Genomic DNA, 70,496 nt, shown 5'->3' with positions numbered 1-70,496 from the left:
GGGGGGAGGGGGGAGGGGGGGAGGGGGAGGGGAGGGGGGGGGGGAGGGGGGGGGGAGGGGGGAGGGGGGGAGGGGGGGAGGGGGGGGAGGGGGGGAGGGGGGGGAGGGGGGAGGGGGGGGGAGGGGGGAAGGGGGGGAGGAGGGGGGCGTGGCGTAGGGGGGGGGCGTAGGGGGGGGGCGTCGGGGGGAGGCAGAGGGGGTTTAGGGGGAGGGAGGTGTCCCGGTGTGTATACTCCCCCCCCGGGTCAGCCTGTATCTGGGGAAGGCCGCTCTCCATCCCGGTGTCAGGATGACTCAGGGGCGGGGGTGAAGTGTCCAGAGGCTCAGGCCTACAGCCCATGCCCTGGTCACAGGGTGACCTGCTGGCGGGCCCGGTACCTCCTGTTGTAGAAGCTCTCATCCCGCTGCCAGCGCTCAGCCCCCTCCCCATTATCCGCCTCTTGCTGCCGCCGGAGGAAGCCCACCGGGTCCTTCATCTTCCCACTCACTGCCACAGCCTGCTCCGCCCCCCTCCGTCACACCGCCCCGCCCACTGTTGCTCCGGCAACCACATCAATCCCCGCCCCCTAAGCCGTCAGCCGCGCGCGAACCCCTCCCCCAAGTCACTCTCACTGCGCCCCCTGGTGTTTGGCGACCGCCACAAGCCCCTCCCATGCCCTACCGCCCCGCCCCCAATGGTGATACACTTCTACTTGAGGATGGTGAGTGGCTTGGAGGGGAACTTGCAGGAGCTGGTGATCCCTTGTACTGTATCTGCTGCCCTTGTCCTTCTAGAGGGAAGTGGCCATAGAAGGTGGTAGCTGAGGATCGTTAATGAATTTCTGCAGAGCCGCAGTGAGCATTAATGACCAGGGAGGGGATGTTTGTGGATGTGGGGCCAATCAAGAGGGCTGCTTTGTCCTGGATGGTGTCAAGCTTCTTGAATTGTTGGAGCTGCACAAGTGACTTTGGTTAGTCAGAATGTGAATTACTTGCAGTAGGATTCTAGCATCTCACCTTTAAATAGAGACAGGAGCAGGCTATTCAGTCCTTCAAATCTATCACACCATTCAATCCTGCATCAAATCAATTTTACCATCCTGTCTCCATATCCTCTGATACCCCAATAGATATTGTCCTCTCCCCATAACCTCTGATCCCCTTAACAATCAAGAACCTATCTATCTCTGTCTTACACATCCTCACTGACCTGGCCTCCACAGCCTTCAGTGGCAATGAAATCCATAGATTCACCAATCTAGCTGAAGAAATTTCTTCTCACCTCCAGTGTTTCAGTGTGTCATAAGTTTCACTTAGATCCCCCCCATCCCTCTAAACGTCATTGAATATATACCCAGAGTCTTCAAATGACCTCTTCATTTCCAACTGCCGCCAGGACATTAACCGCCTCAACCTGTCTACCACCCTCCCCCACTCCAACCTCTCACCCTTACAACGCGCAGCCCTCCAATCCCTCTGCTCCAATCCCAACCTCACCATCAAGCCAGCGGATAAAGGGGGCGCAGTGGTAGTCTGTCGCACTGACCTCTACACCGCTGAAGCCAAAATATCAACTCGAGGACACCTCTTCCTACAGCCCCCTTGACCATGACCCCACCCTCCATCACCAAACCATCATCTCCCAGACCATACAGAACCTCATTACCTCAGGAGATCTCCCACCCATAGCTTCCAACCTCATAGTCCGGGAACCCCGCACTGCCTGGTTCTACCTCCTTCCCAAGATCCACAAGCCTGACCACCCTGGCTGACCCATTGTCTCAGCATGCTCCTGCCCCACTGAACTCATCTCTACCTACCTCGACACTGTCCTATCCCCCCTGGTCAGGAACTCCCCACATACGTCGAGACACCACCCACGCCCTCCACCTCCTCCAAGACTTCTGTTTCCCCGGGCCCTAACGCCTCATCTTCACCATGGATATCCAATCCCTCTACACTTCCATCCGCCATGACCTGGGCCTCCAAACCCTTTGTTTTTTTCCTCTCCAGATGTCCCCAACAGTACCCTTCCACCGACACTCTCATTCGTTTGGCCGAACTGGTCCTCACCCTTAACAATTTCTCCTTTGAATCCTCCCACTTCCTCCAGAGGGACCAAAGGGGTAGCCATGGGCACACGTATGGGCCCCAGCTATGCCTGTCTCTTTGTTGGCTACGTAAAATAGTCGATCTTCCATAATTACACCGGCACCACTCCCCACCTCTTCCTCCGCTACATTGATGACTGCATTGGCGCCACCTCGTGCTCCCGCGAGGAGGTTGAGCAATTCATCAACTTCACCAATACATTCCACCCTGACCTTAAATTTACCTGGACCATCTCTGACACCTCCCTCCCCTTCCTGAACCTCTCCATCTCCATTAATGACGACCGACTTGACACTGACATTTTTTACAAACCCACCGACTCCCACAGCTACCTGGATTACACCTCTTCCCACCCTACCTCTTGCAAAAATGCCATCCCGTATTCCCAATTCCTCCGCCTCCGCCGGATCTGTTCCCAGGAGGACCAGTTCCACCACAGAACACACCAGATGGCCTCCTTCTTTAGAGACCGCAATTTCCCTTCCCACGTGGTTAAAGATGCCCTCCAACGCATCTCGTCCACATCCCGCACCTCCGCCCTCAGACCCCACCCCTCCAACCGTAACAAGGACAGAACGCCCCTGGTGCTCACCTTCCACCCTACCACCTTCGCATAAACCAAATCATCCGCCGACATTTCCGCCACCTCCAAACAGACCCCACCACCAGGAATATATTTCCCTCCCCACCCCTTTCCGCCTTCCGCAAAGACCATTCACTCCGTGACTACCTGGTCAGGTTCACGCCCCCACCTACAACCCACCCTCCCATCCTGGCACTTTCCCCTGGCACTGCAGGAACTGTAAAACCTGCACCCATACCTCCTCCCTCACCTCTATCCAAGGCCCTAAAGGAGACTTCCACATCCATCAAAGTTTTACTTGCACATCTACTAATATCATTTATTGTATCCGTTGCTCCTGATGCGGTCTCCTCTACATTGGGGAGACTGGGCGCCTCCTAGCAGAGCGCTTTAGGGAACATCTCTGGGACACCCTCACCAATCAACCACACCGCCCTGTGGCCCAACATTTCAACTCCCCCTCCCACTCTGCCGAGGACATGGAGGTCCTGGGCCTCCTTCACCGCTGCACCCTCACCACCAGACGCCTGGAGGAAGAACGCCTCATCTTCCGCCTCGGAACACTTCAACCCCAGGGCATCAATGTGGACTTCAACAATTTCCTCATTTCCCCTTCCCCCACCTCACCCTAGTTCTAAACTTCCAGCTTAGCACTGTCCCCATGACTTGTCCGGACTTGTCCTACCTGCCTATCTCCTTTTCCACCTATCCACTCCACCCTCTCCTCCCTGACCTATCACCTTCAGCCCCTCCCCCACTCACCCATTGTACTCTATGCTACTTTCTCCCCACCCCCACCCTCCTCTAGCTTTTCTCTCCACGCTTCAGGCTCACTGCCTTTATTCCTGATGAAGGACTTTTGCCCGAAACATCGATTTCGAAGCTCCTTGGATGCTGCCTGAACTGCTGTGCTCTTCCAGCACCACTAATCTAGAAAATGTTCCACATGTGTTAAGCCTTTCATTCCTGGGATAATTCTTGTGAATCTGGACTTGCTTCAGGGCCAGTATTTCCTTCCTGAGATATGGGGCCCAAAATTGTTCACAATATTCTAAATATGGTCTGACCAGAGCCTCATAAAGCCTCAGGAACACATCCCTGCTTCGATATTCTAATCCTCTTAAGGGAATTTCTATTTGCCAGGATTTGGTGTTGGAGAGACTGTTAGGTCTGAAGGTTGATAAGTCTCCGGGACCTGATGGCCTGCATCCCAGGGTACTGAAGGAGGTGGCTCGGGAAATCATGGATGCGCTGGTGATTATTTTCCAGAGTTCAATAGAATCGGGGTCGGTTCCTGAGGATTGGAGGGTGGCTAATCTTGTGCCACTTTTTAAGAAGGGTGGGCGGGAGAAAGCAGGAAATTATAGACCAGTTAGTCTGACCTCAGTGGTAGGAAAGATGCTGGAGTCTATTATAAAGGATGAAATTACGGCACATCTGGATAATAGTAACAGGATAGGACAGAGTCAGCATGGATTTATGAAGGGGAAATCATGCTTGACTAATCTTCTTGAATTTTTTGAGGATGTAACTCGGAAGATGGACGAGGGAGATCCAGTGGATGTAGTGTACCTGGACTTTCAGAAAGCTTTTGATAAAGTCCCACACAAGAGGTTAGTGAGTAAAATTAGGGCGCACGGGATTGGGGGCAAAGTACTAGATTGGATAGAGAATTGGTTGGCTAATAGGAAACAAAGGGTAGTGATTAACGGCTCCATTTCGAAATGGCAGGCAGTGACCAGTGGAGTACCGCAGGGATCCGTGCTGGGACCGCAGCTTTTTACAATATATGTAAATAATATAGAAGATGGTATCAGCAATAACATTAGCAAATTTGCTGATGACACAAAGCTAGGTGGTAGGGTGAAATGTGATGAGGATGTTAGGGGATTACAGGGTGACCTGGGCAAGTTAGGTGAGTGGGCAGATGCATGGCAGATGCAGTTTAATGTGGATAAATGTCTGGTTATCCACTTTGGTGGCAAGAACAGGAAGGCAGATTACTACCTCAATGGTATCAAATTAGGTAAAGGGGCTGTTCAGAGAGATCTGGGTGTTCTTGTCCACCAGTCAATGAAGGCAAGCATGCAGGTACAGCAGGTCGTGAAGAAGGCTAATAGCATGCTGGCCTTCATAACAAGAGGGATTGAGTATAGAAGCAAAGAGGTGCTTCTGCAGCTGTACAGGGCCCTGGTGAGACCACACCTGGAGTACTGTGTACAGTTCTGGTCTCCAAATTTGAGGAAAGACATTCTGGCTATTGAGGGAGTGCAGCATAGGTTCACAAGGTCAATTCCTGGAATGGCAGGATTGCCTTACACGGAAAGACTGAAGCGACTGGGCTTGTATACCCTTGAGTTTCGAAGACTGAGAGGGGATCTGATTGAAACGTATAGGATTATGAAAGGACTGGACACTCTGGCAGGAGGGAACATATTTCCGTTGATGGGGGAGTGCCGAACCAGAGGACACAACTTAAAAATACGGGGTAGACCATTTAGGACAGAGATGAGGAGAAACTACTTCACCCAGAGAGTGGTGGCTGTGTGGAATGCTCTGCCCCAGAGGGCAGTGGAGGCCCAGTCTCTGGATTCATTTAAGAAAGAATTGGATAGAGCTCTTAAAGATAGTGGAGTCAAGGGGTATGGAGATAAGGCTGGAACAGGATACTGATTAGGAATGATCAGCCATGATCATATTGAATGGCGGTGCAGGCTCGAAGGGCAGAATGGCCTACTCCTGCATCTATTGTCTATTGTCTATTGTCTATTGTCCTCTCGAAATAAATGCCAACATCACATTCACCTTCCTAACTACTGACTCAACCTACAAATTTACCTCAAGGGAATCCTGGACTAGGATTCCCAATTCCCTTTGCACTGTAGATTGCTGAATTTTCTCCCCATTTAGAAAATAGTCTATGCCTGTAATCTTCCGAACAAAGTGCATGACCTCACACTCTCCCACATTGTATTCCATCTGCCACTCCTTTGTTCACTCTTCTAATCTGTCTCAATCCTTCTGCAGCCTCCCTGCCTTCTCAATACTGCCTGTCCCTCCACCTATCTCTACCACCTGCAAACCTAGCCAGATTTCCCTCAGTTCCTTTATCTAGATCATGAATGTAAAAAGTGAAAAGTTGTGGTCCCAACACTGACCCTTGCGGAACTCCACATCACTGGCTGCCATCTTGAGAAGGATCCTTTTATCCCCACTCTCTGCTTTCTGCCAGACAGCCAATCTTCTATCTATGCTAATACCTTACCTATAACACCATGGGCCCTGATCTTATTCAGCAACCTCCTGTGCGACACCTTCTCAAAGGCCTTGTGGAAGTCCAAGTAGATAATTGGCTCTCCTTTATCAAACCTGCTCATTATCTCCTCAAAGAATTCTAAAAGATCTGTCAGATATGACCTCCCCTTGATGAAACCATGCTCACTTTACCCTATTTTACCATGCATTTCCATATATTCAGAAATCTCATCTGTCACAATGGACTCCAAAATCTTAGCAACAACCTAGGTCATGCTAATCAGCCTGTAATTTCCCGGATTTTGCCTCATTCTCTTCTTAAACATAGGGTTACATTAGCGATTTTCCAGTCCTCTGTGACCCGCCCTCACTCCATTGATTCCCCAAAAATCATCGTTAATGCCGCCACTATCTCTTCAGCTATCTGCTTCAGGACTCTGGGGTGTAGTCCATCTGGTCCAGGTGATTTATCCACCTTCAGATCTTTCAGTTTTTCCAGCACCTTCTTCTTGGTGATGGCCACCATAATCACCTTTGCACTCCCCCCACCACACCCACCCCCGACAACTCTGTTGAATTTTTGGGATGTTACTCGTGTCTTCCACCATGAAGACTGATGCAAAGTACTTGTTCATCTCCTCTGCCATTTCTTTGTTCCAGTGTCATTTTCCACCGGCCCAAAGTCCACTTCTGGCTCTCTTTTACCCTTTATATAGCTAAAAAGCTTTTGCAATGTTCTTTTATGGTTCTGGTTAGCTTACCCTCATATTTAATCTTCTCCCTTGTTTTTAGTTGTCTTCTGTTGGTCTTTGTGGGTTTTCCAATCTCCTGGTTTCCCACTGCCCTGTGATGCATTATGTACTTTCTCTTTTGCTTTTGTACTGTCCCTGACTTCCCTTGTCAGCCATGGTTGCCTTGCCCTCCCTCAGCATGTTTCTTTTGTCTTAGGGTGAATTTTTGCTGTGTTTTCCAAATTACTTCCAGAACTCCTGTCATTGCTGTTCCACTGTCTTTCCTGCTAGGCTCCTCTCCCAGTCAATCCTGGCCAGCTCCTCTCTTGGGCCTCTGTATTCAACTTTATTCAACTGTAATACTGTTACATCTGATTCCAACTTCTCCTTCTTAAATTGCAGAGTAAGTTCTATCATATTATGGTCACTCCCTTTTCAAACATCCTCCACTTTAAGCTCCCTTACCAAGGTCTCATTCCACATCACCGAATTGCCTGTTCCCAAGTGGGGTCCACCACAAACCGCTCCAAAAGGTCATCTCATAGACATTGCATAAATTCCATCTCTTGGGATCCACTGCCAATTTTGTTTTCCCAGTCCACTTGCATATTGAAATCCCCCATGATCACTGTAACCTTGCCTTTCTTAAACGCCTTTTCTATCACCTGGTGTACCTTGTGCCCCACATCCTGACTACTCCCATTATGGTTATTTAACCTTTGCAGTTCCTCAACTCTACCAGCACAGATTCTACATCATCTGGCCCTGTGGTTTCTTGCTATCGAGTTAATTCCATTTCTTGCTAATAAGGTGACCTGACTCCTCTGCCCAAGTGCCTATCTTTTTGGCTGGATGTATATCCTTGGACATTTAGCTCCCAGTCCTGATCCCCTTTCAGCTACGTCTCCGTGCTGCCTACCACATCATACCTTCCAGTTTTAATCTGTGCCACAAGCTCATTTACTTTATCTTGTGTGCTGTATGTATTCAGATACAATTCCTTCAGTCTTGTATTTACCATCCCTGCTCTCATTGTCATCCCTTTATCTGACGTGCTTGAAGTTAGATTCCTAACCCTTTCCAAATACTCTGTCCTATGGTGTGTTCTGGAGACTTTAATAACCTCTCCTGAGTTCTCCTTTCTTTTCATATTTTTTCATGCAGTTGAATCCATCCCCCACAAGCTAACCTGCTACTTTGTTTCCCTTACCCCCCACTTTCTAGTTTAAAGTCCTGTTGTCCAACTTATTTACTCTTTGCCCTAGAACATTGGTCCCAGCTCGGTTCAAGTGGAGATCATTCCAGTGATACAGATCCCTTCTGTTCTAATACTGATGCCAGTGCCCCATGAATTGGAACCCCTCTTTCCTGCACCACTCCTTTAGCCAGAATTTTACTCCTCCCATTTTCGGGTCCCTGTGCCAATCTGCAAGTGGCTTCGGTAGTAATCTGGAGATTATAACTTCTGTGGATCTGTTCTTTAATTTAGTTTGTAGTTCCTGCCAATCCTCAAACAGGTCCTCTTTCCTCATCTTGCCTTTGTCGTTTGTCCTGACGTGGACCACAACAACTGGTGGGCGGCACGGTGGCACAGTGGTTAGCACTGCTGCCTCACAGCGCCAGAGACCCGGGTTCAATTCCCGTCTCAGGCGACTGTCTGTGTGGAGTTTGCACATTCCCCCCGTGTCTGTGTGGGTTTCCTCCGGGTGCTCCGGTTTCCTCCCACAGTCTAAAAATGTGCAGGTTAGGTGAATCGGCTGTGGTAAATTGCCCATAATGTTAGGTGAAGGGGTAAATGTAAGTGAATGGGTCTGGGTGGGTTGCTCTTCAGAGGGTCGGTGTGGACTTGTTAGGCTGAAGGGCCTGTTTCCACACTATAAGTAATCTAATCTAAACTGGATCCAACCTCTTCTGATTTCTAATGAAGGGCACTTGCCCAAAACGTTGATTCTCCTGCTCCTTGGATGCTGCCTGACCTGCTGTGCCTTTCCAGCACCACACTCTCGACTTTGATCTGCAGTCCTCACTTTCTCCTCCTTCTTCCACTCCAGTATCCTTTCAGGCCGATCAGAGATGTCCCACACCCAGGCATCTGGCAGGCAGCATACCATGTGGGACTCTCGATCCTGCTTATAAAGGGTGCTAGCTATTTCCCTAATTATAGAACCCGCTTCAACTACCACTTGTCTTTTTGCTTACCCCTCTTGAAAGGCCTCCTGTACTCATCCACACAGGGAGCAATTACCTCATATCTGTTGGACAAGGTCGAGACCTGAGGTTCTGCTGTTCCTGAATTCAGGATCCCTCGATCTGCCTCATTTACAGTCACATCTGCTGTCCCTGACCACTGACCAAATTTGCAGTACTATGAGTCAGAGAGTCATAGAGATGTACAGCATGGAAACAGACCCTACGGTCAAGCTCGTCCATGCTGACCAGATATCCCAACCTAATCTAGTCCCATTTGCCAGCACTTGGCCCATATCCCTCTAAACCTTTCCAATTCATATACACACCTAGATGCCTTTTAAATGCTGTAATTGTACCAGCCTCCACCACTTTCTCTGGCAGCTCATTCCATACACGTACCACCCTCTGCGTGAAAAGGTTGCCCCTTAGGTCTCTTTTATATCTTTCCCCTCTTCCCCTAAACCTATGCCCTCTAGTTCTGGACTCCCCGACCCCAGGGAAAAGACCTTGTCTATTTATCCTACCCATGCCCCTCATGATTTTATAAACCTCTGTAAAGTCACTCCTCAGCCTCTGACCCTGCAAGGAAAACAGACCCAGCCTACTCAGTTTCTTCCTATAGCTTAAATCTACCAGGTGTGACCACCTCCTGAAACAAAGCGTCCAGGGAACTCTCCACCTCCTGGAAATGCCTCAGTGTCCGAAGCTCGGACTCCAGCTCATCCGTTCTGAGCCGAAGTCCCTCCAGCAACCAACACTTGCTGGAGATGTGGTCACGACAGTTTGCAGTGGGATCTGCCATTTCCTATATCATACAGCTACAGCACATCACCTGCCCAGTCATCTCTACTAGTTAATTAATTTGTTAGTTAGTTAATCCATAATTAATTAATTAATTGGTTTTGCAGTGATTTTTTTCCAATTTAGGACAGGTTTCATACCAGCCAATCAGGTCAAAGCTCTCCCAATGTTTCAGTTTGTGCACTCACCACTCATGCACTTCCATCGGACTCCGCTGTCTGGAAACAAGGCCGAAAATCCCTGAGGTAAGTTAGTTTTATACTCTCCGCCCGTGCTCCTCCCTCGGACTCCTCTCCCTGGAAACAAATCTGCGACTCTCTGAGGAGAACGTGAATAGTGCAGATGCTGGAGATCTGAATTGAAGAGTGTGGTGCTGGAAAAGCACAGCCGATCAGGCAGCATCCGAGATTCAGGAGAGTCAACGTTTCGAGCATTAGCTCTTCATCATGTATGAGGGGGTGGCGCAAGAGAGCTGAGAGATACCATCAAAATTCACCTTCCTCCAATTTAGAACTTCAACTGTTAGATCTGGTCAATCCTTTTCCATTATTATTTTAAAACTAATTGAATTATAGTCGCTGGCCTCAAAGTGCTCCCACACTGACACCTCAGTCACCTGTCCTGCCTTATCTCTCAAGAGTAGGTCAAGTCTTGCACCTTCTCTGGTAGGTTTATCCACACACAGATACAGGTAATCTTCTTGCACACTCTTAACAAATTCCTCTCCATCTAAACCCTTAACACTATGGCAGTCTATGTTTGGAAAGTTAAAATCCCCTACCATAATCACCCTATTATTCTTACAGATAACTGAAATCTCCTCATAAATTTGTTTCTCAATTTCCCGCTGACTATTAGGGAGTCTATAATATAATCCCAATAAGGTTATCATTCCTTTCTTATTTCTTAGTTCCACCCAAATAACTTCCCTGGATGTATTTCCAGGAATATCCTCCCTAAGTACAGCTGTAATGCTATCCCTTATCAAAAACACCACTCCCCTTCCTCTCTTGCCACCCTTTCTATCCTTTCTATAGCATTTGTATCCTGGAACATTAAGCTGCTAGTCCTGTCCATCCCTGAGCTATATTTCTGTAATTGCTATGATATCCCAGTCCCATGTTCCTAACCATGCCCTGAGTTCATCTGCCTTCCCTGTTAGGCCTCTTGCATTGAAATAAATGCAGTTTAATTTATCAGTCCTACCTTGTTCTCTGCTTTGTTCCTGCCTGCCCTGACTGTTTGACTCGCTTCTGTTCTCAACTGTACCAGTCTCTGATTGATCTCTTTCCTCAGTATCTTCCTAGGTTCACCACCTCCCCTCCCCCACCCCCACCTTTCTTTACTAGTTTAAATCCTCCTGAGCAGCTCTAGCAAATCTCCCTACCAGTATATTAGTCTCCTTCCAATTCAGATGCAATCCATCCTTCTTGTACAGGTCACTTCTACCCCAGAAAGATATTCCAATGATCCAAAAATGTGAATCCTTCACACACACACCAGCTCTTCAGCCACGCATTCGTCTGTCTATCCTCCTATTCCTACCCCCTACCCTCACTAGCTTCTAGCACCGTGTGTAATCCAGATATTACTACCCTCGATGAACTTTTTAAATTCATGCATAACTTTCCATATTCTCTCTTCAGAATCTCATCCTTTTCCCTTGCTATGTTGTTGGTACCAATGTGTACAGGGACCTCCTGCTGCTCCCTCTCCCCTTTGAGAACATGCTGAGGTAAGTTAGTTTTGTACTCATCACCCGTGCTCCTCAATCGGACTCCGCTCATTGGAAACAAGGCTGTGAGTCCCTATGGTTTTCTAAATGACCAAGATGAGGACGTAGAAGGATGGGACCGTAAATTTGCGGATGACAGTAAGGCCGGTGGAGTTGTGGAAGTGCCGAAGGACGTTGCAGGTTACAGAGGGACATAGATATGCTGCACAGCTGGGCTGAGAGGTGGCAAAGTATGAGGGGACTCACTTTGGAAGGAGCAAAGCAGAGAGATCTCAGTGTCCATGCACATTTATACCCGAAAGTTGCCACCTCGGTTGTTAGGGTTATTAAGAAGGTATACGGTGTGTTAGCTTTTATTGATAGAGGGTTTGAGTTTCAGAGCCATGAGGTCATGCTGCAACTGTACAAAACTAGTGTAGCCGCACTTGGAGTATTGCGTACAGTTCAGGTCACTGCATTTTAGGAAGGATGTAGAAGCTTTGGAAAGGGTTCAGATGAAATTTACTTGGATGTTGCCTGGTATGGAGGGAAGGTCTTATGACGAAAGGCTGAGGGACTTGAGGCTGTTTTTGTTAGAGAGAAGGTTGAGAGGTGACTTAATTGAGACAAATAAGATAATCAAAGGGTTAGATAGGTTGGATAGTGAGAGCCTTTTTCCTCAAATGGTGATGGCTAGCATGAGGGGACATAGCTGTAAATTGAGGGGTGATAGATATAGGACAGATGTCAGAGGTAATTTCTTTACTCAGAGAGTAGTATGGGCATGGAACACACTGCCTGCAACAGTAGCAGAGTTGCCAACATTGAGAGCATTTAAATGGGCATTGGATAGACATATGCATGAAAATGGTAAAATCAATGACTGCAGATGCTGAAAACCAAATACTGGATTAGTGGGGCTGGAAGAGCACAGCAGTTCAGGCAGCATCCAATGAGCTGCGAAATCGACGTTTCGGGCAAAAGCCCTTCATCAGGAATAAAGGCAGTGAGCCTGAAGCATGGGGAGATAAGCTAGAGGAGGGTGTGGGTGGGGAGAGAGTAGCATAGAGTACAATGGGTGAGTGGGGGAGGAGATGAAGGTGATAGGTCAAGGAGGAGAGGGTGGAGTGGATAGGTGGAAAAGAAGATAGGTAGGTCGGACAAGTCAAGGAGACAGTAACTGAGCTGGAAGTTTCAATCTAGGATGAGGTGGGGGAAGGGGAAATGAGGAAGCTGTTGAAGTCCACATTGATGCCCTGGGGTTGAAGTGTTCCAAGGCGGAAGATGAGGCGTTCTTCTACTAGGCGTCTGGTGGTGAGGGAGCGGCGGTGAAGGAGACCCAGGACCTCCATGTCCTCGGCAGAGTGGGAGGGGGAGTTGAAATGTTGGGCCACGGGGCGGTTTGGTTGATTGGTGCGGGTGTCTCGGAGATGTTCCCTAAAGCGCTCTGCTAGGAGGCGCCCAGTCTCCCCAATGTAGAGGAGATCACATCGGGAGCAACGGATACAATAAATGATATTGGTGGATGTGCAGGTGAAACCTCGATGGATGTGGAAGGCTCCTTTAGGGCCTTGGATAGATGTGAGGGAGGAGGTGTGGGCACAGGTTTTACAGTTCCTGTGGTGGCAAGGGAAAGTGCCAGAATGGGAGGGTTGGTCGTAGGGGGGTGAGGACCTGACCAGGTAGTCATGGAGGGAACGGTCTTTGCGGAAGGCGGAAAGGGGTGGGGAGGGAAATATATCCCTGGTGGTGGGGTCTTTTTGGAGATGGCAGAAATGTCGGTGGATGATTTGGTTAATGCGAAGGTTTGTAGGGTGGAAGGTGAGCACCAGGGGCGTTCTGTCCTTGTTACGGTTGGAGGGGTGGGGTCTGAGGGCGGAGGTGCGGGATGTGGACGGGATGCGTTGGAGGGCATCTTTAACCACGTGGGAAGGGAAATTGCGGTCTCTAAAGAAGGAGGCCATCTGGTGTGTCCTATGGTGGAACTGGTCCTCCTGGGAACAGATACGGCGGAGGCGGAGAAATTGGGAATACGGGATGGCATTTTTGCAAGAGATAGGGTGGGAAGAGGTGTAATCCAGGTAGCTATGGGAGTCGGTGGGTTTGTAAAAAGTGTCAGTGTCAAGTCGGTCGTCACTAATGGAGATGGAGAGGTCCAGGAAGGGGAGCGAGGTGTCAGAGATAGTCCAGGTAAATTTAAGGTCAGGGTTGAATGTGTTGGTGAAGTTGATGAATTGCTCAACCTCCTCGCGGGAGCACGAGGTGGCGCCAATGCAGTCATCAATGTAGCGGAGGAAGAGGTGGGAAGTGGTGCCGGTGTAATTACGGAAGATCAACTGTTCTACATAGCCAACAAAGAGACAGGCATAGCTGGGGCCCATACGTATGCCCATGGCTGCCCCTTTGGTCTGGAGGAAGTGGGAGGATTCAAAGGAGAAATTGTTAAGGGTGAGGACCAGTTCGGCCAAACGAATGAGAGTGTCGGTGGAAGGGTACTGTTGGGGACGTCTGGAGCGGAAAAAACGGAGGGCTTGGAGGCCCTGGTCATGGTGGATGGAGGTGTAGAGGGATTGGATATCCATGGTGAAGATAAGGCGTTGGGGGCCGGGGAAACTGAAGTCTTGGAGGAGGTGGAGGGCGTGGGTGTGTCTCGAACGTATGTGGGGAGTTCCTGGACTAGGGGGGATAGGACAGTGTAAAGATAGGTAGAGATGAGTTCAGTGGGGCAGGAGCATGCTGAGACAATGGGTCGGCCAGGGTGGTCAGGCTTGTGGATCTTGGGAAGGAGGTAGAACCGGGCAGTGTGGGGTTCCCGGACTGTGAGGTTGGAAGCTGTGGGTGGGAGATCTCCTGAGGTGATGAGGTTCTGTATGGTCTGGGAGATGATGGTTTGGTGATGGGGGGTGGGGTCATGGTCGAGGGGGCAGTAGGAAGAGGTGTCCTTGAGTTTGCGTTTGGCTTCAGCGGTGTAGAGGTCAGTGCGCCAGACTACCACTGTGCCCCCTTTATCCGCTGGCTTGATGGTGAGGTTGGGATTGGAGCAGAGGGATTGGAGGGCTGCGCGTTGTGAGGGTGAGAGGTTGGAGTGGGCGAGGGGGGGTAGACAGGTTGAAGCGGTTAATGTCCTGGCAGCAGTTGGAAATGAAGAGGTCGAGGGCAGGTAATAGGCCAGCGCTGGGTGTCCAGGTGGATCCAGTGTGTTGGAGGTGGGCGAAGGGGGTCCTCGGAAGGTGGGCGGGAGTCCTGATTGTGAAAGTAAGCTCAGAGGCGGAGGCGACAGAAGAATTGTTCGATGTCACGTCGTGTATTAAATTCATTGATGCGTGGACGGAGGGGGATGAAGGGGAGTCCTTTGCTGAGGACTGATCGTTCGTCCTCAGTGAGTGGGAGGTCTGGAGGGATGGTGAAAACTCGGCAGGGCCGGGAGCTGGAATTTGGTGTGGGTGTGGAGCTGGCAGTGGGGTCGGAGCCAGTACCTGGAGTGGGTGTGATGGTGGGGGGAATGGGGGTGGAGGCATGAGCAGGGGTAATGTTCCCCTCAGGGTTCTGGGGGGTGGGGATAGTGACAGTGGGGTCTGTGGGGGGCGTGTCAGCAGAATGCAGGTGAGTGGCGCTGGTGGAGGCGGAATTAGTGGTGATCATGGCAGTAGGGGAAGTCACTGAGCATGTGGCATCAGCGATGATGTGAGGGCCGGAAGTGGCTGTGGGAGTGGCCATGATGTGGGCGGAAGTGACATCATCACTCAGCGTGGGGGTGGTAGCTGCGTCAGCCGCATGGCTAATGGCGTTTCCGAGGCCAGGGGAATCTTCTGGAATGTTTGAGGAGCGCTGGTTATGGAGGTGGGTGGATCAAAGTTTGTTGTACTTACAGTTTTTGATGTTTGAGATGGAATTGAAATACTGTTTGTTGAGAGTATGAATTCTCCTGAGGATGTAGTACAGAGTGGGTCCTTTGCAATTCTGAGAGAGTGTGGCCCTCAGCTGAGGCAGGGATGACTGGAGAGAGGTTAGGTGACGGCGCATTGCTGCAAGCGTGGAGCGGAGGATCCTGCAGGAGAACTGTAGCTGGTGTTTTTGAATCTGTAGTCTGTACTGTTTGTCCTGTTCGGGTCCGAACTCTGCTGGTTTAAAGGTGGTCTGGAGTCCGTGTGGGATGAGTTGGTTACGGAGGCAGGCACTGAGGAAGCAAATGTGGCTGTGGTACCGAGTTTGTTTCACAACATGGTTGAAGAGCTTCAGAGCAGAGGAAATGACCTGGGAATTGCAGTGGGAGAGGGACTCCCTGAGATTCTTGTAGAGAGAGGAGGAAAACTTCTTCAAGGCAGGCATCCTTGCAAGAGGATTCGCAGTAGGGTTAAAATCAACAAGGTAAAAACAATGACTGCAGATGCTGAAAACCAAATACTGGATTAGTGGTGCTGGAAGAGCACAACAGTTCAGGCAGCATCCAATGAGCAGCGAAATCGACGTTTTGGGCAAAAGCCCTTCATCAGGAATAAAGGCAGTGAGCCTGAAGCATGGAGAGATAAGCTAGAGGAGGGTGGGGGTGGGGAGAGAGTAGCATAGAGTACAATGGGTGAGTGGGGGAGGAGATGAAGGTGATAGGTCAAGGAGGAGAGGGTGGAGTGGATAGGTGGAAAAGAAGATAGGCAGGTCGGACAAGTCAAGGAGACAGTAACTGAGCTGGAAGTTTGAATCTAGGATGAGGTGGGGGAAGGGGAAATGAGGAAGCTGTTGAAGTCCACATTGATGCCCTGGGGTTGAAGTGTTCCGAGGCGGAAGATGAGGCGTTCTTCCTCAAGGCGTCTGGTGGTGAGGGAGCGGCGGTGAAGGAGGCCCAGGACCTCCATGTCCTCGGCAGAGTGGGAGGGGGAGTTGAAATGTTGGGCCACGGGGCGGTTTGGTTGATTGGTGCGGGTGTCTCGGAGATGTTCCCTAAAGCGCTCTGCTAGGAGGCGCTCAGTCTCCCCAATGTAGAGGAGACCACATCGGGAGCAACGGATACAATAAATGATATCGGTGGATGTGCAGATGAAACTTTGATGGATGTGGAAGGCTCCTTTAGGGCCTTGGATAGAGGTGAGGGAGGAGGTGTGGGCACAGGTTTTACAGTTCCTGCGGTGGCAGGGGAAAGTGCCAGAATGGGAGGGTGGGTCGTAGGGGGGTGAGGACCTGACCAGGTAATCACGGAGGGAACGGTCTTTGCGGAAGGCGGAAAGGGGTGGGGAGGGAAATATATCCATGGTGGTGGGGTCTTTTTGGAGGTGGCAGAAATGTCGCTGGATGACACTGACATTTTTTACAAACCCACCGACTCCCATAGCTACCTGGATTACACCTCTTCCCACCCTATCTCTTGCAAAAATGCCATCCCGTATTCCCAATTTCTCCGCCTCCGCCGTATCTGCTCCCAGGAGGACCAGTTCCACCATAGGACACACCAGATGGCCTCCTTCTTTAGAGACCGCAATTTCCCTTCCCACGTGGTTAAAGATGCCCTCCAACGCATCCCGTCCACATCCCGCATCTCCGCCCTCAGACCCCACCCCTCCAACCGTAACAAGGACAGAACGCCCCTGGTGCTCACCTTCCACCCTACAAACCTTCGCATCAACCAAATCATCCACCGACATTTCCACGACAGATAGGCCAGTTAAGAGTCAACCACTGTGGGTCTGTAGTCGCATGTAGACGAGTCTGTAGTCGCATGTAGACAGATGCACGAGCAGTCGGGGAATCGAGGTTAACGGAAAATGCAGGAAATTAGACGTGAGGAATGTCAGAGCAGCCATTATCTTATTTAATGGTGGGTTATGCTTGAGGGACATAACAGACTACTTCCTGTTCCTATTTCTAATGGTGTCATTGTCTTACAAGGTAAGAGTCAGGAGTGTGACAGAATACTCTAGATGAGTGCAGCTCCAACAACACTTATGGAACTTGACACCATCCAGGACAAAGCAGCTCATTTGATTTGCACTACATCCACAAACATTTGGTCCCACCACTACCAATGCTCAGTTGCAGCATTGTGTACGATCTACAAGATGCCCTGCAGAAAATCATGAAGGCATCATCTTCCAAACCTATGACCACTTCAGCCTAGAAGAATGAGAGCAGGTAATACATGGGAACACCACCCCCTGCGAATTCCCCTCCATGCCACTCACCATCCTGACCTGGAAATATATCACCTTGTGACACTGGGTCAACATCCTGGAACTGCCTCCTAAATAATATTGTGGGTGTACCTTCACTAATTGGACTGCAGCAGCTCAAAAAGGCAGTCATCACTTCTTTCTCAAGGGGACCTAGGGATTGCAATAAATATTGGCCCAGTTATACGCAGATCTCATGAATGATTTTTTAAAAAGTACATTTCAAAAGGTATGTGTTATTTCTTTAGCATTTTAATATGGCATGCTCACTAATTCCTTTTCCTGTCAGGAATATTCACTACCCAATGCACATCAATTAGCTTCCTTTTGATTTGACGACATTCAGTGAACCTTACGTTTAATAGTTTCCAATATTAAGCAATATGCTGCAGTTGCTGGAGATCTGAAATAAAAACAAAGATTTCTGGAAAAACTCAGGTGATCTGTTAGCATCTGTGAAGAGAGGAACAAAGTTAACATTTCGCGTCTAAACAGTCTGTTTCAGAACACTAATACCTTGCTGCTGCCCACGACTTCCAGATACGGTCATTTGATTGAAACACACGCAGTGTGTCTGCTGTAACAGCAACATGTCCACTCCCTTGGACTGGTGACTAGTTAACAACCATGACAAGCTGTATATGTTAAAAGGAAAGGCAAGGCAAGGCGGACATGCGATGAATATCCAGGGAAGTGCAAAGTGTGTACTAGCAGAGCCATTGAACACTCCAGAGATTTAGACTGGTACAATCCACCAGCTGCTTCTCTGTCTCTGTGTGAAAACTGTTCTGGCAGCAACATTGCAATGAAAGGTGCTGCTGCATTCCAAAATGCAACATTGAAGTGCAGAAATGTATTGCAAGTGGTGTGAAGATGTGCTGCGGTGGGGTAGAGAGGCTGGCATATGTTGGAAGCTAAGGTCTATAGACATAGAGTGTATGCAGTTACTGTCCATGGAGTGTACCCTGAGATGTTGGTGCTGGGTGTTCAAGATAGGGGTCTGAAAGATCAAGCAGTGAGCTGGAGTCGCTAGGCACTTGCTCAGACTTCCATGCTGAGAATTCATGGTGTCTTGTTCCTATATGGCCTGAGCTATATTAGGAACCTGCATATTAATGAGGTGAGATTTGGTGCTAATGAAGGTGATAGAGTGTAATACTCTTCATTATAAACATTTCAGCACTCCCTGGTGAGAATCTCGTCTTGACGCTCAGAACTCTTTTGGGAAAGGTGACTTGCTGCTCCTGACATTGCATAAGTCCTCGCTGAACTCTCCTAAGTTCCTCACCCCAGCCAATGTCAATCAAGGCTTTGTAAAATTCTGCTCTTTGTTTCTCCCCAGAGTTCAATGTGAATGTGGTTAGTTTCCTTTTAAAAATATATCCACATATATTTGGATAATCCAAACTATTTGGCAATGTGTTTGAATCTTGATTTCAATAAGCTTTTTCATTGGTGACTGAAGAAACCTGACTGACTTGTTCTCAATCGTGGAAAAGAGTGGTGCTGGAAAAGACTGGTCTGGCAGCATCTGAGGAGCAGGAGAGTCAACGTTTCGAGCATAAGCTCTTCACAGGAATGTGACAAAGAGCTGATGAAGGGCTTATACCTGAAATGTCGAGTCTCCTGCTCCTTGGACGCTGCCTGACTGGCTATGCTTTTCCAGTGCCACGCTTTTCGACTCTGACTCTCCAGCCTCTGTGTCCACATTCTCTCCTGACTTGTTCTCATTACTGAGCCTGACACAGACTGAGATCCATAGAGTTGAACATCTCAGCAACCTGGTTAAATTTATATTTGTTATGAGCAGTGGAGAACTGAGACTAGAAAAAGAAACAGTGACCTGTCCAGACTGGATCGTAACATATGTTTGGGAGTTTATGTCTGAGACTGAACTCATAAAGATATGTAATTGGAAGTGGAGGCAATAATTTAAAAAAATGCCAGTACAGGTTTCTTGTACATTAAAGAGCATACTAAAATATGCTCATGTGCTATGGTGTTACTGACTGGGCGAGCCTTTGGTGTTAAGCCAAAAGATGGGCAATTGCAAACCTAAAGACCAACAATCTGGGTATTGAGTGAGGAGAGTAAAAGGGCAAGTGTAGAACTGGAAGTAAATAAGGTAGGACTAGCAAAAACTCAGAATGGGCAAGACTAGGACTAATATTTAAAGGCTAAGACAGGAAGGAAAATGAGCATTTCGGGGAGACACAAATGATCAGTTTAGATTAATGAAGAGAGAAAGGGAGAGTGAAAGGGAATTCCAGTTAAAAAGTCTGAAACCAGGAGGGGAAGAGTTCCTGCAATTCAGCAGAAATATTAAAATATTCATCGAGTCCTACAGGCCCTTTGGCCCAAACTGGTCCATGCTGACTAAAATGTCCGCCCACGCTAACCCCATTTCCCAGCACTTGGCTCATATCCTTCTAATCCTTTCCCATCCATGTATTTGTCCAAATGCCTTTTAACTGTTGTTAATGTACCCGCCTCAATCACTTTGGCTGGCAGCTTATTCCATATGTGTACCACCCTCTGTGTAAAAGTTGTCCCTCACGTTCCCTTTTATTCTTTCCCCTCTAACCTTAAACAGATACCCTCTAGTCCTCAGTTCTCCAGCCCTGGGAAAAAGACTGAGTGCACTCATCCTCTCCATGCCTCTCGTGATCTTATACACCTCTATTAGCCCCCCCCCCCCCCAATCTCCAATGTTCTAAAGAAAAAAGTCCTAACTTGTCCAACATCTCCCTATAACTCAGACCACTGAGTCTAGGCAACATTTCATCTGCACTCTTTCCAGTTTAATAACATCCTTCCGATAATAAGGTGACAAGAACTGAACACAATAATCCAAGTGCAGCCTCACCAATGTCCTGTATAACTGCAACACAACTTTCTAACTTCTATACTCATTGCCCTGACTGATGACGGCCAGTGGGCCAAAAGCTTTCTTCACTACCCTGTCTACCTGTGACTCCACTTTCAGAGAACTGTGGACCTGAACTCCAAGATCCCTCTGTTCCACTACACTCCTTAAGGCCCTACCATTCACCATGAAATTCCTATGTTAATTTGACTTTCCAAAATGCTAGACCTCACACTTATCTGTATTAAACTCCATTTGCCATTTCTTAGCCCACTTCCCCAGCTGATCAAGGTCCCGCGGCAATTTCTGATAATCTTCCCTACTGTTCAATTTTTTTTCTGCAAACTTACTAATCATGCCCTGTATGTTCTCATCCACATCATTGATATTGATAACAAACAGCAATGGGCCCAGCACTGATCCCTGAGGCACTCCACTTGGCACAGGCCTCCAATCTGACAAGCATTCTTCCACTATTACCCTCTGCTTCCTACCATCAAGTCAATTGTGTATCCAATTTGCCAGCTCACCCTGGATTCCACGAGATCTAGAGTTCCAGAGCAGCCCACCATGTGGAACCTTATCAAAGACCTTACTAAAATCCACAAAGACCACATCTACCACCCTGCCCTCGTCAACCTTTCTGCTCACTTCAAAGAACTCTAACAAATTTATGAGAAACGATCTCCCACTCACAAAGCCACGCTGACTATGTCTAATCAAACCCTATCTTTACAAATGCATGTAGATCTTATCTCTCAGAATGTTCTCAAGTAATTTACCCACCACAGATGTTAAGCTCACGGGTCTATCGTTTCCAAGTTTTTTGTTTTGCAGCCCTCTTGACTGATGGCACAACCTTCCAGTTTTCTAATAAATGTGAAGATCTGGAGGAACATGAAGATTGCGCCAGCCTCAGTTGTGGTGGGTAATTCCCACAGCAAAGGGAAATTAGGATTTGCTGGGTGAACATCCAACTTATTCCCAATCCCACAGGCAATCAGTTATGTTACTATTAAAGCTCAGTCCTCTGATACACCTGGAGAAATCAGGAACATGTCCTGGACTGATCTCCAAACATACCATTCCATAAATTAGCATCCTGCTCATACTTCAGAGCAACAGTTTCCTTCAGAATATGCAGAATTGACCATTTATCAAACAAATGGGAGTCAAAGACTGCATTAATTCTCTACAATAAAACATGCTATTCAAATTTACAGTGCGTGGTGACTTCGCAAAACTGTTCACATAATCACAGTTACTTAAAAGACTGACTCTGACAGCACCAACCTCTGGTTGCGTACCAGCCTGACAGGTTAGCTCAGGGATGCTATGGTGTGAAGAGCCAAGGTAACTTCTATGATCCCCTAAAACTAACCACAGACGGAAAGATGTGACTGATTGCCTTCATTGTGATTCGCTGACTTGTGTATGTTGCATACTGCAGTGCTGAAAACACAGGAAAGTGATCAACACAGGTGGATCAAACTGAAACCAGAAATGCAAAATTAAGTCACCCAATGGCTCAGTGGTGACTACTGCAATGTCTATATTGAGAACAGAAAGATACCAGGCTGAATTTCTGGTCCATCCTGAAGGCAGGACCACATACACCAAAAATGGATGAAGTGAATCAGAGCAAAGGAGGATTGGAAAACATTAAACTGGTGCTGATCAATATCCCTTCACAGCACATGCAAACACCTGTACCAGCGTTATATATATATTCATAGAATCTCTACAGTGCAGAAGCAGGCCATCCAGCCCATTGAGTCCACACTGACCCTCTGAAGAGCATCCTGAGCCTGACCCACCCCCTACCCTATTCCTGTAATCCTACATTTCCCATAGCTATTCCACCTCGCCTGCACATCCTTGGGACACTATCGAGCAATTTAGCATGGCCAATCCACCTAACCTGCACATCTTTAGACTATGGTAGGAAACCAGAGCACCCAGAGGAAACCCACACAGACACAGGGAGAATGTGCAAACTCCACACAGACAGTTGGCCAAGGCTGGATTCGAACCCAGGTCCCTGGCACTGTGAGGCAGCAGTGCTAACTACTGAGCTACTATGCCACCTTTTATTCACAAAAACACTTTATGTACATGCACAATTACTGAAGCAGTTCTGTAAAGTCTTTGCACCTGAAGAACAAAAAACATTGGATTTTGGCATTCCCTGGAATTGCATACAACCCAAGGCATTTCTTACTTACAGACAATAATATTTATAAATGTTTGCGGCACAGAGAGGGTCTGATACGGAATGGATCCCTTGTTGAACTTTGGTCAAAATACTTCAGTCCAGGGTTTTTCCCAACTGCGCCTTGGCAGCTGCTGCTCCAGGATCTAGTGTGTCCCTCAGCACGTAGTCCTGGACCTTGGAATGTGTCACTCTGCAACTTGGTTTAGGTCAGCTCTTTGTTCTGGAAGACCAGCAAGTTTTGCACAGACCAATGAATGTCTTTCACTGAGTTGATGTTCCTCCAGGCACAGTCAATGCTTGTCTCAGTGTGCGTCATGGGGAACAGCCCACAGAACACAGTCCTGTGTCATGGAGCTGCTTGGGACAAACGTCAACTGAAACCATTGCACCTCTGTCTAGAACTCTGTCCAAAGGCACATATCAGAAGAAGATGTGTGACAGCCTCTAGGCACCTGACCCCTGCAGCCACTTCAAGGATGCACAGAGACCAGGCATGCGCGAAGGATCTGATCAGCAGTGCCTTTTTCACCATCAGTTAAGCCACATCTTGGTGCTTTTTGGAAGGTTCTGGCGATGAGAGATTCTGCTAAATGACTTTGACAGTTTGCTCAGGGAACAACCTAACTGGATCCATCCTCTCCTTCTCCCAGAGGGTCTTATTAACATTCTGTGCTGACCACTTCCAGGTATCCTTGTGGTCAAAAGTGTTTTCTTTTACATACTTTTCCACGGGGGCTAATCCAATTACTTGGAGTTTTCTGCGGTAACAAGGCCAGTCCCATCCTTCATAACACCACGGACATGCTAGTGGTTAGCACTGCTGCCTCACAGCACCAGAGACCCGGGTACAATTCCCGCCTCGGGCGACTGTCTGTGTGGAGTTTGCACGTTCTCCCAGTGTCTGCGTGGGTTTCCTCCGGGTGCTCCGGTTTCCTCCCACAGTCCAAAGATGTGCAGGTCAGGGTGAATTGGCCATGCTAAATTGCCTGTAGTGTTAGGTAAGGGGTAAATGTAGGGGTATGGGTGGGTTGCGCTTCGGCGGGGCGGTGTGGACTTGTTGGGCCGAAGGGCCTGTTTCCACATTGTAAGTAATCTAATCTAATCTAATCAATATGCTTCTCCCAAGATTTTGTGCATGTTCCAGTCCCTCTGAACCATATTCCCAGTACCTTCAGTTAATATGTCCTGGCAGTGAAGGGGATAAAAGATCAGTCAAGTGAGTTCCCAAAGATCATGGCCTCACTCTTGCCTCAATTCACCTTGGCTCCCACGGCCAGTTTGGACTTGTTGCAGGTGCTCGTGGGTCTGCTCTGACAGCGGGTCCAAGCGGAAAATGGCGATGTCATTCATGTACAGAAAGGCCTCCACTGCCTGAAATAGTTTCAGGCTCGCATCCTTTCTTATGGACTCAACCAAAGACTCTACACAGCACACAAGCAGCTGAGGCCTCGAATATAGGAGCAAGGAAGTCTTGCTTTATAAAACATTGGTTTGGCCACAGATAGAATACTGTGCAGTTCTGGTTGCCAGACTATTGGAAGGACGTATCTGTACTGGAGAGGGTACGGAAGAGATTTACCATGATTTTGCCTGGGAGGAAAGGTCTCAGTTAGGTGGAATAACTGGATAGGCTGGGATTGTCCTCCTCCCAGAGGAGGCTTGGGGGGGGGGTGGGGGGGTGGTGAGGCAGGGTGCTAGTGGGGAGGGATTACACTGACGTATGGAAGCTGCAAAAATAAAGTAGCTTGTGAGTATCTCTCCCCCGGTAGACATGTCTAAGACTAGAGGGCATAAGTGTAAAGTGAGAATTTTTTTTTGCTCAGAGCATGGTAGAAATATAAAACATGCTATCTGAGAGGGTGGTGGAGGCAGGTACCCTCATAACATTTAAGAAGCTTCTGGATGAGCACTTAAAATGTGAGGGCATATTTGGCTATGGACCAGGTGTGGGGAAATGAGTTTGTATAGTTTGCTGTTTGTTAGCTGGCATTGACATGGTGGGCTGTATGACTCTATGACTAGCTTGGACAGACTAACATAGCTGCCTTCTTGAACTACTGTAATCCGGGTGCTGTAGGGACATCCATTGACTTATTAGGGGGAGATAATTCCAGGATTTTGATCCAGTGGCAGTGAAGGAGTGGTGGTAGTGTTCCCATAGTATCTGTAATCCATGTCCTTCTGGATGGAAGTGGTCATGGGTTTGGACGAAGATGTCTAAGGAACTTGGGTGATTTTCAGCAGTGCATATTGTTGATGGTACACACTGCTGTTACTGAGAGACAGTGATGGAGCGACTGACCAATTTTGGAAGTGGTACCAATCATGCGGGCCTACCTTGTCCTGGATGTCAAACTTTTGAGTGTCTTTGGAATTTCAGGTAATTGACAAAAGAAGTGAAACCAGGATCATTTCCGCAAAACACAACAAAGCCCAGATTTACACCAAGTATGGTTGTGATGGCACCTGATTTCTCAGTTGGGATGCTTTTGTCAAGCATGCATCTTTTGAGTTTATTTTAGATTTCCTCACATCTTGTTCTGTCTAAGGGGAAAAAGAGTGAGAAGATTCTCTTTAGTGGTTGTGTTTTTAAAAACTATGCACCATCAGCTGGGGCCTGTTAGCCATATTGATGGATTCATCAAATTGTAGTCCTTCAGGTCCTGCCGAAGTTACTGAAAAATGTTTTCAGACAGAGGTAATCTTGCGACTGTCAAAGCCCCAAGAGAGATGTTCGAGATTGCTATTGTCATATCTCCTTTGTCTTGAAATCTTTAAATAAAGAGTCAATAGCCTCGGTCATTCCTTCTTTCAGCACTTCATCTGTAAATGATTTCTTGTGTGTTGTCAGAAATGCAAAAGGATGCTTCAGTGCACACCTTATTTTTTGCTGCTACTTTAGGAAAAAAATACGTGACTTGACTTTTCAAAACAGCAGACCAAAGAACGCAGTTCCAGGGAAAGGTATGCTTGAATTTAATGTGTATCATTGTGTGGTGTCATTCCAAATTCCCTTTTCACTCTGTGGGAACAGCGTTGGAGGCTTAGCCATAGTTATACAGCACGGAAACAGATCCTTTGGTCCAACTTGTCCATGTAGTATTTATACTTCAAAACTTTTCCATGCCAACCAGATATCCTAAATTAATTTTGTTCCATTTGTCAGCATTAGGCCCATATCCTTCCAAACCTTTTCCATTCATATACCCATTCAGATGCCTTGTAAGTGTTGTAATTGTACCAGCCTCTAGCAGCTCATTCCATACATGCACCACCTTCTATGTGCCATACATGAAGTTGTCGTAGGCCCTTCCTATAAAACTCTCTCCTTTTGTCTGGATCCAAAACCAGGAGAACCACCTGATCGTACAGTCAAGGCAGGCTAGGATTCCTCAGTCATGTTCGTGCCTGACCCTGAGCCTAATGGCTCATCAACAGTTTGCATTAACTTCAGAAAGGTTAATGCAGTAACCAGAACAGACCCTTACATGGTTCCTGTTAGAATTTGTATTTGTTTCTTTTTTATTTTGTATTACTTGTATTGACAGGTTTGGAAGTACTACATTTATAACTACAATAAATTTGCTAAAGGGTTACAGGCAGGTTCATAGAGTATCCTTAGATAAACAAAAATTGTCCTTTGTCAGACTGAATGGTCCTTTCCAACGCTGGTTCATATCATTCAACCAAAAACATGCTCTGATCACTTCCCATAGGCTAATGAACCAATTAGTAACTCATGTTCCTAATTATGTAGTATTTACTTTAATGAAGTACTGTTATAAAGTAACACTTTGAGGGATCACTTGGAACAATTGGAAACCTTTTTTTGAAAGATTACAGTCAGTTGATTTAATGATTAGCGCAGCAGGTCAGGCAGCATCCAAGGAGCAGGAGAATCGACGTTTCGGGCATAAGCCCTTCTTCAGGAATGGGGAGGGTGTGCCAAGCAGGCTAAGATAAAAGGTAGGGAGGAGGGACTTGGGGGAGGGGCGTTGGGAATGCGATAGGTGGAAGGAGGTTTAGGTGAGGGTGATAGGCCAGAGAGGGGGTGGGGGCGGAGAGGTCGGGAAGAAGATTGCAGGTCATGAAGGCGGGGCTGAGTCCAAGGTTTGGGACTGAGATAAGGTGGGGGGAGGGGAAATGAGGGAGCTGGAGAAATCTGCATTCATCCCTTGTGGATGGAGGGTTCCCAGGCGGAAGATGAGGTGCTCTTCCTCCAGGTGTCGTGTTGCCATGGTCTGGTGATGGAGGAGGCCAAGGACCTGCATGTCCTTGGTGGAGTGGGAGGGGGAGTTAAAGTGTTAACCCACAGGGTGGTTGGGTTGGTTGGTGCGGGTGTTGAACCAGACCATAGCAATACGAGGAAGAGCGCCTCATCTTCCGCCTAGGAACCCTCCAACCACAAGGGATGAATGCAGATTTCTCCAGCTCCCTCATTTCCCCTCCCCCACCTTATCTCAGTCCCAAACCTTGGACTCAGCCCCGCCTTCATGACCTGCAATCTTCTTCCCGACCTCTCCGCCCCCACCCCCTCTCTGGCCTATCACCCTCACCTAAACCTCCTTCCACCTATTGCATTCCCAACGCCCCTCCCCCAAGTCCCTCCTCCCTACCTTTTATCTTAGCCTGCTTGGCACACCCTCCTCATTCCTGAAGAAGGGCCTATGCCTGAAACGTCGATTCTCCTGTTCCTTGGATGCTGCCTGACCTGCTGCGCTTTTCCAGCACCACATTTTTCAGCTCTGATCTCCAGCATCTGCAGTCCTCACTTTCTCCTCATTGATTTAATGATTACTCTGGTTAAGTTTACATTAACCATCAAGGGTGACATACTTGGAGTATACAGTGGATTAGGGACAGGAATGCTGCCAGGAATAACAAAAGTACAGGCATTGATAGAGTTCCCTGTTTCTCAGAACAAATTGGAAATGCGAATACTACCCAGTGTATAGTTTCTATCACAACTTTACACTGAATTTCAGTGCTATTGCTAATCCACTGAGTTGTTTCTGAAACAAAGGTAGTATGATCAGGGAACCATCTTACAACAACATAATCCATGAATCATACTGGCTGCCTCAAATTTAATAAGGCCCTTTGAGAAAGCAATTGATGCGAATGACCTGAGGTAATGCATTGAGACCTGCATCAAGAAAAGACCATAGCAATACGAGGAAGAGCGCCTCATCTTCCGCCTAGGAACCCTCCAACTACAAGGGATGAATGCAGATTTCTCCAGCTCCCTCATTTCCCCTCCCCCCACCTTATCTCAGTCCCAACCCTTGGACTCAGCACCGCCTTCTTGACCTGCAATCTTCTTCCCGACCTCTCCGCCCCCACCCCCACTCCGGCCTATCACCCTCACCTTAACCTCCTTCCACCTATCGCATTCCCAACACCCCTCTCCCAAGTCCCTCCTCCCTACCTTTTATCTTAGCCTGCTTGGCACACCAGTGGGATACTTCCCTGATATACGAAATTTATATGTGTATATGGTAGTTTTAGACATAAAGTATAAAAGAGAAATACTGCTGAAAAGAAGGAAATCCTGTGACTATTGCCGGGAATACTTTTCACTATATGTCCATCATAGGTGGAAGGAGACACTGGTGTTTCCTGACCCTGAGTGGAAAAAGTTAAAAAACTGAATGCAAGACTACTTAGATGGAGTTTGCTATTGCGGCCCTCTCACTTGAAGATTGTTCATTGTGCAGGGAAAAGTAATGCGGTTGATGCACTTGCAGAATTTAACTCGTTCTGAATTACCAGCGTACCAAGATGGTAAAAGCATAATTGCACTAATTAGTCTTAGAGTGAATTGTAGTGTGTGAGTGTGAGCTTGTCTTTTATTTTGTTCACTTATGTTTTGACATCCAGCAATGAAGTGTATCGATGAAGTTTTCACTTCTGCCAAGGGTGGAGGTGGAAGAGACGAGTGCAAATATTAATTTTTAAAAAAGATTAGGTTGATCCATATCAATATACCTTGAACTGTTAAACACTTTAAGGAAAAGATACTGGGTTCAACAGCAATAATTTAGCAACTGCAAAGATGGAGTCATTCAGTCTGGAGGAACTTTAGTGAGAGGTGACATGGCCCACTTTGTGAATGGGATGACACAATTACATTTTTGAATTTAATCAGAGGATTTGACCTGCTTGAACCGCAACAAAGTATTGCCCACCGACTCTTTCTCTGTTACTCCTTTTAGCAATGTGTGAGCTGAAACCCTACCAGAAGTCATCTTTATCACTAACAGAGGGTTCCTAGAGAAGATTTGTTGGAATTCATGACTTGCCAATTTATCCTGAGTTAACTATTACTTGATTGAAGTACACTGACATTAACATCCTTCAGAGTTTTCATTTTCTTTGTTGCTCCCCAGATTTGTGTGTGTTTTTTTTAAAGGATAGATATTAACTTGCATTACCCAAACTGTTTCTCAATAACATCGCATCTTTGTTGGAGGAATTTTATCAATGAAAATAAGTCAGTTATTTATTGTTAAGTAAAGACATTAGATTGACTTGTGCTAATACTGAATCTGGCACAGTATAAAAGTTATATGATAGGTTACATTTAATGTTTTGGTTTGGCCAGTGGAGAAGTGAGACTAGAAATTGTGTACCCCCTAACCTTGGCCAAAACTGTAGCATTGACCATTTCTGATGAGAGCAAATCTAACTATCTATCTTTAACATTCAGTGTCACTTTACCATCATGGAATCTCCCACTGTTGACATCCTGAGGTTTACATGTGATCAGAGACAGAACTGAATTAGCCATATAAATACTATTTTGTACATACTGTTAGGGGCCAAATCAACCCCCCTCAAAATATATTAAGAAGATAGCCTCAGCCCAACTTCTTCTCATGCTGTACATTTCTATGACTATAAGTGCCAGGCATTGCATTCCAGATGCAATTTGATTGGCCAAACTACCAGTCTTGAAGCAAAACACATTTTATACATATACTATAATTAAAAGAGAACAAAACAAGGAAAAGTTGGAATAACGTAACTCTTTTATAAATCTTAACAGAATAGTAGATCATTTGACTACTAAACAGCAACTGTTCCAAAATAGTAACATCCCATAAACATCCCAAAGGCAAATTAGTAAAAACAGATGGTCTCACATCCAATTCTAGCAGCAGGAAGAGAACCCAGCTTTTAGCTGTAATGGAGAGAAGAGAAACCGCTTCCACATCCAGCTTCAAAATTCTAACAGCTGCTACTGAAAAACTAAAAGTAAAAAATCCTAGTTCTGTGGGAGCTGGACCCCACCCATTCAGGCTGCTTCTATTGCTCTGACTTAAAAAAAAACTCAAGGCCTAACAGGCTGTTTATTGGTCTTGGAGCAGATTGCTCAGCACCTCCAACTCAACGTTTCTTCACTTAAAATAAAATACATCATAAAATACATCTCTTAAAACCATAGTTTCATCATAATACTGTTGTGGGAATATAAGAGCAGGTCAGATATGAGAATTTTAAGCCAAGTAACTCACTTTTTCTCTCCCCAAAGCCTGTTCACCATCTCCAAGTCACAAGTCAGGAGTGTGATGGAATACTCCCCACTTGTCTGAATGGGTGCAGCTCCAACAACAATTAAGAAACTTGACATCATCCAGGATGAAAGCAGCCATTAACTTAGCACTCCAGCTACTACCTTCAACATTCAATTCCTTCACCACCAGCACACAGTAGAAGTAGTAGTTATACTTAAAAAATGCACTGCAACAATTTATCAAGGCTTCTTCTATAGTACCTTCCAAACCTGCAACACTACCATCTAGAAGGACAAGGGCAGTAGATTCTTGTAATCACCACTACCTGTAATCTCCTTTCAATATACTCACTTGGAATAATTTCACTGTTCTTTCATTGTTAAAGGATCAATATCTTGGAACACCTTCCCACCAGTCCTGTTTGTGTACCTACATCATAGAAACTGCAGTGCTTCATGAAGGTGCCGACTACCATATTCTCAAAAGCAATTAGAATAGGAAACAAATGCCAGTGATGTCCACATCCCATGAAAGAATAAAAGAAACTGTGCACGATTTAGAACACAGATTGTTTTCATTCAGCTCCACACATACATTCCATCCAATTCAAATGGCCTGTTCCAGCTCCCATTCCTATCACCTTAAAGGTGATCACCCTAGCTACTGTCTGTTAATTGATCAGCGCCCATGAGGTGACAATAGGTGTAATGATTGTAATGAGGTCAGCTAGGTGAACCCTATAGAGTATGAGTTCCCTGATTGGGGATGTTAACCTGGTCCAATCAAGACGCCCTGGCTGACAGATAAGAACAGGAGTGTCTGTCACTGGCCACTCGGATATTTTCCCCCCTTTTGGAGATTGGATCAGTGTGTGACTGTGTCTCTGTATGTGCAAGGACTCTCCCTGTTGCTGCTTGGGGCCTGCCTCACTGCTGCTGCCTGGGACTGGCCTTGGGCCCCTCCCCAGGACCTCCACCACTAAAACAAAGAACAGGAGTGTCCCCCTTCACTGTTTGATCACACAGCATTGCCCTTTGATGTGAAGGGCAGAGCTTGTCACTGGCCACTCGGGTGTTTCTTTTCTTCCTGGTGGTGGAAATTGAATAAAGATTTGTACACCTAGTGTCTTTCACTGTGTCTCACACCTGCACACACACAAAAAAAGAACAGGAGTGTCAGATATCCTGTTCACTCTGAGAGCTGGCTCTGAGGGAGGTGGATCAGTGTCCAGAGTGCTCCATGTGTAAATAAACAGCAACAGAATACCACCCTCTGTGGAGTTATTTCAGTGGTGACAAGAGAAAAGCATGCACCCGAAAATCTTCTCTCACAACATTCATCTTTGAGTTGGGGTGAACATTTCTGGCGTTATGCCATCACTTAGTAAGCTTGGTTTGTTCAATTCTGCCATCAAAGACTGGACCAAGTATGTGAAAAGAATGCATTTTTTTTGGGACATGACGTTGGGGTAGACGAAAAGCAACGAGTAATTCTTCTGACAGCCTGTGGATTCACAGCTTTCTTGGTTATTCAGAGTTTAATGTTTCCTTAGTCACCAGATACTAAAATCTGAGACACTATTGGTTTTACTTGGTACTTCGAGAACCAGGGGAATCCATATTGGGAGTTTTGTTTAGGTTAAGCTGACTGGCAGAGGCATGTGACTTTGTTTTAGCCCTTATTGAGATGCTGATAGACCACTTAATATATAACCATGCAAAAGTGCCTACTAGCTAAAGCCTAACTGGACATCCAACAGGCACTACAACTGGCTTTATCATTGGAAAATGTGGCAAGTGGAACATGTGAGTTGCAAGGTATTTTGATGGAAATGGACACCCTTGTTAGTCTACTGAGCTTGAGGAACACAACTTGAGTGAAGGCAATTGCATAGCCTTACTCAGGACATACCCTGAACAGACAGACTCCAGGTCAGCCCACAGCAAAAATCTCAAACAAAGCCAATCCTTGGCCAGAAGGTTAAAATTTTCTTCACTATCTGGGTTGGCCATCTATGTAGTTGCTGCTGGTATGTGGACTCGAGACAGCAAGAAATTGAGTAAAAGAATGCAAAGTCTGGTATCCAGGAGTGTGCACACCCTGGAAAGTCTACCTACATCTGGTTTGGATCAGTTAAATCGCTTGGCAACATCCAAATCAGAATGAATCAAAATAAAATGACTGATTAAATGGTTACCTGGTTCTAATGGAGGTTGATATCAGCACAGTCATTTCACTGATTGCAGAACAAGACTTTAACAAAATTTGTTTTGGACTCCAATCCTTAGGTTTGCACAAGACCGCTAGACTGTGGACCTAATATCCCAACAATTAAAGGGAGTCAGGGGGGCTGAGTTGAGTATGGTTGTCATTACAAAAGAGATAGTGCTAGAAAAGCTAAAAAGTCTTAAAATTGATAAATCTCCTGGCCCCGATGGGATATATCCTAGAGTTCTGAGAGAGGTTGCTGAGGAAACAGCAGAGGCATTGGTTGAGATCTTTCAAGAGTCACTGGAGTCACGGAAAGTCCCGGATGATTGGAAGATCGCTGCTGTAACCCCATTGTTCAAGAAAGGATCAAGACAAAAGATGGAAAATTATAGGCCAATTAGCCTAACCTCAGTTGTTGGTAAAATTCTAGAATCCATCATTAAGGATGAGGTTTCTAAATTCTTAGAAGAACAGAGTCTGATTAGAACAAGTCAACATGGATTTAGTAAGGGGAGGTCATGCCTGACAAACCTGTTGGTATTCTTTGAAGAGGTGACAAGTAGGTTAGACCAGGGAAACCCAGTGGATGTGGTCTATCCAGACTTCCAAAAGGCCTTTGATAAGGTGCCACACGGGAGGCTGCTGAGCAAGGTGAGGGCCCATGGTGTTCGAGGTGAGCTACTGGGATGGATTGAGGATTGGCTGTCTGACAGAAGGCAGAGAGTTGGGATAAAAGGTTCTTTTTCAGAATGGCAGCCGGTGACGAGCAGTGTCCCGCAGGGTTCAGTGTTGGGGCCACAGCTGTTCGCATTATATATTAATGATCTGGATGAAGGGACTGGGGAAATTCTAGCAAAGTTTGCAGATGATACGAAGTTAGGTGGACAGGCAGGTAGTACTGAGGAAGTGGGGAGGCTGCAGAAGGATCTAGACAGTTTGGGAGAGTGGTCCAGGAAATGGCTGATGGAATTCAACGTGAACAAATGTGAGGTCTTGCACTTTGGCAAAAAGAATAAAAGCACAGACTACTTTCTAAACGGTGAGAAAATTCGTAAAGCCAAAGTACAAAGGGATCTGGGAGTGCTAGTCGAGGATTCTCTAAAGGTTAACATGCAGGTTGAGTCTGTGATTAAGAAAGCGAATGCAATGTTGTCACTTATCTCAAGAGGGTTGGAATATAAAAGCACCATTGTGCTACTGAGACTTTATAAATCTCTGGTTAGGCCCCATTTGGAGTACTGTGTCCAGTTTTGGTCCCCACACCTCAGGAAGGACATACTGGCACTGGAACGTGTCCCGCGGAGATTCACACGGATGATCCCTGGAATGGTAGGTCTAACATATGAAGAATGGCTGAGGATCCTGGGATTGTATTCATTGGAGTTTAGAAGATTAAGGGGAGACTTAATAGAGACGTACAAGATAATACATGGCTTGGAAAGGGTGGACGCTAGGAAATTGTTTCCGTTAGGTGAGGAGACTAGGACCCGTGGACACAGCCTTAGAATTAGAGGGGGTAAATTCAAAACAGAAATGCGAAGACATTTCTTCAGCCAGAGAGTGGTGGGCCTGTGGAATTCTATGCCGCAGAATGCAGTGGAGGCCAGGACGCTAAATGTCTTCAAGGCAGAGATTGATAGATTCTTGTTGTCTCGGGGAATTAAGGGCTACGGGGAGAATGCGGGTAAGTGGAGTTGAAGTGCCCATCAGCCATGATTGAGTGCCGGAGTGGACTCGATGGGTCGAATGGCCTTACTTCCACTCCTATGTCTTATGGTCTTATGGTCTTATGGTCTATACCGGGGAACTTTTACAGGTGAAGGGTACAACTTTGGTCCTGGTCTCTTATGAGATGTAGTTGGTTCATTACTACTGAATGTAGGAAAGGCTCCGGCCCAATCTTGATAGGATGAAATTGATTGAGAAATATTCACCTTGATTGGTGCAACATTTTCCGATTAGAAAATAGCTGCCTGAGTGAAGTCCTAATTAAATACCTCGACATTTTTTATGAAGATCTTGGGACTATTGAAGGAGCTAAGGCCACCTTGCATGTTGACCAGGCAGTCATTCCACGATTCTGAAAGGGCCTGCCCAGTGACATTTGCCTTATGTGCAAAAGTAGAGGCAGAGATCAGCAGGTTGGAAAGCGAATGAATCATCAAACCAGTTCAGTTTGTGGAATGGGCAGCACCAGTCGTACCGATTGTGAAACCCGAGGGGGTTGTTTCTCCTTTGTGGGGATCTTAAACAGACAGTAAACTGCTTTTCACAGCTGGAGAAATACCCAATCCCTCACGTAGAGGATTTATATACAAAGCTGGTGGGGCAGGGAGTGCTGTCCTTTATGAAGCTGGATATGAGCCATGCGTACCTGGAATTGCGGTTAGATGAGGATTCCCAGAACTTAGCTACAATTAATATCCATAAGAGTTTGCACGAATATGTGGGATGGCTATTTTGCCTGTGCAATTTTTCATTGGACGATATAGAATATTTTACAAGGTCACCATTTATCTAGATGACGTGCTAATAACAGGGAAGACCAATAGGGAGCACTCAGAGAACTTGGACATGGTCCTTAGACATTTCTTCCAGGTAGGCATATGCGTTAGAAGGGGAAAAACGTGTAATCCAGGCACCCCTCATGACCCACTTGGGCTACAGAGTCAACAAGACCGCATTACACCTTTTGGAAATTAAAGTGAGGGTGATCAAAGGTGCCCCGGTCACATGCCTGTACTGGAACTTAGGTCTTTCCTTGTGCTGGTGAATTATTACCTAAGTTCATACATAACCTGGCCTCCATCCTGGCACCTCGACATCAACACTTACAAAAGCATCAGCCCTGGAAATGGTTGCGTAGCCAAGCCAGAGCTTTCAGGGAATTGAAGAAACAGCTAGCATCGTCTAAGGTGTTTGCACACTAATCCCAAGTGAGATCTGGTATTTACATGTAATGCCTCCTTGTACGGCATTGGGGTAGTATTAGCTCATAGGTTGCCCAATGGAGCTGAATGCCCCTTAGTGTATGCATCCAGGACTTTGGCTAATGCAGAGCGTAAATACACCCAGAGAGAGAAGGAAGATTTGGCCTTCATATTTGGAGTCAGGAAGTTCCACCAATATCTTTATGGATGTAAATTTGTAATAATAACAGACTGCCAGCCCCTGCTAGGTCAACTTAAAGAGGACAAGGCAGTGCCACCAATCACTTCAGGCCAAATTCAGCCATGGGCTCTAAAACTAAATACATATGATTACAAGTTGGAACACCATCTGGGAGGCCAAGTTGTAAATGTGGATGCATCGAGCCACCTTCCACGTGTCGATGCCACTGAAAGAGTCTGTAAAATTTTTAAATTTTTTGAATACACTTCCAATCACAGCTGACAATATCAAACTTCGGATGCAGAAAGATCCAGTCCTGGCAAAACTGAAACAGCTGGTGGTGATGCGGGAAACTAAAGGGCCATCGCAACGAGAACTGAAACTTTATTGGAGCTGGAAAGACCAGATCACAGTAAAGGGTGGCATATTATTATGGGAAACAAGAGTGATTGTTCCAAGTAAAGGGCTCTGCCAGATACTGGCTGAACTCCACTTGGGTTATTCAGGGGTTTCCAAAATGAAGATGTTGGTGAAAAGTTATGTCTGGTGTCCAGAATTGAATGCAGACATAGCCGATATTGATGGGGCAGTATCCAGAGCGCCCACAAGGATAAAATTTATTACCAGCAGCTCCCCTGTATTTGTGGGAATGGCCACGTAAACCTTGGACTGGATTAAACATTGACTCTGCTGGTCATTTTATGGTATTAATGTTCTTAGTCACTGTGGACACCCACTCAAAGTGGCTGGATGTGCACAGAGTTCATTTGTCAAACACAGGGATGACAATAGAAAAACTGCATGCATCTTTTGCAATTCACGGACTCCTGGAAGTGTTGGCCAGAGATAACGAGCCATTGTTTACCAGCAGGGAATTGAATATTTCTGAAAATTGAAAGGTATTTGACATATAAGGACAGCTCCATACCATTCATTATCCAATGGTCTGGCAGAGATTCCAGTCCAAACTTTGAAGACAGGCTTAAAGAAATAGCCTACAGCTTCATAAAGTACCAAACTGTCAGAGTTCCTATTTGATTGTAGGATCACCCCTCAAGCAACCACAGGGATAGCTCCAACAGAGTTGCTAATGATGAGAAGACTCTGCCAGAGATTAATCTTCCTGGACCTGGGGTGCAGGGTGAAACAATATTGGGAACACCAATGCTGGATACAAGACTCCTCTAAGTGAGAGAGACCGTTCCCTTCAGAGGATGAAGTTGGGTTCTGAAACTATGGGAATGAATGGGTAAGAGACGTGGTCGATGCAAGGTCAAGTCCAGTGATGTATAAAATTCAGATTTTTAAAAACTTTCATCATGTGATGAGGGCATTGTTAGCTACGTCAGCGTTTATTGCCCATCCCTAATTGCCCAACCACACAGCTGTGGGTCTGAAGTCACGTGTAGGTCAGACCAGGTTAGGATGGCAGTTTCCTTCCCTAAAGGACATTAGTGAACTAAATGGGTTTTTCTGACAATCGACAGTGGATTCATGGTCATCATTAGACTCTTGATTCCAGATTTTTATTGATTTCAAATTCCACCATCTGCCACGATGGGATTCAAGGCCGGGTCCCCAGAACATGAGATGTGCCATTCCTCAATAAGTACGTGGACCAAATGAAAGCTGCAAATGCTGAGGGAGAAAAGATTTCCCGGCAGCTCGATTGCTTTTCTGAGTGTTCCAGAACCCATGGGTTCTCCCTCTCAGTTCAGCGTTGAAGATAGCTCAGAATTTGAGATGGACATGGCGGATGTTGTCGCCTTGATGCCTTTGTTGCCTAAAGAAGAGAATGAATTCCTTCCAAGATGCTCTGGGTACAAGAGGCAAACCACTGTGTGTTAAATGCCACCCATATCAGAGGCAGAGTTGGAGGAGCCTAACCTGGCCCTGAAATGCCCCAGGAAGAGCTACAATAAAAAGAACCAGTTCATGTGCTTGGCCTCAGAGAGGGAGGGATGTAATGAGGTCAGTCAGGTGGACCTCATAAAAAATGAGTTCCCGGATTGGGGTTGTTAATCTGGTCCAATCAGGGAGTCCTGGCTAGCAGATGAGAACAGGAGTGTCAGAGGTTCTGCTCACTCTGAGGGAGCTGGATCAGTGTCAAGGCCTCTTCACGTGTAAATAAAAGGTGACTTAGTGACAGAATACTAGTCTCTGTACAATTATTTCAATGGGAATGGGAGGTGGATAGGAATAGCCATCACATAAGAAAGGGATGATCACCTTGTTGGGATTGTATTATAGACGCCCTAATAGTCAGAGGGAAATTGAGAAACAAATTTGTAAGGAAATCTCAGTTATCTGTAAGAATAATGAGGTGGCTATGGTAGGGGATTTTAACTTTCCAAACATAGACTGGGACTGCCATAGCGTTAAGGGTTTAGGTGGAGAGCAATTTGTTAAGTGTGTACAAGAAAATTTTCTGATTCAATACGTGGATATACCTACTAGAGAAGGTGCAAAACTTGGCCTACTCTTGGGAAATAAGGCAGGGCAGGTGACTGAGGTTTCAGTGGGGGAGCACTTTGGGGCCAGCAACTATAATTCTATTAGTTTAAAATAGTGATGGAAAAGTTGAAGCTCTAAATTGGAGGAAGGCTAACTTTGATGGTATTAGGCAAGAACTTTCAAAAGTTGATTGGGGGCAGATGTTCGCAGGTAAAGGGACGGCTGGAAAATGGGAAGCCTTCAGAAATGAGATAACGAGAGTCCAGAGACAGTATATTCCTGTTCGGTGAAAGGGAAGGCTGGTAGGTGTAGAGAATGCTGGATGACTAAAGAAATTGAGGGTTTGGTTAAGAAAAAAGAAGGAAGCATATGTCAGGTATAGACAGGATAGATCGAATGAACCCTAAGAAAATTATAAACGGCAGTAGGGGTATACTTATAAGGGAAATCAGGAAGGCAAAAAGGGGACATGAGATAGCTTTGGCAAATAGAGATAAGGAGAATCCAAAGGGCTTTTATAAATATATTATAGACAAAAGGATAACTAGGGAGAGAATAGGGCCTCTCAAAGATCAGCAAGGCGGCCTTTGTGTGGAGTCACAGATGGGGGAGATACTAAACGAGTATTTTGCATCAGTATTTACTGTGGAAAAGGATATGGAAGGTATAGAATATAGGGAAATAGATGGTGACATCTTGCAAAATGTCCAGATTACAGAAGAGGAAGTGCTGGATTTCTTGAAATGGGTAAAGGTGGATAAATCCCCAGGACATGGTCAGGTGTGCCCTAGAACCCTGTGGGAAGCTAGGGAAGTGATTGCTGGGTCTCTTGCTGAGATATTTGGAACATTGATAATTACAGGTGAAGTTCCAGAAGACTGGAAGTTGGCAAATGTGGTGCCACTGTTGAAGAAAGGTGGTAAGGACAAGCCAGGGAACTATAGACCAGTGAGCCTGACATCGGTGGTGGGCAAGTTGTTGGAGGGAATCCTGAGGGACAGGATTTACATGTATTTGGAAAGGCAAGGACTGATTTGGAATAGTCAACATGGCTTTGTGTGTGGGAAATAATGTCTCACAAACTTGATTGAGTTTTTTGAAGAAGTAACAAAGAGGATTTATGAGGGCAGAGCAGTGGACGTGATCTATATGGACTTCAGAAAGGCATTCGACAAAGTTCCTCCGGGAGATTGGTTAGCAAGGTTAGATCTCATGGAATACAGGGAGAACTAGCCATTTGGATACAGAACTGGCTCAAAGGTAAAAGACAGAGGGTGGTGGTGGAGGGTTGTTTTTCAGACTGGAGGCCTGTGACCAGTGGAATGCCACAAGGATCGGTGCTGGGTCCTCTACTTTTCATTATTTATGTCAATGATTTGGATGTGAGCATATGAGGTACAGTTAGTAAGTTTGCAAATGACACCAAAATTGGAGGTGTAGTGGACAGCGAGAAAGATTACCTCAGATTACAACAGGATCTTGACCAGATGGGCCAATGGGCTGAGAAGTGGCAGATGGAGTTTAATTTAGATAAATGTGAGGTGCTGCATTTTGGGAAAGCAAATCTTAGCAGGACTTATACACTTTGTGGTAAGGTCCGAGGGAGTGTTGGTGAACAAAGAGACCTTGGAGTGCAGGTTCATAGCTCCTTGAAAGTGGAGTCGCAGGGAGATAGCATAGTGAAGGCGTTTGGTATGCTTTCCTTTATTGGTCAGAGTATTGAGTACAGGAGTTGGGAGGTCATGTTGTGGTTGTACAGGACATTAGTTAGGCCGCTGTTGGAATATTGCATTCAATTCTGGCCACCTTCCTATCAAAGGACTTTGAGAAACTTGAAAGGGTTCAAAAAAGATTTACAAGGATGTTGCCAGGGTTGGAGGATTTGAGCTACAGGGAGAGGCGGAACGGGCTGGGGCTGTTTTCCCTGGAGCGTCGGAGGCTGAGTGGTGACCTTATAGAGGTTTATAAAATCATTAAGGGCATGGTTAGGATAAATAGGCAACCGTGGGGTGGGGGAGTCCAGAACTAGAGGGCATAGGTTTACAGTGAGAGGGGAAAGATTTTTTTTCATACCTTTTTCATGCAGAGGGTGGTACATGTATGGAATAAGCTGACAGAGGAAGTGGTGGAGGCTGCTACAATTGCAACACCCTCAAGGCATCTGGATGGGTACGTGAATAGGAAGGGTTTGGAGGAATATGGACTGGGCGCGAGCAGGTGGGACTAGATTGGGTTGGGATATCTGGTCAGCGTGGACAAGTTGGATCGAAGAGTCTGTTTCCGTGCTGTACATCTCTAAGACTCTATGACCACCTCCCTCCAGCCTTGCCTTTCCCACTGGATTATGTAAGATTTTGGACCATCTAATTCAACCGACTTTGAAAGAGATCGAAGAAATGGCTGGTGATTTACAGCAAGTAACCCACAGTATGTTAATAATCGCAGCAGATCCAGTAATTGATCAATATTTAAAGGAGGTCTGGCTGACTTTGTAAACGTGGACAGAGTGACCCAAAATCTCGTGAACAGAGCAGTCCAGGGAGTATGTCAATATTGACAATAAATAGTTTTACAAAGGCTTGCAAAAAGGATCAAAACTAACATTGGCTGCCCGAGGGTGAGTCAATATTTACTGGGGATTGCTGCATGCAGACTCATTTGTGTGGGATAGCAGCAGTCAGTTGAAATTAGCCTTTTCACAGAGAGTTCCACCTTTTGTGTGTGTGTGAGAGAGAGGTAAAGGAGCAGATGGGTTTGCAGTTTCCCAGAGCCCCAAACACTGACATCTGTGCAGAGACGGTTAACAGACTTTGTTTTTTAGTGTAGTTTTTTTTCCCCCTCTCGCTGTAGTTGACGCCACGTCCGGTGGTAGTGTGTGGGGTGGAGCGCCACGTCGGCAGCGTTCGTGTTGCAGAGGGACCGGGAAAGTGTTTCTGAGAGACCGGGGATTGAGGGAGCGTACAGCGGCGTTACCCCGATCATCAGAGCCGGGGAGTACACCGCAGAATGGTGAAGGTAGGAGCCGGAGGGCTGTCTCAGCTCTTTCTGGTCACAGAGGAAAAATAACACAACTCTCTTGTTTTCTTTTGTGTCCGGAGAAAGTTCTCACATTTTAAATTGTTTATTGATCTGCTCAACTCAGTTGTATTGTTTAAAAAAAGCATAACAAGGGCCAGTTCCTCAATGTTCTTGTCAACATGGCCAGGTTGCCCTTATTGACGGAGCGAAAAGATCTCTCTCTTTCTCTCTCACACACAAAACCTGTTCCAAATGTTTGCAGCAGGAAAGGATTGTTAATTGCCCGGAGTCACCACGAGGTAAAAGCGACACGCTTTGTACATTTCGGTGCACTTTGTGAACCTGCGTTGTATGTTTGCAAACAAGCCCAATCTATTTATACAAACGCTTTGATATGTGTCCAACTCAGACACAGTTTGCCCCACTCCCATTATCCCAGGTCGGCAGTGACAAGTCAGCGCTGCCATGTCACCATGGGGAGAAGAGATGGGGCGGTTAACTTAACTCCCTTTCCTCGACCATCTGCAATTGCCTTTGTCTGTTTCATCTCTTTGTCTTGTACATAGCATCTGCTGTTGGATTGTTGTGCCTACTATCGGAAACATTACAAAACTCAATTAGCAAGAGGTGTCTGCCTTAGTCGTTGACCCAAATGGGGGAAAAAGGGGATCTGTTACTAGGCAGTTGTACAGTTATTTTGAAACCTGTAATGCTTTCTTACCGAGGTGAGGGGGAACCAGTGAAGTGGTATAAATTTGGATTTTCAAAAGGTCAGTGCCACAGTAAACCGTTATGCGATAACACGAGGGGCCATGGGTTTGGGGTAACTGTTAGCATTGTCAATGAATTTTTGAAGGAAGATACTGGTCATTTTCTGGTTGCTAAATTTTTACTGGTGGGATCTCACGAGAGCCAGAATTTGGGACTTTGGGGATTTACAGTCTGTGTGATTTAGGGGAGGGGACTGAGAGTTAGGCATCCAACTTGGATATTGGTACAAAGCCAAGTGGGAGTGTGAGCACTGAGGAGGACACAGGCAGCAAAGGAACATATACAGATTAGGTGAATGACAGCCTATTTATGTTGAGTGGTAAAATAGAAATACTTGAAATGTTTTACAAGGTCAAACGCCATTTAAATTTGTGTCATTGTAAACAAAATATAGAAAGCACACTGATCTATTTAGGCAAGTGGTGCATTGGCTGATGTAAGGTGGTTGATTAAGAAGGATTTGCTTCAACTGTACTGGGCTGTGTAAGACCAGACCTGGAGAACTCTTTATATCTCCACATGGTGAGACAGATAACTGCCTTCAGAGGGAATGCAGCTAAGAATCATATATTCCCTACAGTGTGGAAACAGGCCCTTCGGCCCAACAAGTCCACACCGACCCTCGGAGCATCCCACCTAGATCCATTCCCCTCACCTATTATTCTACATTTACCCTGACTAATGCACTTAAGTCTACACATCCCTGAACACTATGGACAATTTAGCATGGGCAATTGACCTAACCAGCACATCTTTGGATTGTGGGAGGAAACCTGTCTGGGCGAAAGATTCACCAGATTGGTTTCTAGGATGGAAGTGCTGTCCTATGAGGAGAGAGTGAACTGGTCGAGCCTATACTTTTCTTGAATTTCGAGGAATGAGAGGGAATTTCACTGAGACATGAGATTTTGAGGAGGTTTGGCGCCTTAGTGGCTATTTCCAGTCACTGAAAATTTCGGAGACAGTAAGGACTGCAGATGCTGGAAGCCAGAGTTAATAGATATGGAGCTGGAGAAGCACAGCAGGTCAGACAGCATCGAATGAGCAGGAAAGTTGGTATTTCAGGCTGAGCCTTTTCCTGCTCCTCCGATGCTGTCTGACCTGCTTTGCTTCTCCAGCTCCATATCTATTGACACGGAAACTTTAAGAACTGGGGCCACTGTCTTACGATGAAGGGTCAACAATGTAGGACTGAGGTGAAGGGAAGTTTCTTCACAGTGCGTTGTGAAGAATTCTCTGTAATTCTAACCCTTAGAGGACTTATGGAACCTTTAGTAGTTGAATATATTCAAGGCTGAGATCAAAAATCGGTGAACTAAGGGAGTCATGGGATTTGGGAACAGACAGAGTTGAAGATCAGCCATGATCTTAAGTGGTAGACTGGACTGTGGGTCATATTTCTTGTTTTGCCTGCAATAACAGCAAAACGTCATTCAGTTGGAGTTCAATATCCACAATTCAAAGCGACTAGGTGTTAAAGAGGTGACTGTCCTTCAAACAATGTACGTGTAAGGTTCAATGCAAAATGGATTGATGAGATTAGGGATTTTAGTTTATTAACATGTCTCCAGATGATTCACAGTCGCTTTATCAGATAAAATCTGACACTGAACTGCTTAAGGAGGTTGCAGAGCACATGACCAAAAGTCTGATTTTTAAGCTGTATTTGGGAGGAGGAGTTGGTGGGGGGGAGTGGGGAGTGAGAAGAGCTTGAGAGAAGGCATTTTAGAACTTGAGGCCAAGAAAAAAACTGGTGTGACTGCAAATGGTGGTCCATTGAAAATCTGAGCAGTACAAGAGGGTAGAATTGGAGGAACACAGAATCCTTGGTTGAGCTGCAAGAGGTAACAGACAAAGGGACGGGAAAGAATATTGTGGTACGTGAACACCAGGCTCAGAGTTTTACATTAAAAATTTATTTCTGGTCGTGGGTCCTTCTACCCTGCTGAATGCAGATATTTAGAAACTTGATGGTGGAATTGAGGGATTGCTTTTATAACTGAACCTTCAGCAGCAAGAACCATTGCTTACTGGAAGAAGGTGTCTGTGTACCTATGTGTGTTCATATTGCAGTCAGGAGGATGGAATTGGCACATTTCCAGATGGTATTGTGAGTTATGGTTCTCCCTATACCCGCAGCAGGATGTTTTAATCCCTGGTCCAGGTTCTGCAGTTGCTAGTTATGTCAGACTTTGTGCTAGGTCACAAAGGCTACTCCCTGCACATAATGGCTAGAGGCAGAAAGACAATTCCTGAGTGATTGCAGAGCAAGAGTCACACCAGCAAGGAAATGATTACTGTTTGTTTCTCAGACACCCTCCCTCGGTAAGTTGATTATTGCTTTTCTTAAAGGCTGGTTGGTAATGTTCTTCCAAATCAGAAGCTTGTTGTGGATTCACATTCCACACCAGGAGCTGAGCATAAAAAATCTAAGCTGAGTGCAGGACTGAGGGAGTGTTGCATCATTGGAGGTGCCTTCCTTCAGATGAGTTGAAAAAGAATTGCTCCATCTGTCCCCTCACTGTGGACATTGAGAGTTCCCATTGCAGTCTCCCTGAACAATGTTCATCCTTTCAGCCAGGTTGCGATAATCAAATTGCAACATCTGACCATTGTTCGAAAGACCCCGAGCACTTTACATCAGTAGGCATTACAACAATTAACAATATTTTACTGCCCTTCATTCTCTGTCTTCCTCCTCGAGATTGAAAATGACTTTCTTCCACTTGGGGCTTGTGAGTCCTGAGGTGACTAAAGAGTCTGGGTGCACACAGCCTACCACAGGTAGGGAAGGTGTTTAAAGAAACAGTTATTGGGGTGCCCAGGGGCATGCTCCTTCTACTCCGTCTTCACCTGGGCCTATTGAAAATGCTTAAGATGGTTGGCACTTTCACAGACACTACTTTGCCAGTGAGCACCACCTTGGGTAAAGCCTTCCCATACGTCAGTGGGGATATTACATACAGCACGGAAACAGATCCTTTGGTTCAACTCGTCCAAGCCGACCAGATATCCTAACCTAATCTAGTCCCATTTGCCAACACTTGGCCCATATCCCTCCAAACCCTCCCTATTCATATACCTATCCAAATGTCTTTTAAATGTTGTAATTGTATCAGCCTCCACCACTTCCTCTGGCAGCTCATTCTATACACACCACCCTCTGCGTGAAAATATTGCCCCTTAGGTCCCTTTTATATCTTCCCCTCTCACCCTAAACCTATGCCCTCTAGTTCTGGACTCCCGCACCCCAGGGAAATGACCTTGTCTATTTATCCTACCCATGCCCCTCATGATTTTATAAACCTCTGAGGTCACCCCTCAGCCTTCGATGCTCCAGGGAAAGCAGCCCCAGCCTATTCAGCCTCTCTCTACAGTTCAAATCCTCTTAACCCTGACAACATACTTAAATCTTTTTTGAACCCTTTCAAGTTTCACAACATCCTTCTGATAGGAAGAAGACCAGAATTGCATGCAATATTCCCAAAGTGGCCTAACTAATGTCCTGTACAGCCGCAACATGCCCTCCCAGCTCCTATACTGAATGCTCTGACCAATAAATGAAAGCATGCCTAATGCCTTCTTCACTATGCTATCTACCCTCAACCATTCATGTACCTGTCCAAATGTCTTTTATAATTGTACTCACGTCTACCACTTCCTCTGGCAGCTCCTTCCATCTGTGCATTACCTTCTCCGTGAAATACTTGCCCCTCAGGTCACCTTTTAAATCTTTCTCCTCTCTCACCTTAAACCTATGCTTGCTAATTTTGGACTCCCCCATCCTAGGGAAAAGATCTTGGATTTTCACGTTATCTATGCTCCTCATGATTTATGAACCTCTGTAAGGTCACCCCTAAGCCTCCTACACTCCGGGGGGGAAAAGAGGTCCCAGCATTAGATTAGATTAGATTACTCACAGTGTGGAAACAGGCCCTTCAGCCCAACAAGTCCACACCGCCCCGCCGAAGCGTAACCCACCCATACCCCTACATCTACATCTACCACTAACCTAACACTACGGGCAATTTAACATGGCCAATTCACCTGACCTATCCAGCTTCTCCTTGTAATTCAAACCCTCCAATCTTGGTTGAGTGGTAAATGTTGGCCAGTACCCTGGGAGGACTCCACTATTCATCCTCCACACTACAATGGAATCCTTTAAGTCCCCTTTGAGAGGTTTAGGGGAATGAGAGTTCAATGTCTCAACCAGCAGATTGCACTGTTGACTGTGTATTACATTAGCCTAGACTTTGTGCTCAAATCTCTGGAGCAGGACCTCAATGCACAACCTCCTGACCCAGGAGGAGTAGTAGCATAACAAAAATAAATACTAAATGGCCTAATTTGGCTTAATTGCTTTGTTTCATGAACACTCCTTCCTTGCACTGTGTGAGCTGTAAAAGAGTATCTCACTCATGATGATTTAATGAGGGCAACCCCAACATTTTGGGATTGAAAACTGTTAATTGTGGCACTATTAGATTTCTGCACATGACTCGTGTGTCACTGACAAAAAGAAATGAGTTTCTCGTAATGACCTATTCTGCTTAACCAGTAACGTATTGTATGGGTGACAGATGTTTGTACTTGGAGTGGAAGCGCAGATTCCTGTTGAACCTGCAAATTGACTGTTTTGTTTTCAAGCTGTTTTTGTCAGGACTTAACTGAATAGTGGGACAGACTTAAGAGGCAGGGTGACTCCTCCTGTTCACACATTCCTTCTGCTGGTGTGATCAAACATCGGCATGAGGTTGTTAAGCAGAGAGAGTTCTGCTGAGTTCCCAAGGCTCCCACGTCTACACTTTTGCAAGGGGTGAGGGGAATTTTTCCTCTTGCTGTGGTCATGCCATTGCCCTTGTCTATATATTTGGAGACTGGTTTTTCACAGATTAAGGTGTATTGCACAGCTAGATTGTCATAGATCAGACCTTTTAGCAAAATCTCACCCCCAGCAGAACGCTACCCAGTAATAATTTCATTTTGGTTCTTTGGTTCATTGCTTCACCAGGGTAGTACTTTGGAGAGAGTGAAGGAAATAATGAACTCAGTCACGCTCGACATTATGATCCTGTTTTCTTTCTCGTTCCATTCGTCATTTCTCTTCTAGAGATCTGAACAAAAGGACACAGTTTCAAAATAAAGTGCCATTCGTTTAAGACTGAGATGAGGGAGAATACTTTTCTCAGCAGTTGAGTCTTTTGAATGCTTTTCCCCAGACGGTGATGGGATTGGGTTCACTAAATGTTTTTAAGGCAAAGGCAGACCTTTGACTAACAAGGGAGTCCAGAGGTATCAGGTTAAAAATCTCTCAACATCAACTTCTATTGCAACAGGTTTATTTGAAAGCACTAGCTTTCAGAGCAGAAGGAGCAGCGCTCTGAAAGCTGGTGCTTCCAAATAAACCTGGTGCACTATAACCTGATGTGTGATTTTTAACTTTGTTCACCCCAGTCCAACATTGGCACCTCCAAATCAAAATTATCAGGGTAGGCAAGAATGTGGAGTTGAGACAACAGCAGGCTTGAGGCACAGAATAGCCTACTCTTGCCTTTGTATTCTCTTCTGAAGATACTGATTGTCACTGAAGCACTATGCTATTATATAGGATCAGGATTAGGTCATTCAGCCTCTTGTCCTCTTCTACTATTCAATGAGATCATGGCTGATCTGTGACCTAACTCCCTATACCTGCCTGTGGCCCATATCCCTTAATACTTTTGCATAAAAAGGCATTTAGCTTACTTGCCTTCATTGCTTAGTCTTTTGAGTATAGGAGTTGTGACGTTATGTTGAGGTTGTACAGGACGTTGGTGAGGGCTCTTCTGGAACACTGTGTCCATTTCTGGTCACCCTGATATAGGAAGGATATTATTAAGCTGGAGAGGGTCAGGAGAGACTTAGCACATGTTGGGTGTGGAGGTTTGAGTTATAAAAGCCTTCACCAGAGCATAGGCGATTGAAAAGTGACCTCATAGAGGTTTATAAAATCACGAGGGGTATGGATTGGGTTAATAGTCAATGTCTGTTCCTTAGGATGGCAGATTTCAAGACTAGGCCACTACATTTTTAAGGTGAGAGGAGAGATATTTATAAAAGACAAGAGGCAAAATTTTTACACACAGGGTGGTTTGTGAGTGGTCTGAGTTTCCTGAGGAAGTGGTGAATAAGACACTTGGATAAGTATATGCATATGAAACATTCGGAGGGATATGGGCCAGAAGCAGGCAAGTGGGACTTGTTTAATTTGGGACTATGTTTGGCATGGACTGGTTAGATTGAAGGGCCTGTTTCTGTGCTGTATCACTCTGACTCTATAACAACCAATCCTGTATCCACTGCTGTTTGTGGAAGAGCGTTCCAAACATCTACCATCCTTTGTGTGTAGAAGTGCTTCCTAACTTCTCTCCTGAATAATCCAGCCCTAATTCTCAGACTATGCCCCGGTTCTAAAATTCCCAACCAGTAGCAGCAGTTTTTTTTGCTATCCAGATAATATCTTGAAGACTTTGATCAAATCACTCCTTAACATTCTACATTTGTAGAGGAAGCAGACTTAATTTGAGTAATTTCACCTCATAACTATCCCCTGAAATGCAGGTGGTATTCTTGTAAACCGACATTGTCCGCCCTCCAAGGTCAATATATCCTTCCTAACATGTGGTGACCAGATCTGCACTCTGTACTCCCAAGTGTGATTAACCAGAGCTTTGCATAACTGCACACTTCACAGTCCAGGCAGTTCTCTCCATCCCATTCCTCCCATGTGAATATTCCTCATGTGAGTGTGAATCTTGAGTGTGGGTGAATCTTTTGTCATGGTGGGTGTAAGAAAGAAGAAAACAAAAAACAGCACAGCCCAATTGATATAAATCTGGGGTAGCTCTCTCTCATGCACATGCATACAGACAAAATTATACTCTACACATGCCCAAGGTGGCTCAGTGGTTAGCATTGCTGCCTCAGCTCCAGGGACCTGGGCTCAGTTCCACCTTCGGGCGAGTGTGGAGTTTGCACATTCTCCCAGTGTCTATATGGGTTTCCTCTGGGTGCTCCGGTTTCCTAACATAGTCTAAAGATATGCAGGTTAGGTGGATTGGCCATGCTAAATTGCCCCATAGTGTCCAGGGATGTGCAGGCTAGGTGGAATAGCTATGGGAAATGTAGGGTTACAGGAATGGGTCTGGGTAGGGATGCTCTTCGGAGGGTTGGTGTGGACTCAATGGGCCAAACGGCCTGCTTCTGCACAGTAGAGATTCTATGAATATGTATATAATGCTGGTACAAGCGTTTGCATGTGCTGTGAAGGGATATTTATCTGAACCAGGACTTTGGTGCAGTTTAATGTTTTCCAATCCTCCTTTGCTCTGATTCACTTCATCCATTTTTGGTGCATGTGGTCCTGCCTTCAGGATGGACCAGAACTTCAGCCTGGTATCTTTCTGTTCTCAATATAGGCATTGCAGTAGTCACCACTGAGCCATTGGGTGAGTTAATTTTGCGTTCTGGTTTCAATTTGATCCACCTGTTAGTTACTTTCCTGTGTTTTCAGCATTGCAGTATGCAACATACACAAGTCAGCGAATCACAATGAAGGCAATCAGTCACATCTTTACGTTTGTGGTTAGTTTTAGGGGATCGTAGGAATTACCTTGGCTCTTCCCACCATAGCATCCCTGAGCTAACCTGTCAGGCTGGTACGCAACCAGAGGTTGGTGCTGTCAGAGTCAGTCTTTTAAATAACTGTGATTATGTGAACAGTTTTACGAAGTCACCACGCACTGTAAATTTGAATAGCATGTTTTATTGTAGAGAATTAATGCAGTCTTTGACTCCCATTTGTTTGATAAATGGTCAATTCTGTGTATTCTGAAGGAAACTGTTGCTCTGAAGTATGAGCAGGATGCTAATTTATGGAATGGTATGTTTGGAGATCAGTCCAGGACATGTTCCTGATTTCTCCAGGTGTATCAGAGGACTGAGCTTTAATAGTAACATAACTGATTGCCTGTGGGATTGGGAATAAGCTGGATGTTCACCCAGCAAATCCTAATTACCAGCACATTTATTCCCCTTTGCTGTGGGAATTACCCACCACAACTGAGACTGGCGCAGTCTTCATGTTCCTCCAGCTCTTCACATTTTTAAAAATTCATCCTTGGGATGAGGTCCTCGCCGGGCTAGGCCAGCATTTACTGCCCATCCCTGATTGGCTAGAGGGTAGTTAAGAGTCAACCACATTGCTGTGGGTTGAGAGTCACATATAGGCCAGACCAGGTAAAGATGGCAGTTTCCTTCCCTAACTGGTATTAGTGAACCAGATGGGTTTTTCCAACAATTGATAATGGATTCATGGTCATTATTCGATTCTTAATTCCAGGTATTATTGAATTCAAATTCCACCATCTGCCGTGGTGGGATTTGAACCCAGGTCAGTAGAACATTACCAGGGTGTCTGGATTAATAGTCCAGCAATAATACTACGGGGCCATTGCCTCCCCTTTAAGGGCAGATGTGCACTTTTGTTTTGGGTGTCAGCCTAGTTTAATGGTAGCACCATTGCCTCTGAGTCATAAGGTTGTGGCTTCTATTCAGCCTCCAGTGACTTCAGCCTGTAATCCAGTTTGCTAATCCAAGTGCAGTAATAAGGCAATGCTGCACCATCAGAAGTGCTTTTTATTTTGGATGGGCCACTAAATTGGATTGTGTCCTTTCAGTTTATATGGTTGGGTAGAGATATCAAGGAGCTTAAAATGATGGAGGGATCCAATGGGGTAGATATCAAGACACACTTTCCTCCGGGTAAGACGAGTCTAGAACAGGAGGACATGAGTCAGGCTATGTAGGAGTAAGATCAGAAAGCATGTTTCACTTTATGCACACACTGTCTGGAATGCTCTCCCTTAAAGGCTGTGAATTCTGAGGGATAATTACAATTTTCAAGATTTAAGGTCATTGGGTTTCCTTAAATTCTGGGAAATGGAGAATAATCTGCTGGCCCACTGAAGGGAATTTTGGACATGCATTTAAGCAGAGATAGGAGTTTGGTCGTCAACTTATATCAAATTGTTGTGATACCACTCACCTAATTTGCATCCAGTTGGCTTCAATGGGGCTGGAAACAATGGGACAACAGCTGGAAGATCACTCAAAATAGCAACAACTTTACATTTATAAAGCACCTTTAGTATAATAAAATGCGCTCATATGATCATTTTACAACAGAATATGACCCCCAAGCCCCATAGGAGATATTAGGCCAAGGGGGGTGGGTTTTGGTGAGTGACATAAAGAAGGAAAGTGAGAACTGAAATACCGTGGTGGAGATGTATTAGGTACGATATTCGGGATCTTGGAGCCTGGGAAATTGAAGGTGCAACTGCCAATGCAACCAAGAGAACTACAGGAAAGGCCAGAATTGGGCTAGCACGGATCTCTTGAGGGTTATGGGGCTGAAGGAGATTAATGATAGGGAAGGGCCCAGTCATTGAGAGTTTGAAAACCAAGGACGAGAATTGTAAAATCAAAGAGTTGCTTGTGAGTGGAGACACAGTGATGGAGTTTTGGATGAACTCCAGTTTAGGGAGGGTTACTAGAGGGCCAGCGAGGGATAGGAAGAGGTGAGGGCAGGCTGAAGTCATTGGATGAGACTGGAGCTGCTGGAATGTCACTTGACCATTGTGACTCAGTTTTCCATTCCAGCCTCTCTCTGGGTCACCTTGCTGTTGCAATTGTCTGCTTTAAATGACTGGTGTAACCTTCTGAATGTGAGGAGCAGTCCAATGCTTCACATGACAGACATATTTTGAATGGTATGGTGTTGAATCCTGTGGCAAGATATGAATATTGTCATTTTCCATTTGAGAGCAGCCTTGTTGAACACAATACCAACCAATACATCAGAATGCTGTTAGTATTCTGAAGATTTTGCTTGTGTCAAATTTTCTCCACTGTAATGATGGGGTTGATCTTGTGCAAATGACATGTTTTGTCAAACCTTTTCATTTCAAAAGAAAACAGTTAAGGGGTAAACAAACGTTTATACTGTGTGAGAGGAAATCGCTGATTGGCACAGGTGTTGCCACAGGGAATATGCCCATAAATGCTGGCTGTTAACTGTCAGAAATAAAAACTGAACTTATTGGAAACGCTCAGCAGGTCTGGCAGCAACTGTGGAGAGAAATCAGAGTTATTGTATTGGGTCTGGTGACCCTTCCTCAGAACTGTCAATCAGCATTAGTGGGTGCAATTCTCCATGACAATGCCTCCACCAATCAGAGTCCAGTTGCCAACCAATCCGCATTTTCCTCTTGAGCAGTATAAATATCATTTTTCCTCTTGAATTGCTGTTCTTGTGAAATGTCATGATGAAGAGAAGAGGGGAAAAGCTTTGGCAATATGTCTTTTATCAGCAGTATTCAGGTTCTGGGCTGATTTTGCTCCTGTATTGGTCTATGTTCTTTGTTAGCTTCTAACCATGGAGTAATATAAAGTTTATAGTGCAGAAGGAGGCCAGTCTGCCCATCTTGGCTGTGCCAGCTGAGAAATGAGCCACTCAACTTCCAGTTCCGTAACAACCATGAATATGGACTGAATGCTAGGAAGTGTGCTTTTAAATGGGGCGAGGGTTTCTACCTCCGCTACACTTTCTCACAGCGACTTCCAGATCCATACTGCTGTCGAGATGAAAATATTTTCTTCATCTTTCTTAAGATTTTAAAACTAGGGAGCATATTTTAAAGGTGAGAGGTGAAAGATTTAAAAAAGACATGGGTGGCAAATTTCTTTTTACAGAGGATGGTTTGTGTGTGGAATGAACTTCCAGATGAAGTGGTGGATGTGCAGTTACAGCGTTTTAAAAGATATTTAGATAAGTACATGAATAAGAAATATTTGGAGGGATATGCCAAGCGCAGGCAGGTGGGTCGAGTTTAGTTTGGGATTATGGTTAGCATGAACTGTTGGATTGAAGGGCCAGTTTCCATGCTGTGTGATTCTATGACTCTTTAATCTTTCCAACAATTACTTCAAATCTATACTCCCATGTCATTGATCTCTCTGGTGAGAGAAATAATCGCTTCCCATCTATTCTATTCAGACATCTTACCACCTTGGACACCTCCTGTATTCCATGATGTGGAGATGCTGGTGTTGGACTGGGGTGGACAAAGTTTAAAAATTACACAACACCAGGTTAGAGTCCAACAGGTTTATTTGGAAGTACAAGCTTTCATTGCTCCTTCATCAGTTAGGTAGCTATTCCAAGCAGTACAACCCCAATTTGTCTGACCTTCCCTCAGCTGCATTTTTTCAGTCTTGGCCAAGTCCTCATAATCATTTACTTTGTGTGTGTATCATTAAAGTAAATAGAAACAGTCTATAGAGTAGTGTTGATCAGCTCTTAACTTGTGTCTACACCTGAAAGGAAAACAAGATATTTTCAACTTTTTAATCCCCTAAATACATTTAATTCTGATTTTTTTCACAACCTAGTGTTGCACTTGGAACATAGGAGCAATTTTGTGATTGAGGGTTGTCCCAGAGAGATTTTGAGTTGCTTTGCCAGAAGGGTGTCATACTCCATTCTGGATTAAATTAGAATCTGACGTTATTATGACGAGTCTGTCTTGGGTCTTACTGTGTGTTTAGCTAACTGCTGCACTTTAACATTAATGAGGAGACAATGCTAGTGTTCTGGCATATTCACCCTTGAGATTTGTGTTCATATTACTGCATTCAATTGCCTGTGAATCTAATTTAGAATTTGTGACTGAGCCAACATCCACTCATCCCCTCCCTAATTTTCCCACAAATTCTGTTCCCTTGACAGCAGTTCCAATCCACTCATTTGTTACTGTCCCAGACTGAACTCCACTGTCTGCAGTCACGGTGTAGTCTTTTGTAGATGCAGGTTTTGAACAGGAGAGATGGGTGGAATTTCTGGAGCTAGCTGTTTACAGGATAATGAAAACCATGATCCTCAGGGACTTCCAAAGTAAATTGAATGGGCAGTAGGCAGCTGAGAGGACTGAACTATCAGAACTTTGTGGAATTGATTCAGTAAATGGGACAGATTGGATTGTTCTGTAGAGAGCCTGCATTGATCTGATAGGCCAAATGGCCTCCTTTTGAATTGCATTGACTTTGTGACTCTAGGCTAGCTGAACCTGAGCTGGGTCTCTGACCTACGTGTCCCCTCCATCACCAAGGCCAAGTTGGTAAGCTTACCTGTGTCTGGCCTATCCTCAGCTCTTGTGTTGTTGAAGCCCTCACTCTTATCTCATTACCTCCATATTCGCCTAGTCCAACAGTCTCATTCCTGATTGTTGTCTCGCCCTCCAAACTTCCTGTCCTCTAAAATTCTAGTGAACTATCATAACTTGCACCAAATTTAGTTAACTTGCTACTCCTGTGCTTGATAATGTGCATTGGATTCTGGTCCATAGCTGTCAGGATTCTAAAGTTCTCGAATATATGTTTGTGTTCGAATTCCTCCATTTCCTCACATCTCTCTACCTCAATCAACTGGAAGACTACATTGGAAACCATTGTCTTCCTGCAGGTCTGGTCTCTTGCACCCTAACTATCTTTGTGCCCCCATTGGTGGCCATGCCACTTGCCTTAGGCCTTAGCTCTGCCTCTATCACACTGTCTCTACCTCCTACTTGAAGACCCTTCTTAAAACTTGCCAAGATTTTAGTCGCCTGTGCTATAAAACAATCTTTTGACACAGTATCAATCCTTTTTTGACTACACGCCCACATTAAAGGTAAACAATTGTGTGTTTCTTCATTGGGACTACTAATTATACTTTTTTAATTCATTCATGAGATGTGGGTCAGCCAGGATTTACCATCTATTTCTTCTGAAGGTGATGGTGAGTTGCTTTCTTGAACCACTATTGACCAGGGGGATGAATCCACCCACAGTGCTGTTAGGAAGGGAGTTCTATGATTTGACACAGCGATAGTAAAGGAGCAGCAATACAATTGGATCATACAATACAATACAGGATCATATAAGGCTCAGAGGAGAACTTGCAGGCGGTGGTATATATCTTTATGTATATAGCTAAAAATTCATGAACGTAAGTGTTATATGAAAGTGTGTTCAATTCAACTGCTTAGCATTTTTTATCATTTTAGAAAAAACGTATGACAGTTTGATGGGGTATTGAAATCCCAGTGAGATTTCTGGTAGTTTAAGGATGTTGTGCATGAATGGTGCTTTCTCACAGTTGAAGGGCCGCAGGGAGTATGTGTTAATTGAGACTGTGCACATTGGAATACTGCTTATATTTTTAGTAGGATGATCATTCTGCTGATCTGCATTAAAGGCAGTCACTTTGAATTATCTCTGATTTCTCAGCTGGATTGCAACACGGCGTGCTGTATTTTGTTATCACTTGAGTACCAGGCAAGGTTCACTGGTTCCCTGTTGTGCAGTTTGATGGCCACAGATAAAAGGTGGCCTTTGAGTTCCGTGAATAGTGTGACTGCTAATTAAATGGTAACTGGCACAGTTTCCTATTCCTGTATCAGAGAGCTTTCCGCAGCACCCAGAGCTGCATTTTGTGCTGGAACACCTGGAGAAATACACACGTCTGCCACCATTTGACGCAGCTCGTGTTTCAGTCTTTATCAGGAAAGGTATTTGCTGCCCAGAGCCTTTACAAGAGTGTTGAAAGCAAAGAGGGATGGGTGAATCAGAAACAAAATACCTGCAGGGTCCACACCTCTCAGGCTATACTATTCAAATTAAAATATACTCCAGATACCTCCCAGGTGCACCATAGGTAAAAACCAATATTGATCAAAGGGAGATATTTGGGGGGATAACTAAGTATTTGGTCAAAGGGGGGGAATTTTTTTTAATGGTGAGAGAATAGAGTTCCTTGCCCAAGTGTGTCAGAAATTCTTTTTAACATTCTATCATGGACATTGAACATTGCTGACTGGAGCAGTGTTTGTTGTCCTTCCATCATTGCCCTGAGAAGGTGGTGGTGAGCTGCCATTTTGAATTGCTGCAGTAAGAGGAATCTAGGTGTACCCAGAATGCTGTCGGATAGAGAGAGTTCCAGGATTTTGACCAGTGACACTGAAGGAACAGTGATCTAACTGCAGGTCAGGATGGGGTGTGAGTTGAAGTGGAACTTCCAGCTGATGGTGTTCCCATGTATCATCTGCCCAAGTCCTATTAAGAGGTAGAGGTTGTGGTTTGGATGGTATGTTGCAATTTGATGTACACAACACTGCCACTGTGCCAACAATGGCGGGAGTAAATGTTTAAGATTTTGCATTAATCAAATGGACTATTTTGTCCTGGATGGTGTCAAGCTACTTGTGCTGTTGGAGCTGCACTCATCCAGGCAAGTGGGGAGCATTCTATCACACCCCTGATTTGTGCGTTGTTGCATGTGGATGGTCTTTGGGGAGTCAGAAGATGAGTTACTCAATGCAGAATTTCTAACCTCTGACGTTTTTATAACCACAATATAGAATGGCAGGTCCAGTTCAGTTTCTGACTAATGAGAAGTGCCAGGCCGTTGATGGTGAGATTCCACAATAGTCATGTTATTAAACAGCGAGGGGTGATGGTTAGATTCTCTCTTTTTCAAGATAGTTATTGCCAGGTGGCTCAAATGTTACTTGCCATGTTTCTGGCCAAGCCTAAATTCTGTCTGTATCTGACTACCCTGTAGTGGACATATCTGCTTCAGATTCTGAAGAGTTGTGAATGTTGAATGTTACACAATTATTAGTAAACAGTCCCAATTCTGATGTTATTTATGATGGTGGGGAGGTCTTTGATGAAGTAACTGCAGATAGCTGAATACTGCTCTGAGGAACTCCTCAAGTGATGTCTTGAAACTGAGATAATTAACTTCCAACAACTGTAACGACGTTCCTTCGTGCGAGGGATAACTCTGACCAGTGGACAGTTTCTCCTCTGATTCCATTGACTTCACTTTTGATAGGGCACTTTGATGCAATGCTCAGTCAACTAAGGCCTTGATGTCAAAGCCAGTCAGTCACTTCACCTCTGGGGCTTGGCACTTCTGTCCAAGTTTGGAGTCAGGCTGTAATGAGAACAGGAGCTGTGCAGCCCAGATGGAACACAAGTTGCGTGTCAGTGAGCAGCACTGCTGATAACCCCTTCCATCACTTTGATCAAGAGTAGACCTATAGTCTTATTTTAAGGAAGGTCTTATTTTATTTAGTGTCTGTTAAGCACAAATAATAAAAACATTTTTAACTTGCACATAGGCACACACTAATGAGTGGGAAGATGGACACGGTGAAACATTAAAATCCAGTAGAGGTGGAGGTGAAAGTGACGTGGTTCTTGTAGCATGGTGATCCAGATGATCCAGCTGTGCTCAGTGGTCTGCCTTGTTTCAGTGTGGAGGTGATTTAAAGTTTGTAGGCAGACAATTTATCTGTTCTTCTGGAGGCAGACTCTGGTATGTTGACGTGTTTAAAATTGCGAAATGCAGCACGTGGATTGCCAATTGGCATAGCTCGCAAGATGTCTGGGGGTGGGGGAGAGACTAATGCAGGGATCTTGTCACTTTAGTATCTCTTCAGCTTCTGTCCCTGTTGGAGAACATAGTTTAATCAAACAAGAACAGTTAGCTCCTTTCCCTACCCTCTCTCTGTAACTGACCAGTGAGTGAGATATTGTCATGGTTAGTGTGTTCCAGGTAGGTGGTTTTGATTTAATTAAGTTATGGCTGAGTGGATTTCTTTCTCAGCCACCGTACCTTATCTGATGTAAAATTGTCTGAAACATAGTCCCTAACCAGGTGATTGTTTGCAAGTTCTTTGAATGGGCTTGGGGATAATGCACTCAAACTCCTTTTGGGTTATTGCCTGTGTTCAGGGTCTCTAGACAGGTTGGAATATATTTGGAATTTATCCTGTTTAAATATTCAGCCATTTGTGGTTTCAGGTCACTGGAATTTTCAGTCCTTCCTTTTAAATCCACCAAGTGGATTCCAGCCAGTAAACTAATATTGTTGTAAAACATGACTTTGATTCATCCTGACATTATCCTGACTTGGAAATATATTGCTGTTCCTTCCCTGTCACTGGGTCAAAATCCTGGCGCTCCCTCCCTGTGAGTGTACCAGAAGGATTGCAGTAGTTCAAGAGGCAGCTCAACTGTTGGTCTGGGCAATGTTATAATTGAGCACTTCACTGAGCAGTACGTCCTTGAGTTTCTGGAAGGTATCAATTTGCCATTTGTGTCGGTAAACTAATTTACAGCTGACCCATTGGTTGTAAATTAATCTGTCGTCTTGAGAAATCTCAAGAGTGTTCATGATTGAATGATTTATTGACTTACAATATTTAATCTCATATTGAGGAACTGTCACAGTCAACACCTATCTCTGAAGCCACGCTAGATTCTATCTTCTTTGAAACAAATGTGTTAACGAGGGCTTGTTTCATAGTTAAAATGGACTTCCAACTGTACAAATATTCATGAACTATGGTATCCCTGAATGCCTCTTTCTTAATTAAATAAATTATTCTAACTTCTTTCAAACGTATGTGAAACATATACCCCAGGCATCTCTACAATGTCTTCTATTCTGAGATAACACTAACACACACACTGTGTGTGTGGAACCATGCACTGACACCAGTGTTGTTGTACATGTTGGGTCTTAACAGCATCACTAGTCAGTTATTTCTTGCCTGCTTCAACTACCTTCTGTTGGGCACAGGCCACTCCTAAACTATTCCATCCTTGAGGGGTTGATACAAGGGCTGAATGCATGACCTAAGATCATTAACTTAGAATAATTCTAGAGACATGGGTTCCTATCCCCATGGCAGATGATACAGTTTGAATTCAATAAATAAAAACCTGGAATTAAAAGTTAGCCTTATGATTGGAATAATACACAACAATCCTGATGAGCATCTTTGTTCTCTGGTCTCTTTGCTTTCAAAATCCCCTCCTCTTCCCCTTCATTGGGCAGGTACTGTTATTAGTGACCCAGATACGTTACACTTGACACTGTGTACAACATTTGTGCTTTGTTGCTTTGACACCATCCTCTTGAAGTCAGTCTTGGACTTTGTTCCATCATGCTACGTGTTCATTCTCCATCTTACTATTAAACTAGCAATTCTCTTCATCCCACTTAGTAACTGACCTGGGACTCTCTGGAACACTGCAGGAGCAGTAGACGCATCAAAGTCTCCTTATGAATGAAAAGTAAAAGAGGTTCCTTGCCTTTTGATAGTTAATTATAATTGTATACATTTGACAGATCTATCTTATTGACTGCCTCCCCATTTGTTGAGTGAGGAAACCAGCAGACAGGTATCGTTTTCGATCTCGTTATTTATTGTTTGTTTGTAATCTCCATAAATCTAAATGGAGCTGCCTGCTTTGTGAATGACCACAATTGGCGTAGTTTATTCACTGCTCTCCAATTTCCTAAAATTTCCTGTTCTTTCTAATCTCTCCACCTGATTCTTTCCTTTATTAAACATATTTTACTAATCTCTCCAGTTGTTTCTTTTATTTAATCTATTTTTCTAATCAGTCTGTTCAGAGATGTTATTACCCACCATTGAAGTAGGTGGGTCTTGAACCTGGACATCCCAGTCTGGGGTAGGGATCCTTACCCCTGTTGTTTCTTTACTGCTCCCAGTTCTCACTAAGGCAATAGCCTTGCCTTGCAAAATATCAATGTTTCATTTGTCCTTTTTTAAATTATATTCTTTCATTGGATGTAGATGTCACAGGCAAGAACAGCATTTGTTGTCCATCCCTAATTGCCCTGAGGGATTCATGTGGGGCTGTTTTAGAGGACAGTTAGGAGGAGACTACTTCACTATGGATCTGGAGTCTCATGTAGGCCAGACTGGACAAGGATGGTAGATCTCACTTCTGAAAGGACATTAGTGAACCCTTTGGTTTTTCTGATAATCAGCACTGGTTACGCCATCATCTTTAGACTAGCTTTTAATTCCACATTTTTATTTATTGAATTCAAACCGTATCATCTGCCATGGTGGATTGGAAGCAGTGTCGCTAGAACATTAGAGCCTGGGGTTCTGGATTATTAGTCCAGTGACATTTACTGTTATGATCGAGTAAGCTCTGAAAGGATGCCTGAGAGCTAATGAAACAAGGAAACTGATGACGGATAAATTAATTGAGTGTTAATTGGGTGATAAATTGGGTAAAAAGATAGTGAGCCAGTAATCAGTGGGCTGAGTGTTTTATGGAATGTGGTTAACTGAAATAAAACTCTTTTAAAAAAAAGTATGGACTTGCACTCTGTTCAAAACTGTTATTTTCTAGTGTCTAATATTGACCACGATACCATTCCCTCTCCAACTGTCTTTAGACTGCAGTCTGATGAGGACAAATTTCATTTCATTTTGGTACTCCTTCCTCACAGACTGCTTTGTATTCCCATTGTGCTTTCTCTATTGGATGCAGTCACGTATCCCAACTGTAAATACCTTGGCCCATTTTAACCTTATCTTGGAAAGTGAGATGCTTCCAATCTGAGCGACTTTTGTTTCCTCCAAGTATGACCGCGATTGAGTAGTAGGACATCATCATATCCTGCTGTGACACTAATATTGGAATAACCATTCTCACAACAGCTTTGTGTACACAGCAGCTTTGTGTAAGGGAATGTGACCTGGGTTCCATCTGCTCGCTTTTGATGATACCAGATACAGCTGCAGCTAAGTCATTGACGAAACAAGGTTGTAAATAGAGTCATAGAGATGTACAGCATAGAAACAGACTCTTCGGTCCAACCCGTCCATGCCGACCAGATATCCCAACCCAATCCAGTCCCATCTGCCAGCACCCGGCCCATATCCCTCCAAACCCTTCCTATTCATATACCCATCCAAATGCCTTTTAAATGTTGCAATTGTACCAGCCTCCACCACATCCTCTGGAGCTCGTTCCATACACGTACCACCCTCTGCATGGAAAAAGTTGTGCCTGATGTCTCTTTTATATCTTTCCCCTCTCACCCTAAACCTATGCCCTCTAGTTCTGGACTCCCCGACCCCAGGGAAAAGACTTTGTCTATTTATCCTGTCCATGCCCCTCAAAATTTTGTAAACCTCTATAAGGTCACCCCTCAGCCTCCGACGCTCCAGGGAAAACATTCCCAGACTGTTCAGCCTCTCCCTATTGCTCAAATTCTCCGACTCTGGCAACATCCTTGTAAGTCTTTTCTGAACCCTTTCACGTTTCGCAACATCTTTCCGATCGGAAGGAGACCAAAATTGCACGCGATATTCCAACAGTGGCCTAACCAATGTCCTGTACAGCCGCAACATGACCTCCCAACTCCTGTACTCAATACTCTGACCAATAAAGGAAAGCATACCAAACGTTGCCTTCACTATCATATCTACCTACAACTCCACTTTCAAGGAGCTATGAACCTGCACTCCAAGGTCTCTTTGTTCAGCAACACTCCCTAGGACCTTGCCATTAAGTGTATAAGTCCAGCTAAGATTTGCTTTCTCAAAATGCAGCACCTCACATTTATCTGAATTAAACTCCATCTGCCACTTCTCAGCCCATTGGCCCATCTGGTCCAGATCCTGTTGTAATCTGAGGTAACCCTCTTCGCTGTCCACTACACCTCCAATTTTGGTGTCACCTGCAAACTTACTAACTGTACCTCTTATGCTCGCATCCAAGTCATTTATGTAAATGACAAAAAGTAGTGGACCCAGTATCAAACCTTGTGGCACTCCACTGGTCACAGGCCTCCAGTCTGAAAAACAATCCTCCACCACCACCCTCTGCCTTCTACCTTTGAGCCAGTTCTGTATCCAAATGTCTCTGGTTTCCATTTCTATTTCCATTGGGGGCTGATATTATCTCTTCAGCCTATTCCTCTCATCTTCCATGCGCTAATTGTCTTGTTCTCTGACTGAGGATTACTCTGGATCTCCCTACTTGATACCAACAACTTCTGTTTCCATTTCTGTCACATGAGTATCCAAGGGCTTGCAGAGTCCTGAACCAGCTTCCTGGAGCTTTACTCTTTCTGCTCCTCCTGTCTGTTGTTAGGATATAATTTGGGACAGCATGGTGGCTCAGTTGTTAGCGCCAGAGACCTGGCTTTGATTCCAGCCTCAAGCGACTGTATGTGTAGAGTTTGTACATTCTCCCAGTGTCTGCATTGGTTTCTTCTGAGTGCTGTGATTTCCTCCCAGAGTCCAAAGATGTGCATGTTAGCTGGATTAGCCATGGGATATAAAAAAAGAAAATGTACAGCCCAGGAACAGGCCCTTCGGCCCTCCAAGCCTGAGCCAATCCAAATCCACTATCTAAACCTGTCACCCAATTCCTAGCCATCTGTATCCCTCTGCTCCCCACCTACTCATGCATCTGTCTAGATGCATCTTAAATGAATCTACAGTGCCTGCCTCTACTACCTCTGCTGACAACATGTTCCAAATGCCCACCACACGCTGTGTGAAGTACTTGTTGCGTGTATCCCCCTTAAACTTTTCATCTCTCACCTTGCGAGCGTGACCTCTCGTTATTGAATCCTTCACGTTGGGAAAAAGCTTTTCTCTATCCATCCTGTCTATACCCTTCATGATTTTGTAAACCTCAATCTCCTTTTATCTAATGAAAATAAACCTAACCTACTCAACCCCTCTTCATTGCTACCACCTTCCACACCAGGCAACATCCTCGTAAACCTTCTCTGCTCCCTCTCCAAAGTGTCCACATCCTTTTGGTAATGTGGTGACCAGAACTGTACACCGTATTCTAAATGCGGCCGAACCAATGTCTTGTACAATTTTAACAGGACTTGCCAGCTGTTATATTCAATACCCCGTTCAATGAAGGCAAGCGCACCTTCTTGACCACCCTATCCAACTGTGCAGCAACCTTCAGGATACAATGGACCTGAACTCCTAGATCTCTCTGCTCATCAACTTTTCCCAAGGCTGTTCCATTTATTGTATAATCCGCTCTAGAATAAGGCATACAGGAATAGGGTAAGGGTCTGGGTGTGATGTTTTTGGAGGTTTGGTATGGACTTGATAGGCTGAAAGCCTACTTCCACGCTGTCGGGATTCTATGATTCTAATTAACTTTCCCACAGACACACTGCCTGGAAACGGGACATTTTGATGACTGATGACCTCCCTGGCATTGGTTGTATCATTATTTCTGGCTGTGAGACTGGATCTTGCTGAAATCCAGTGGATCTCTCCACCACATCAGCTCAGGAAAAGAGATCCCTTATCTCCTCCTCCCTTATCCCTCATCTGCAACGATCTCTTTCTGCCATTTCCATGGCTATAGTCTCAGATAAAGTGGAGAAAAGAATTCCATCCCAGCTTTTGTCTTTCCGTTGTATGTTGTTCTGAGTAAACCTAACAAACACATGCTGTGCTGCAGGCAACCATTTTTGAACTAACTTTATTTACACATCAGCACAAAGAGGCAATACAAAAAAAATCTCAGACCTTGCAATATAACGTAATTTGGAATGTGCAGGTTTTGTGAGATGGGAAAGGAAATCTGAATGACTTTGGGAGATTGACGATCTGAGTTATCTTGCCAACAATTCTACCCAAAGTAGCAATGTCTCCTGCTGTTGCAGTGAAGTTTGTTGTGAAGTTTACCTCTTCCTGTCTTTGTCTTTTAGGTTGTGAATGGTCCAGAAATGAACCGATCACCATCCCAAAGCAAGAAGGAGCATGAAATTTTTGAGAATGAACAAACTGAAGGTAAGGAACTCAATGTGCGAACTGAGGAGAAGTGGAAATCAAGGAATCTATATCGTTGCCATGTTTAGATGAACTTGTGGTCTTTGGCGTTCCTCAGTAATGACACTGGTTATCAGGAACTCTGTCCCCCTCCTTTAGCTGGTCCCAGCCCATGTAACACAGAACTTATCCCAGCCACTGGAATCAACTGAGGTAGGGACTCATGGCATAGTACATGTCGATTCACAGGACAACATTGAGCCACCTGTCAAAGTCTTTAAAATAGTGTATTATGAATTGGCCATTTATTCTGTAGTTGGATCATGGCTGGTTTATGAAGCAGTTCCTCGCTCCCATTTCTGAAGATTCCTCACTCAATGTAGTAGTGCTCTGTTGAGCTCCTGTAAAGTGCAATTTTTAAAATAAACTGTGTTAAGCGAATCAGATTTTCCCAGTCCAACAGATATAAAAGCTGGAGTTATGGCTCCAAAGGCCCTTGTTTGCCTTGGGTAAGGGAGGGAGTGGGTAGATTCAAACAGTATACCTGGTTATTGCCAAAATTCTTTTATTCGTGCAATACATTCAAGAATAGAAAAGAAACATGATGACTCTTCTCACTTGCCCCCTGTGGACTGCCCTTGCCCTTCTCTTCCTCCCTGTGCCAAATTCATTCCGTCCCTCCAGCTTTCCAGCCTTCCTCATTGCTGACTGTCTCCAGTTACTCCCTGTCTCTCCCTAACCCTTGGGCAATGAGCAGTGGGGATAGGTTGTATCAGAGCAAGAGCAGCCTTGAGCAGTGGAGGTGAGTCATGACTGGAGAGAATGGCATGACAGATACACTTTGAAATGGTTCTTACCAGGACGTACACTTGGCGTGGGACGCAATTAAAGTGAAAATCAATCCTAAACGCACATACTTACCTGTGACTGATCATTGTTGAATTGAAATAATTCCTAATGAGGTTACTGTACCACAACTCCAGTCAACCGCTCGATAAATCTCAGTTTAACAATCTCTGCTATGAAACCGGTGTCAATAACGTATGGTGCTGGAAAAAACACAGAAGGCATTTGAGGAGCAAGAGAGTCAATGTTTTGGGCATAATCCTTCCTCAGGACTTCCTCTGCTACATCGATGACTGTGTTGGCACTGCCTCGTGCTCCCACAAGGAGCTTGATCGGTTCACTTACCACATCAACACCTTTCAGCCTGATCTCAAATTCACCTGGACTATCTTTGACACCTCACTCCCCTTCCTGGACCTCTCCATCTCCGGCGACCAACGTAACATGGACATCTACTTCAAACCCACTGACTCCCACAGCTAGCTGGACTACACCTCCTCCCATCCCGCCCCCCCCACCTCCTGTAAAAGCATGATCCCTTACTCCCATTTCCTCTGCCTCTGCCATATTTGCTCTCAGGAGGACAAATTACACTTCAAGACATCCCAGATGTCCTCCTACTTGGACCATTCTTTCCCCTCCACTGTTATCAACAATGTCCTCAATCATATCTCCTCCATTTCCTGCACCTCTGCCCTTGAGCCTCAACTGCACCCTCGTCCTCACATTCCACTGCACTAATCTCCAAATCCAGCATATCGTCGTCTGCCATTTTCACCAATGACAGTCAGGCTCCAACACCAAAAATATATTTAAGTTCCCACCACTGTCTGCATTCCATAGGGAACATTCCCTCCACGACTCCCTCATTAGGTCCATACTGCCCACCCAGCCACCCTCCACTCCTGACACCTTCCCCTGCCACCATAAGAGGAACCAAACCTGTGCCCACACCTCCCCCTTCACCTCTGTCCAAGCCTCCAGAGAATCATTCCAAATCTGGCAGAGATTTACTTGCATATCCTCAAACCTCATGTATTGCACCCGATGCTCTCTGTGGTCTCCTCTATGTCGGACAGACTGAGTGCAAACTTGCGGAACAATTCGGGGAACATCTCTTGTCCATACACATCAACCAACTCTACCTTCCTGTAGCCAGCCAGTTCAAGTCCCCCTCCCAGTCCTTGTCCCGATATGTCTATTCGTGGCTTCCTCTACCACCTAAACAAGGCCACCTACAAACTGGAGGAGGGAAGCCTCATCTTCCGCCTCAGGACCCTACAACCACACGGCCTCAACATTGAATTCACCAGTTTCCAACTGTCCCTGCCTCCCACTCCATCCCAGATCCAACCCTCCCACTTGGCATTACCCTCTTGACCTGACCTACATGTCCATCTTCCTTCTCACTTATCCACTCCATCTTTTCCACTGACCTATCACAAGCATCTCCTATCTTCGCCCACCTATCTCCATCCCAACTACTTTTCCCCCAGTGCCACCCCCTTCCCCTATTTATTTCTCAGCCCAGTCTTGATGAAGAGTTAAGCTCTATATGTCAACTCTCCTGCTCCTCAGACGCTGCCTGACCTGCTGTGCATTTTCCAGCGCCACACTTTATCGACTCTGATTTATTTCTAACTGCTAGGAAGCTTCCAGTTTAGCCCCAGAAGCGTTTGATTGCCACAATCTTGTGTTTCCTGACCTCCCCCGAATGGTGTGGCTCTCACTGTCCTCTTGTTCTGCCGTCCTTCACAGGCAATAGTGTTTTTGTTGATCTCTGTCTCCAAGTGACCAAATACAATCTCCTTCTGGCTGACTGAGACCTCAGTGATCCATGGCACGATGCTGCCAGCGGTCAGCGGCACACCCTGTTGAATGGAATTTGCTGGGTGTCCGGGCAGACTCTTAATCTCCTGCACCATCAGATCCACGTTGGAGCAGAAAGTCTGCACAATGCTGGAGCTGTGCTTCACATAGGCAAGGGGCTGACTGGTGTTCTAGTGACTGTGTCAGCAATGGGCCTGCTTAAATGGGGGGGGGGGATAGAGGCCAAATGGACTATTTGAAACCTGCTGCTTTATGGGAAAATAGAAGGTGGATCAATCCCTGATTCCTGAGGGAGCTAATGAATGCCTCTGCAGTTTTATGGGGTCCAGCCTCGGCCTTGGCCGTGGGGAGCAATTCTCACCTCTCGCCCACTGGATGTGTTTAATTCCCGCTAAAATATACAGCTCAGGCTGACCCCAGCACTGAGTGAGCATGACATCTGTCAGAGATGGTGTTTAACCCAGGCCCAGTCCACCACTTCCACAGAATATCCCAAGGTGTAGAAGAGGAGGGGGTTACTTGCTGGTGACTCAAAAAAGCATGCTCCGTCCAGTCTGGTCATTGCTGTTCACAGCATCTGGCTGCAACCAAATTGTAATGTCTGCCATTGAAAACATTTTGATTGACTGGAAAGTATATTTGGATAACTTGAGCCTGTGAAAAGCAGGGGAGATTTAAGTTGCTCCTTTTCCTTCGGTTCGCTTCAGGACCTCTGGATCAGGGAATGATTCAAGGGGGCTGTTGAGTAGGGGTTGGTCTCGGTGGGAGCTTTAGTGTTGGGTGTGGCTGGGCATGTTGCACTGGGTTGGTTTGGTTTGAGCAGTGGGTGGTTGTCGGAGGGCATGGTTTGGGAGGTTCAGGGCTTGTTGGTTATTTGGGGGAATGTACGCTGGTTCTGGGGAGATGGGTCTTTTGCTGCTGGTGACACTCCAGTGTGTGAAGGCTTTTGTTTTCTCTTGGGCATTAACAGTGTTCATTCCTTGCGTTCCAGTTCCTGACTCATCAAAGGATCACCCCAACACAGAAAGTGGAATGATCTGGAAAGTGACTGGGGGCCTCTACAATATCACCAAGGGAGCTGTTGGTGCCACGGTGGGTGGTGCTGTTTGGCTTGGCGGCAAAGGGCTAGCGGCGACAAAGACAGCGGTCACTTCAGTGCCAGCGGTTGGCATGGGACTGGTAAAGGGTGGCGTGTCGGCTGTGGCAGGAGGTGTCTCGACAGTGGGGTCAACTGTGGCTGGGAAAGTGCCCTTCACATCCAAGAAGAAAGACAAATCTGACTAAAGAGTCAACCTGTGGGGGCCTGATATGGACACACATCACCTGGACTGTACCAGTTTGTTGGTTACGGGAGGGGTATGGGTGGGGAGGGGTTGTGACATTCACCGTTTTGTCTGGAAGCTTGTGGTCAGACTGTTGGAAGCATCAGCCTCTGAAGTTGACTCTTGCCTGATGTGTACTGCTTTCCCTGAGTGGGCCATCAGGCGACCTGGGGCGCTGATCCATCCATGGAAGCCCAATTCACCTACAGAAGAGAAGCTTAAATCTTTTCCGTGCCCCCAATCAGAGGGCAGTCTGAGCACTGCTGTCACCATGGGAGATGTTACCCCATGCCCCCCTGCACCCCCCTCTAACCTCCATCCTCCAATCGTCAAGAGAAAACATGCTGAAGTTAACTGAATTCTCATTTAAATACAAGTGAGACAGAAAGACAGCAACTAAGGAGCCCCAGCTTATCAACTGTCCTCTGGGTGACAGTCGGCCTCATAAATGCAGTGTGTGAGGCTAAACATCCCAACCTAAACCATGGCAATGTTTCAAGAGCTACTCCCCTTCTCCCGTAAAGGAGTGATCTTTCTGTGAATGTTGAATTTGAACAGGGAATGAACTTTGTTCCAAATGAATTGACATCTCCTTTGTTTCTGGTTTCCTATTTAAACTTTGTTTGTCTTCACAACAATGTCCTTGCTGTCGATTGTTGCGACTTTACTATCGATATTCCCACGACCTGAGCTGTGGGAAAATATTTTACTGAGACCCTTGTTTTTTGGTAAGTTTTCTGGCTGATGGCTGTTGGTTTTGGGGAATGGAACACTCCATTCCACACAAACATAACGCTGTCAGATGCAAAGCTCCGACTGCCACGTGCAAAGTATGGGTTGAACAGAACTAATCGTGTCACCCACCCAGCTAGGAGTGTTCCATACCCTGTATTTGAAAATGTCGATAAACAAGCAGAAATACATCCTCCAATATCCAAGCTGTTGCTTCCTGCTGTTCATGCATTGTAAACAAGGGTTGCTTTGTTCGATAGCCAGTCTGGTACACTGCTAGTTTGAAAGGACTAAGGCTGGCTTTCTGAATAGCATATTGTAACTAAGTTTGGGTTTTTCCAAGTACTTATTGAGTCAGAATAGACTGAGACATTGGGTTGTATTCTGACATTTCCTTTGCTGTTTCTGAAGTTAGTAATGATTGTTAATAGTACAGTAATGTAAGTAAGTCATTGAGGCCTTTTGAGCCACATCAAATAAAAGTGGGATTTGCAAATTATTTAAATAACCAGAACGTCTCACAAAGCAAATGACAAACCAAAAACACCACCTCTGTTTGCAGCTACCTCGCTATTGTGTGTTTATATACAATAGTGTCATAAGGGGAGGTAGATTACCTAGAGGTGGTTCTGTGTGGTTCCTGACCTCAAATATGTGCGTGCGCGCGTGTGTGTTGTAATAGTTGTCAACTGCGCTTGACCTGAATTCTAGAAAGTTTTATCACATCCAGTTGAAACACTCCCACACTCTTGCTATTGATGGCTGTACACAGCAATTAGTCAATAATGGCTGCTGCAATACCCACAATTCTCTGAGCACCCCAAACTGCTCTATCTATTTTACTGTTTACTGCATTCATACAATAGGACCTGATTGGGTCCACTGTGAGTTTGCTGCTGCTTGTGAGTCCAATCAGTACAAAAGTGGAGAAAGGAACACCCCTATGATTTTCTTCTGATGTAGGAGATTAATAATTATTTCCAGGTTAATGCAGAGTATTGATAACTCTGGTGTATGCTTTAGCAAGTGATCTGCATTTGACAATCTCACGACTGCCCTGTGTATTAACTGTAACCACATAAGGTTATATGCCAGCTGGGCCATAGCTGATTGCTGACCCTTACATATGTGGAATAAATTCTTTGTGGTAATCTAAGGTGAGCTGTATCTGAAAAAAAAAATTAAATTCTGATTTTATTGCATGAGACCTGGGATTTTTAGCATTGTTTAGGGGATCATATGCGGCAGCTCAAACCTTTCCCTTCCTGTGAAAATGTCCATGGTTGTAAAATTAACCTGCATGGTACTGGGATTGTAGCTATCGAGAGTCCTCTTGGTATTGTTTTTCACCTCTGGATTATGCCTGATGTATCCTGGTTTTGTAGCTTTTATAGCAGTGTGCCTCTGGTCTCTGAGTTCAACAGGACTCCTGTGCAGGCCTGACTTTTGTGGGCTTACCTGAGCCTAAAATGTTAAGCTGAAAATTTTGAGCTTTGGATAAAAAGAACAGACCTTCCATGTTACAGTTTATTTTTTAGAGATCTTTTAGCCTCCCTTGCCTATAGCTGGCTTCCCTGTCCCACCAGTTGGATTTTGGTCAGATTTACAGTCACATGGGTGAATAAGGTTGATGGAGTGGAGGCATGTTTCTCCCCATCACACGTGGAAAAAGGCATTGCTCTGAGATAGTATGGGATGCCTGCTCTATATAGTGCCCACATTGATATACGTTGAGCTAATATGTGACAAAAATTAAAATGAGAGTTGGCAGAAGATTGTCCAATTAATGCTTTTCTGTCCTTGTACTTCAGTTGATGGCCCGAGGCTGTGTTTAGATAATTGGCAGGGTTGTACGTGTACATGAAACACTTTTCAATCAGTATTGTATTTTACACCTTTCAATGAATAAATCTTTTTACTCAAACTCTATTGTCTAAGTTCTTTCCTATTAATTACACCACTCCTGAATCTGCTCACCAGCTTCACAGCACAGTTTTGCTCTGTTCCACTGGAGTGAAGGTGTGGGCATTGGGAGTGGGTGTGTGAACGTCAGGGAGTGAGGACACGTTGAGGAGCTGGTGTATTAACACTGGGGATTAAAGGCACAGCCTTAAAAGTTCACTCTTGAGAGAGGACATCAATGAGTGATCTTCAGCAGCAGGCTGTTCTATCAACTCCACAGTCATTCATGTTACACTGGGCCTGGGGTCACATGGAGGCCAGACTGCGTAAGGACAACTTAGGATTTTGGACATTTAGAGAAGCAAAAATTAATTGGGTATAGTTAGCATGATTTTGTGCAAGGAAAATAATGTCTCAAATTTGAATTTTTGAGGA

At 45.4% G+C, this 70,496-nt stretch overlaps 2 protein-coding genes across 2 annotated transcripts in view; one reads left to right on the top strand and one right to left on the bottom strand.

The window, feature by feature from the left end:
- Positions 1–509, bottom strand: part of LOC140467242 (26S proteasome non-ATPase regulatory subunit 13-like) — a 44,052-nt gene extending 43,543 nt beyond the window's left edge. Inside the window, exon 1 of the mRNA XM_072563476.1 lies at positions 379–509. Coding sequence (XP_072419577.1) covers positions 379–476 — 98 coding nt within the window. The 5' untranslated portion in view covers positions 477–509. The remainder of the gene's footprint in view (positions 1–378) is intronic.
- Positions 510–40,705: 40,196 nt separating this feature from the next.
- On the top strand, positions 40,706–70,083 carry LOC140467241 (transmembrane protein 263). Its single transcript, XM_072563474.1, has 3 exons — positions 40,706–40,912; positions 63,369–63,450; positions 67,097–70,083. Exons 1-3 carry the CDS (start codon positions 40,904–40,906, stop codon positions 67,387–67,389), a joined length of 384 nt encoding a protein of 127 aa, XP_072419575.1. The 5' UTR covers positions 40,706–40,903; the 3' UTR covers positions 67,390–70,083.
- Positions 70,084–70,496: the final 413 nt, after the last annotated feature.

This window comes from Chiloscyllium punctatum, chromosome 45 (genome assembly GCF_047496795.1).
Source record: "Chiloscyllium punctatum isolate Juve2018m chromosome 45, sChiPun1.3, whole genome shotgun sequence".
NCBI lineage: Eukaryota > Metazoa > Chordata > Chondrichthyes > Orectolobiformes > Hemiscylliidae > Chiloscyllium > Chiloscyllium punctatum.
This window is presented reverse-complemented; position numbering and strand designations above follow the sequence as displayed.

What these genes read in the sequence shown, in the direction of transcription:
- LOC140467241 (XM_072563474.1), top strand. An exon ending in TGAGAATGAACAAACTGAAG is followed by an intron (nt 63,451 to 67,096) that starts GTAAGGAACTCA and finishes CTTGCGTTCCAG; the next exon opens with TTCCTGACTCATCAAAGGAT.